We start from the raw sequence: 71,710 nt of genomic DNA on the forward strand, positions 1-71,710 counted from the left end.
CAGAGAATACTGTTTGAGGAGAAACTGAGGCTCAGAGAGGTGAGCCACCCTCTCCAGGGCTGCCTAGCACATAAGTAGCACAGATGGCAGAACCCAGGCCTGCTAACTCCAAAGCCCATGTTCTGTTGGCTAAACAGGGAGGTTACTGGCAGAAGCTTAACTGCCCTTGAAACCTTCCTAGGAAGGAATTTGGATTCACTGGAAACCTCCCAAAGGAAAGAACACTGATTGTCCAGAGGTTTCTGAACTCGAGCTTGTATCAGAATCACCTGGAGGGCATCTAAATGTAAATCACCAGGACCTACCCTGGTCTGGGATGAAGCCCACTAATCTGCATGTCTGACAAGCTTCCCAGTGATGCTCTGCTGCTCGTCCACAGACCACACTTTGAGAACTGCTGGTCTGGAAGTCTCGATAAGGGCTTCCGCTTAGAGGTGCACTTGGAGCAGCAGGGGAGAACCGATCTCCAGGAAAACCAAGGAGAAAAATGCATTCTCCCATTAAAGCAACTGAACTATGCGGGCTTGGTGTTAGTGGTATAGTGGGTTGGAGGGTGTGGAAACTGAGGGCATAAGTGGTTAAGTGTCGTGTGGGAATAGGGGTAAGACACGTGGCCAGTGATGGCCAGATGGACAGGCTGGCTGTCTGGATTCCGGCCACCTGGAGATTAGGGTAGGGCCATCAACATCCAAGGCCGTGGTATCGGGGGACAAAGTGCCTGTGGGCAGTCAGCTGATGCACAAATCAGACGAACCAAAGATGGGAGTGGCCTTTGGTGGCCTCTACCATGAGTTTGAGTGAACTCCGGGAGTTGGTGATGGACAGGGAGGCCTGGCGTGCTGTGATTCATGGGGTCGCGGAGAGTCGGACACGACTGAGCGACTGAACTGAACTGAACTGAACCGCGTGCTGGTGTGAGACCACGGACACGCATTTACGCGTCAGCATGAAGGAGCCAGCCTCACTCAGTGGCCTCACCCCCCTGAGGTCAGGGAGGAGTCTGGGCACAGGGAGGTGAGGATGCTGATCCCGGCTAACACCCTGAATCACAGTGGCTAGTGTGACGTCCAAGATCCCACCGCCAGAGATGAATGCTTTCAGGGAAGGCTCTGGCATCTTCCAGGATCCTCTGTTAAAATGTCCCTGGGAGGTTGACTCACCCATTAGCTCAACAAATATTTACGAAGTATCAGGCAGATGCTAGGCAGTATAAAACCTTTAGACAGTCATGAGCTAATGCTTTAGTGGGTGTTAATCGGCAATCAGTCCAGCTCAAATTCACGTAAAATAGTCAGCAGAGTGAAGGAGTAGAGGGCTGAGGAGCAATCTGTGACTTGGGATTTACGTTCTAGGAGTCAGCAGGCTGGTGCCGTTATTCTGGTGGTGGCTCCTGTCAGAGCAGCCGGCGTGGCCCAGAGCTCCTGATTCATGCCAAGTGTCAAGCCTGATGATGGAGGAGCGTGAGTACCAGTGGTGTGAATACAGTGGTGGGTAGGGAGTGGGTAGGGCAGGCAGCAGGGGGCACAGGAAAGATGGAGACATGGGCGGCTGGGTGCTCCCGACCTCAGTTTGACAAGAGCACCAGAGACATGCATGTAGGATGAACTCTAGGGGAGTGGTGGGGAACTGGGGTTGATTCTTCTGGAAACCCACCCACGATATCCCAGAGGCCTCCACTGTGGAGGAAAGCGTGATTGCTGTCAGTGTGAGAGGAGTCCTGTAAGTTTCATTGTGCTTGAAAGTATTCAAAAGCCAACAGAGGGAACCGAGGGAACAGCACTAGACTTGGAGTCATGAACCTCAACTTAAGACTCCGGGCTGTGCCATCTATGGGCTGGGAAAACTCAGTTCAGTCACTTCCTCTCTTGAGCCTCAATTTCCTCACTCATGAGAGAGGTGCTAACACCTACATCCTAGACTCTGAGAGGCCACACGAACAGTGGTTAGAGGCCCTGACTCCAGCGTTCTGCTGCTGCGATTCAAATCTTAGCTCTGCCACATACAAGCCCAGTGACTTTGGGCCGGTTATCTAACTTCTCTGTGCCTCCATCAATTCATTTGTACAATGAGGCTAATTATAATTTCTAACAAGATTCCTTAGAAGAATTAAAGAATGTACTATGCATAAAGCATCTACAACAACTTCTGGCTTCTAGAAAATGCTATATAAGTGTTTATTTCAAAAATGACTGAACAGGATATTGAATTGCCAAACCCATCACCTGCCACAACCTGTGGATGGGAAGGGAGGGGATTTCTGAAGGGAATCTGCTGCAGGGGCAGGTATCAGGGGGTCCTTTCCAAGTCAAGTGGGGGGAGCCCCAGAGAAGCATGTGGGCAGGCTAGGGGGTGCTGGCAGGATGAGCCCAGGCAACATAGGCATCCCCTCCTGACTGGTCTCTGCTGAGCTGCAGAAACCCAAAGGCCACTAAAGAGTTCTGGCAGCTCTAGACAGGAGGTCCTAGGAGGCTGGGGGTTATGCAAGGACAGGCCTAGTGCTGGCCCCTCAGAGAAGCCTAAGGAGGCAGAGGCAGCCTGCAATAGAAAAGCAAGGAGAACAGCCTGCATTCTTGGTGGGCCCAGTGCTCTGACCTGAGTTTTGTCCCCCACTTGTAAATTCGTATTATGAAGTCCTAATCCCCAGTGGGATTATCTGGAGTAAGGAGTTAAATGAGGCCATAAGGGTGGGGCCCTGCTGTAAGAGGACCAGTGTCCTTTCAAGAGGAGACACCAGAGAGCTCACTGTCTCTTGTCCCCATGTGAGGACACAGTGAGAAGGCAGCTGTCTGCAAGCCATGAAGAGCGTCCCCATCTGAAACCCAAACAGCCTGCACCTTGATCTGGGAACTTACTTCCAGTCTCCATAACTCTGAGAAATAAATGTCTGTGTTAAACCGCCTGTCTCTGGCACTGTGTTACGGCAGCCCAAGTGAAGGCACCCAGGATGCATGCAAGTGCCCAGGCACCCACAGGACACTGGAGTCCTGTGGCTACCTCCAAAGTGCAAGAGCCCCCAGGGTGTGTACCGGGGCAGGACCAAAGATCAGGCCAGGAGCGCAGCCGGTGAGGCCAGGACAGAGACCCCCACCAGGCATTGTGCAGGGAGAGCAGGTTAGGGATCGGCCACTTGTGCGCCCGGAGGGATAGCCGTAGACAGCACTGGATGAGGCGTGGGTACCACCTGGAGCCCCCTCTCGAAAGGAAACACTCACACCTCTGTCTCTGCTATTGCCTGGTCTTGCTGTACCATGTACCTCCAGTCCCCAATTTCTGGAACTCCCCAGGAGAAATCTGACCGTGTCCAAAAAATTGTTACCATCAACCAATTCCTGGGCTTTATAGGGCTGGCTCTTGTTTCGGTTGTTTAAAGTTTAACTCCAGACACCCACTGGCTGCTGCTGCTGCTCCACCCATGTTTCCCTGGCCCCAGGCTCACCTACCAGAGTTCCCTTCCCAGGGCTGGAGGCACACGAGGCTCAGACACCATGTGTAGCTTCCCGTGCTGCTAACCCTGTTGGTATCAGCTCTACCCACCAGGACCTCTCCCCAGCACATCTCCCCTCCTGGTTGTACTCCAAGGGAACCCCAGATACATTAAGATTGAAGATACAATCAGACCCAGGATCTCCTACCTTATACTCCCAGTCAGGACCCTCTAACCCCCTTTCAAAAATTGTCCCAGAATCCATGTGCGGCATCTCTGCACAGGCTGGCCCCCCCACTCTACACCAAAAGGTCATCTCCAATTGCCAACCACGGGTCCTCTTTCTGCTTCCTTTCTGAAGCACCCTGTAACCTGAGGGAGAGCTTTGGGCATCACTGAATTCAAATCTCAGTACCACCACTTGGGTGCTGTGTGAGCTTAGGCACATTACTGCACCCCCTCTGAACCTCAGTAGCTCCCACCTTCTGAGTTATGAGGGCGATCTCCTGAGAACTAACACATGTTACCCCTCCCTCCATTAGGTAACTCGCCTGAAGTCACACTGGGATGTAGCTCTAGAATCAGGGTGAATCTGAATTTATACAGCCAGTTTATATCTCATCTTCTCAAAACACACAGCTCAAGATTTTCTGTGTTTAACATTAACCGTCAATTCAAAAGTATGCGGAATTCAGCCGAAAGCTGCTCGGATTTCTGGACTCAGCTGTGACATGAGTCATTCTGTGTGTATAACAAGAGCCACTCCTAGCAGCTTCCAGAACCATGCACAGCCTTGATGTGCAGTCAGCTGCTTCCTGCCTAGTGGAGCAGGCATTCAACGTGACTGGAGCTGGACGCTTGTTCACAATCCCCCCTTCTGTCAGTGCGAAGCCAGCCCAGAGATGCCTTTAATCCGCTATAGCTCAGAAAAAGCATTTTATACAGAAAAGCAAAGTTTTTCTCTATCACCTATGAAAATTCATTCATAGAATTTGCCAGCTGAGCATTTCTGCTCTTTTTGTCTTCTCAGAGAGAATACACGTGGAATGATTTTCATTTACTTGCTCCACAAATACCTATAGATCTCCTGCTGGGGGCCAGGCACTATGCTCCAAAAAGTTAAATTCAAAAGAACAACTTATTCCCAGTTGCTACTCATTTTCCATGAAGCAACTGCTCAGTTAATTCCTCAGAATTGAGTTCAGAAACCTTGCAAGTCCTGCAGGCTCCATAACTAGAGGTAACCTGATTTTATTCAAAGGAAGAGTGTCCTGTTCCAACCCCGTTAAATAAATCCACTCCCCTCAACCAGGCCAGCCTGGGGCGGCGTGCCTTCAAGGCCCCTGCTTCTCCTCCGTGCTTTCTCATTCTCTGTTTGCACCCTCCTCTCAGTTTGCAGGCTTTCCTCCAACTCCCTGGGTCATCTGGCCACAAATCTAAAGCCACTTTCCCCTCAGCACCTTTCAAGGGTGAGGGGCCCAGTCCCTACTCCAGTGTGGTTTGCCCCTACCACCACCACAGCAACTCTCTGACAACAGCTGAGTTTCGGATAATTCAATCCAATTCAATTCTGACACTATCTGGAGATCGCATGAGATACCATAGGGTAAGAGCTCAGTTCCACAAGACTGTGCACTCTCCCCGCGCACTCCTCCAAAAACACACATTTCAGATGCAAATCACAAATCCAGATTGCCCCCCAATTGGCTATAGTTCGGAGGTCCCCTTGACATCCTCCTTGGGTTCAGTTTACTTGCTAGGGTGGTTCACAGAACTCAGAGAAGCATTTGACTGATGAGATGACCACTTTTCTTGCTGTTGTTTATTATAAAGAGATATAACTCAGGGACAGCCAGATGGAAGGCACTCATAACGTGAAGGTATGGGGGAGGGCCACAGTGCTTCCAGGCCCTCTCTGGGCACACCTCTCTCCCAGGACCTCCACTTGTTCACTAACCTGGATGCTCTCCCAAATGCATCCTTTTTAAGAGCTTCTACAGAGGCTTCATGACATAGGCATGACTGATCACCACTGGCCACGGATGACAGTTCAACATCTAGCCTCCTCCCCTCTAGGAAGGTCAGGGGTGTAGGAGTGTGACAGGAACAGGGACGAAGACCAAATACAGATTACTTTAAATCACATCACCCCTTTCCCTCATTCGAGCCACTGCCTGCTTCCTCAACTCCCTTGGCTCCTGGGAACCAACCAAATGGACCACTCTTTGCTTTGTCCACTAAACGGGGATAAAATTAAAGTCTGCCAATAGGACATCTCATTTCACCCAATAAAACTAACTCCACCTACACAATGGTATGCAAAATATGGATGGAAATATGCATGTTGGCTAAAACTTCTCTTTACAAGCCCATGCCAGCACTACAGCACATGACAATGAAAAGCTATAGGGCGATCCTCAAATGACTGAGCAAAACAAAGCCCTTGTCTACCTGAATCTGAACAAAATAAGGCTAGTCCCCAACTACAAAAGTTCTATTCCAGTAAGAATGACTTTTATTTACCTGGCAGAAGTGCCAAGTTCATCAGATAAATGCAACCTAGTGAATCCATCTGCTCGGTTGCCTCAGTTTAATGATCTTATTAAATGTTCCCAAATGGTTCCCCCACCCCACCCCCCAGGGGTGATCAAGGACTCTTTTTCTTCAAACACTCCATCTAACTTCTGACAGTCATTTCTCGCACAGCCTATTATCCTTGTCTCCCTTGAGTTAGTTTAGGTTAAACTTTACACTGGGGTTTACCAAGTTCAAGGAGGCTGGTTCAGACATTTTTATTTCCTGTTGGAGCCTCACCAGCCAGTTGCTCTATAACTCCCAAAGGACATCTTCCTATTTTCCAACCTGTCAAGATCCTTTCTCGGGACTTCCCTGGGGGTCCAGTGGCTGAGACTCCGTGGTCCCAAAGAAGGGGTCCCGGGTTCGATCCCTGGTTGGGGAATTAGATCCCATATGCCATAACTAAGCACTAGCATGCTGCAACTAGAGATCTTGCATGCCTCAATGAAGATCAAAGATCCCATGTGCCATGACTAAGACCCAGCACAGCTAAATAAATATTTTTTTCAAAGATCCTTTCTCATTGTAAATGTATGTTTTGTCAGTCTTTTTGTCTGAGTTCTGAAAAGATGTATACCATTTCCCATAAAAGACCAGCCACAGCTCAACAATTTCACAAGGACTCTGGTCTTTCATCCAGTCAGTCAGTGCCCTTCTTATTCACAAGAGCCGTTTTAGCCCACATCAGCTTAATACTGAACTTGGCCCTTTCCTCCAAAGCTCATGATAATTGGCACTTTAGGATATGTGAAGCTTTATGAAGGCAGTGAGGGATCACAGGGAGAAGACACAGCTGATAGCAATCACCCTCAAACCCCTATCATGGACTCCTTTTCTCCCTGAGTCTCTCTCCTTGGCCCCAATCACCAGGTGGCCCCGTGGCTGTGCCTTCTCCCTCCCTACTGCCAGACTGCTGGTTCTGAAACTGGGAACCACTGACCCCCACGTTCACAGCAGCACTGTTTACAACTGCCAAGTTATGAAAGCAACCTAGGTGTCCAACAGCGGATAAAGAGATGAAGAAGAAACATGATGATATATATATATTTTATATAATATAATATTATATATATATATTATACACACACACACAATGGAATGCTACTCAGCCATTAAAAATAACAAAAGTTTGCCATTTACAACAACATGGGTGGACTTGGAGGGTATTATGTTAAGTGAAAGAAGTCAAAGACAAATACTGTATGATATCACTTATTTGTGGAACCTAAAAAGTACAACAAACTAGTGAATATAACAAAAAGGAAAGTCACAGACGCAGAGAAAAACTAGTGAACGCCAATGGAGGGGGTGACATGGGGGTAGGGGACTAAGAGGTGCAAGCTACTGGGCATAAGATAGGATCAAGCTTAAGGATACACTGTATGACACGGGGAGTATAGCCAACATTTTGTAATAAATGTAAATGGAAAGTAACCTTTAAAAGTTGCATTAAAATAATAAATATATATGTATTAAAATATGTAAAAAAAGTAACACTGGGACTCACCGAGAGTCTAAAAATGACTGATGCCAGGTTGTAAACTACAGACGCCGACATAACTGGTCTGTGTGTGGCCAGCACATTGACTCTTCACAGTCTAGGAGGACTCCAGCCCTAGACCAAGTTGGCTCAGTCCCTCTTCACTTTGATTAAGCTGTATAGCTCCATACTCAAGCTTGAGCATCCCTCTCCTCTGTGAGGCAGTAGGGCCTGTGATCAGTGTTCCACAGTCCCTACCACTCCTTATCCAACCCCACACTGAAGCTGAGTTTCCCTTAGTTAATCACTAATGTTTTCCATGTCAGTTTCCCAATAGCTAAAAAATAAATAAATAAAAGGTATGTTTCTTGTCCCCAGATCTACCCAAAGAGAGATGACCTGCAAAGCCCTGTGTTTCTTCCACCTCGTCTGGTTTGCACAATTCTCTTCAGGGTATTTAAATCTGTGACCCTGGCATCGTCTTCATTTCACCCTATTATCATTCCTGTCATAGGGGAGAAAACTAAGGCTCAAGGTCATACAACTGTTAGATCCTCTCAGGTCAATTTAACTCATAAGCCCAGGCTCTTAAGATCTACAGGATTCTGCCATCTCCAGAGGAGCTGTGTTGGTACCCTACACTATTCCCTGAGAGTTCTGGCTGTTGGAAAATCCCTCCTCCTATGGGACTCAAATCACTTTTCATCTCAAATATAATGTTCATATAAAAAGAAAGGGAAGGAAGGAGAGCCGGGAGGCCAGATGCATTTTGGCTGACCAGTAAGTTCTGTTCAGCTAGGGACCAGCAGTGTCTCTGCTGTCTGGAGAGACTGACCTGGGTATGGGGCCCCAGAATGCCCACAGAGTCAAGGCTGAGGGCTCAAAAGGAACCAAGGTGCTTATTCACCAACAGGCAAGAAGCAATGGTCCCTAGAGATCAGACATATAGGGTTGGAGGAGGCAGTCAGAGGACAGGAGGTGAGAGTCTGGAACACAGGCTCTGATTTGGAGCTGAGGTTGAAGGGATGCACTTTGAAGATGGGAGCAGGGGCTTCAAATCAAAGAACACGTGTGGCTTCTAGAAGCTAGAAAAGGCAAAAAAGGAAATTCTCCCCTTGATCCTCCAAAGGAGCACTGGACAGTTGACCACTTGATTATAGGACTTCTGACCTCGAGAAATGTAAGAGAGAAATTTCTGCGTTATATTAAAATAATTTGTGCTCATCTGTTACAGCAGCAAAAGGAAACTAACACAGTTAAAGGTTTGGGCCCTTCCACCGTAGAAGTTGCCTGTGGCTGCAGTAACAAAGTACCACAAACAGATTGGCTTGCACGACAGAAGTGTATTGTCCTACAGTTCAGGAGGCGATAAGTCTGAGATCAAGAGGCCTGCAGGCTCACATCCCTCTGAGAGTACAGGGAACGATCTGCTCCAGGCCCCGCTCCTAGCTTCCAGTAGTTTCCTGCCTTGTAGCAGCATGACTCCTTTCTTCACATCACATCATCCCTGCGTGCACATCTGTCCCTGGGTTCACATTTCCTTTTGACAAGGACACAGTCATTCAGGATGGGGGCCCACCCTACTGAGCTTATTTGAACCCGGTCATCTGCAAAGACTCTATTTCTAAATAAGGTCACATTCACAGATACTGAGGGGATGACTTCCACATCTCTCAGGGGCACACAATTCACCCGATACACAATACTACTCCTAAAATCTGCCTCCTTTAAATACACGCCGTGCTGCTGAGCCCATTGAAACTGCCCAGGAGCAGAGACCAGCTGCTTGGGGACAGTGTCCACCCACAGCTCCCTGTAGTTCATCACAGCCCATGAGGCATGGGGTGCTGTGGTCCCCCCACATCCCCTACAGGCAGCAAATGCCTCCAGGCAAGGACCATGTGGCCCCTCCTCCCACAGCCTTCAGTCCCTCCCCGCTGCCTGTCTCATGTCACCTGAGGCTGGGCCCTGCATTGGTCACTGGCTTTTCTCATCCACCTCCCAGGGGAACCATGCAGCTGGCCAGCTCTGCTCCTAACTTCTCCGCTGCATCCTCAGCACCACTGATGAGCCACACCCTCGGTAAGCATTTGCTGAGATGATGCAATCCTCATCTGTGGTTCCCATCCATCCACTGAGTCCTGCAAACACACCAGCACCAGGACCCTCTGTGGTGACTGAAGAAATGGTTCCAGAGGAGCTTCCCTACACACAGAGACACTGAGCTTGCCCAGTTTTTCGGCTTGTTTGTTTTGGCCACACCATGCAGCATGTGGGATCTTAGTTCCCCCACCAGGAATCCAATCTATGTCCTCTGTATTGGAAGTGCAGAGTCTTAACCACTGAACCACCGGGGAAGTCCCTAGCCTGGGTTTAAGCACTGTTTGTGAGGTGGGGGCATTCTCTGAAGGATCAGGGCTCTCGGGGTGCAGCTGGCCTCCTAAGCTCAAGTGAAAACTAAAGTGGGACTTCCCTGGTGGTCCACTGGTTAAGAATCTGCCTGCCAATGCAGGAGACATGGGTTTCAGTCCTGGTCTGGGAAGATTCCACAAGCTGTGGGGCAACTAGGCCTGTGCACCACAGTTACTAAGCCCATGCTCTAGAGCCCACAAGCAACTACTGCAGTTCATGCACCTAGAGCCTGTGCTTCGCAGCAAGAGAAGCCAGAACAATGAGAAGCCTGCACACTGCAAAGAACAGCAGCCCTGGCTTGCTGCAACTAGAGAAAGACTGCACACAGCAATGCAGACCCAGCACAATGAAAAATAAATAAACAAATAAAAAGAAAATTAAACCCAAGTGGATTCTTTTGAGGCTAAGACCCGATCTTACAGCAAAGTTCTTCCTTAAGAGTAACACTGAAAGTGAAAGGGTTAGTCATTCAGTCGTGTCCAACTCTGCGACCCAGTGGGCTGTGGCCCGCCAGGCTCCTCCATCCATGGAGTTCTCCAGGCAAGAATACTGGAGGGGGTAGCCATTCCCTTCTCCAGGGGATCTTCCCGACCTAGGAATCCAACCCAGGTCTCCTGCACTGCAGGCAGACTCTTTACCATCTGAGCTACCAGGGAGTCTACCAACTATCATTTGCAAGAGGGCTTACAACAATCCAGGCACTGGGCTTCATGAAGCCAGAATCGGCCACTTACTCATCCATTGTTGAGACCACCCAGAATCAATCTCATCCTTAAGCCTTCAGGGATCTGAGGGAAGTTCTTCTGTTTTTCCCCACGGAGACTCCTCTTCTCCAATCCCAAACTGTTCTTTCTCATTAAGACATGTTTCAAGCTCTTGCCCCATCTTACTCTCTTACTCACCCTCTCTAGACACAATCCAGTTTTCCAAGGCCCTAAACAATGCTCCAAGTGTAGTCTGACCAGTGAGGAGTTAGGTAGATCAGCCACCTCCCTTGTTCTAGGTGATATATCTCTTTTAATGCATCCTATGATCACAGTGCCATTTTTGGAATCCATTCCAAAAATCTCCAAGGTCTCTGGTAGGAATCAGGTACCATAATCTGCTAAAAAGAGATGACGTTCTAATCCTCATGCTATAGTGGAGTAAACTGAAGCGTGGAGGGGAGTGACCTGCTGATGAGCATCTGTCCAATTACTCATGCTTCTCCTGTCTCCAAATCTCAAGTTCTCCCCTCCTTTAACCGTGACATTTTGGTCTCTCAGGTTCTTCATCTGAAAAATGCAGAAACTGGATCTCTCCCAGCTCTGGCATGCTCTGACTTGTCTTCTAAATGCAGAGTCCAAAAGCCAAAGGGTGAACCACATAGAAGCCTGCACCTAGATCTAAAACTCCCAAGAAAAACAAAAAGTTTCCTCTTCTACCCCTCATCCTAGCCTTACCTACTTCAAAAACTTGGGGCTGAGCGAATATTGTTGGTTAATGGTAGTTCTGAATTTGACAGTCCATTGAGTCTTTGGATCACAGCACTGCAACGTTCTTGGCGAGTCAGCCCCCACCACCTCTCCTATTTCTTCCCTGTTCACACTCCACAAAAGTATGTCTCACTGCACATCCCATTTGCAAATTTTTTTTTCCTCTCACTCCCTTAGCAAGCCAAATAATACTCTCTCAAAATGCCTTTAAAACAAGAACACAGAGTCCTCCATAAACCCCAGGTGCAAACGGGATTTCGGAAAGCCACTCTCCTTCCTGCCCTGTGTTCTCACGTCAGGAGCCCTGCCCCAGGGCTTCAAAAGCCTCATCCTTCACTACGTTCTTAGTGACATCTCCTCCCTGGGTACGTGTGCCCGCTGCTGCCCCACCCGTTTTTCTGCTGGTGTGAGAGGCCCAGAGTCACAATGGAAGGAAGACAGTGGGTGTCACCATCCACATGTGACAGGGGAGAACTCAGCAGAGGAAGCAGGGAGCTGAGCCAAGAGCAAGGAGCCGGTTAGTGCAGGCGCTGAGAAACGACTAAGTGCCCTTTCCACTACAGTGTGTCTGGAAACGGGACTGCCATCATGGAATGAGGGGCAGGTCTCTGTCCCTGACATCTGCCTCCTTCCAGTCTGCCTCTCTGATCCCAATCACCCTCTGTCAAAGAGCCAGCTGAAGAGCCGCCACCTGCAGAAAGCGTTTCCTGGGCGCCCCAGCCCATAGCCCCTGCTGCCTCTGAAATCCCAAATGTGCTTCAGCTCCCCACTACCTCGGCCCTTAGCACTGATCACTGGCTCAAGGCAGGGACCCCTTTCTGTGACCCACGAGCCAACTTCCACACACCTAGGGCGCCTTGGCCTGGCACCAGCACACGGGAACCTCCACAAACAGCAGCTGCTGTCACTACTGTTATCACTCAGTGTTCCAGCTGCTATGACTGTGAGGCAAGCTACCCCAAAATTTAGTGATACAGGAAAAGTCTTCTGCTCATGGACTCTGTGGTTTAGATATTCAGCGCACAGAGAGAACAGCTTGTGTCTGGGCTTCAGCTGGAAGGCATGAAGGTTTAAGGGTGACTTGAAATCTAGGAACTAGAGTTATCCAAAGTCTCCCTCACTCACACGTCTAATAGTCGATGCTGGCTGATGGCTGGGATCCTTGGTTCCTCTGCCTGTGATCTCTCCCCATGGGCTAGCTTGGGCTTCCTCACAGTGTGGCATCCAACTTCCAAGGGCAAGAGTCCAGGGAGGAGAGACCCTGGAAGCTGTATCCTTCTTACAGCCTGGCCCCAAAGTCACGGAGAATCAGTGCTGCTAATCTGTGAGTCAATCTTGGTGGAAGGAGTGTCAGTACCATTGTAAGAACATAGATGCGGCCACCTTTGAAAAATACAATCTCTATAATCCTTACTATTATCTTTTATCATCACTTCTGCTTTAGGATGGGTCTCCTTCAGGTAGCACCTCCATCCCTTCTGACCATACAGTTGCCCCAGCTTTTTACCAGATATATCTGGTCCTGCAGTGGACAAAGCTCAAGCTCAGGCTCAGATTCCTGCCACAGCCCATATGAACATAAGCAGCAATAACCTTTGTCCTAATTTATTTGCAGGAGGAGGTATATATATCCCTAGGACCTGGTCCCAGGCAGGGAGATTAAAAAATATATAATTCCTAAGAGATTTCGGGACAGAATTTTCTAGTTGCTAACAATTTTTGCTAGCGATACTGTGTAGGCCGAAACTGTACTCAGCTTAATATCTTCACTTCCTGGCATCATTTGCCGAGACAGATGGTTAGTGAGAAATAAATGGTTCTCATGCAGGACCTCCTGGAAAGTTTTCTGATGAAGTTGACTTGGCTGACAGATGCATTTTCCTACCGTGCCCTTTCCTCATTCTTCTTGTCTAGACTCAGACACAATGGCTGGAAGGGTAGCATCCTTGTGCCTACGAGGTAGCTTTGAGAATAGAACAGAAAGATGGAAGGCTGGTGCCTGATAACATCATGGAGCCACCACGGTAGTTCTAAAGTATCCATTTGTATTAAGCAAAAGAGAAAAAAAGCCCCTATCTTGGATGCATTATCGTTACTATTTGTATCCAAGTACAGTTACTAGTTGCCCCTCCTGACCTTGACCTCACACGCTAGTAAAGTAATGCTCAAAATTCTCCAAGCCAGGCTTCAGGAATACATGAACCATGAACTTCCAGATGTTCAAGCTGGTTTTAGAAAAGGCAGAGGCACCAGAGATCAAATTGCCAACATTCTCTGGATCATCGAAAAAGCAAGAGAGTTCCAGAAAAACATCTATTTCTGCTTCATTGACTATGCCAAAGCCTTTGACTGTGTGGATCACAATAAACTGTGGAACATTCTGAAAGAGATGGGGATACCAGACCACCTGACCTGCCTCTTGAGAAACCTGTATGCAGGTCAGGTAGCAACAGTTAGAACTGGACATGGAACAACAGACTGGTTCCAAATAGGAAAAGGAGTATGTCAAGGTTGTATATTGTCACCTTGCTTATTTAACTTCTATGCAGAGTACATCATGAGGAACGCTGGGCTGGAAGAAGCACAAGCTGGAATCAAGATTGCCGGGAGAAATATCAATAACCTCAGATATGCAGATGACACCACCCTTATGGCAGAAAGTGAAGAGGAACTCAAAAGCCTCTTGATGAAAGTGAAAGAGGAGAGTGAAAAGGTTGGCTTGAAGCTCAACATTCAGAAAACAAAGATCATGGCATCTGGTCCCATCACTTCATGGCAAATAGATGGGGAAACAGTGGCTGACTTTATTTTGGGGGGGGCTCCAAAATCACTGCAGATGATGATTGCAGCCTTGAAATTAAAAGACACTTACTCCTTGGAAGGAAAGTTATGACCAACCTAGATAGTATATTAAAAAGCAGAGACATTACTTTGCCAACCAAGGTCCGTCTAGTCAAGGCTATGATTTTTCCCGTGGTCATGAATGGATGTGAGAGTTGGACTATAAAGAAAGCTGAATGCCGATGAATTGATGCTTTTGAACTATGGTGTTGGAGAAGACTCTTGAGAGTCCCTTGGACTGAAAGGAGATCCAACCAGTCTATTCTAAATGAGATCAGTCCTGGGTGTTCATTGGAAGGACCGATGCTGAGGCTGAAACTCTAATACTTTGGTCACCTCATGCAACGAGTTGACTCACTGTAAAAGACTCTGTTGCTGAGAGGGATTGGGAGCAGGAGGAAAAGGGGACAACAGAGAATGAGATGGCTGGATGGCATCATCGACTCGATGGACATGAGTTTGAGTGAACTGCGGGAGTTGGTGATGGACAGGGAGGCCTGGTGTGCTATGATTCATGGGGTCGCAAAGAGTCGGACACGACTGAGCGACTGAACAGCTACTGATAAGAGTCTATCACCACCAGCTTTTAGATTAGTCTTCCTGCTTCAAACCTCACCCAGCTCCAGCCAAATCTTCCTTACATGTGAATCTGTTAAAGACTTTCTGCTGCTATGAAGTCTTCACTGGCTTCCCAGCACATCTAGACAAATTTGTACTCTTCAGGATGACATTTGAGATTCTTCACACCCAGGCCGGAATCAAGATTTATCCCTCCCTCACCCCTCAGACAACATGTGCTCAAGTCACTACACAATTCTCAGGATTCTGGCTCACAATAGTCCTCTGATACAACTTCTCTACCTGAAATGTTCTGTGTGGTAAACACCTTAAGTGGCTAGAGCCACTTCCTTCAGGAAGTCTTCCCTGATGTCCACAGAGTAAGCCATTGCCTCCCATGGGCTTCTAAGACAAGTTCTTCGTAAATAACTCAAATCTGCAGTATTTGCCACACATTATTACAATTACTTATTTTTCCGATCAGTCTGTTGCCTTAGGCTGTGGGCTCCCCAGAAGGCAGGGACAGAGCCTTACTGGTCTGTTTATCCTAGCTCTTGGCAAATTTTAAGATGAGTTGGTGGGTGATAAATGAATGCACAGACCCTGCCACCTGAGGACTCAGAGTCTTCATCCTTCATGCAGCAGGGGCCTTGGGTGATGCTGGGCTGAAGAAGGATGCAGGGAAACTGACAAGACACCTAAAAGAGGTGCTTGACTGATGCTCATGCTGTGCTTGGGGTCCATGGATATCCTGGAAGCTGTCCCTGGGGACAGGGCAAAGGGCAGGGTAAATATGGACTCCACGTCCCTTCCACATGGTATCAAAAGGCAAAGGAGGATGGACAACTCCATGAGTGGTCTCCTTCCCATCTTACCCTCCCCCAGCCCCAATCCATGCTGCAGTCCATCAACCCCCATCCAGGGGAAACCCCAGAGGTGGGAAAACCTCAGCCCTGCTTTGGGCCACCAAACCATAGGGCAGGTGCCAACTGGTCCAACGAAAATCCCCACCAGAGACCAATTTCATTCTAAAGCCCTTTTCCCCACAAGCTCATCTCTCCACAAGGCTAAGCAGAGCCCCGATTGGTACTATTATGGCCGCATTTTACAAGTGGGGATGTGGTGCCCAGAGAGGCAAGTTGTGCCCAAGCTCACACAGCCAGCAAGAAGCCAAGCTGGGAGCAAAAATACAAGTACCAGGGCTGCACAGCAGCCGCCGACCGCAGTGGCATCAGGGGATGCCAGGCCCTTGACTCACTTGTGAGGCCCAGCTCCCACGCAGCCCCCTTTAAGGAGTGCTGGGTCTTCCAGCAGGGCTCCAATCTTAATTTTAGCTTGGAGGCTTGCCACTGGAGGCTTCAGCCAGCGGCAGGCTGAAGTTATGCGGGACAGCTGTCAGCCGGCACGCTGGGTGGGGCCTATTTAGCCAGCAGGGGCACAAGTCTGGGGACACTGGTGTCTGTGCCCCGGGTCTTTTCAGCCCCGCCGGCCACACGGCTCCCATCTCCTCCCGCGGGCCCCCCGGCTCCACGATGATGGCCGAGGAGCGCATAGACCTGGAGGCGCAGATCGTCAAGGACATTCACTTCAAGGAGATCGATCTGGTGAACCGGGACCCTAAGAACATTAACGAGGACATAGTGAAGGTAGGCTTGTGGGCCTGCCCTGGGCCATTGCCCGAAGGTGTGGGTTTGGGTGCTAGACAGGAGTGGGCTCTGCTCCAGCACCATCGGCTTCCCTGTTCCTCCCTGGCTTCTCTAGATACCTGCTCCAAAACCAGCTTGTACCCCCAGAGAAACTTTAGTGTAAACAAGAGCAAAGAATCAGTCACACATACAGGACCATCCATGGGGCGGGAGAGGCGAGCTGCAAAGGAAGCTCCTTACAACCCTGCCGCTCTTCCCATCTGCTCCTGGCCCTCAGCTGGGGACAGACAAGGTGGCCAAGTCGGGCCCTTTCTGTGCCAGGGGCATTCTGTGGTCTTCACAGTGGGCCTGGGATTAATCCCCAGAAGGCAGCTTCCAGCAGGGCTCCTGGCCCCTCACAGGGGGCCCAGCCTCCCCAGGGCACCACCCAACACCCACTGCCCCACTCGTGCCTGCTCCCAGCCTGATGCCAGTGACCAGTGGCCAGGGCAGGGCAGAGGCCCTCAGAGGGCACCAGGGCCCTTGAAAGGGGATCTCAGATGAGGGTTACCCTGCCTTCAGGGAGTCTCCCCCATGGCTGTGCCTGAGTCAGGCCTCTTTCCTTGCCCACATGCCACCAGCAGCCTGGCTGCCTCCAGGCCCACACCTCAGTCCAACCACCCGATAGCCACAGGCATCTTACTACAGCAGAATTCCTGGGAGCAGGGTGCCCAACCACGAGCATCAGAGTCACTGGAAAGGCCTTTAAAAGGGCACGTGAAGGGGCCTCTAGGGTCCTCTGAATACATCAGAAACACAGACCAGTCCCGTCCAGTAGAAATATAATATAACCCATCGTAAAATTACTCTATGTCACTTTAAATTTTCTAGCAGTCATGAGTTTAAAAAGGAAAAACAAACAGATGAAGTTAATTTTCACAATATTTTTCACTGAACTCTATGTATCTAGATTTCATAAAATGTAGAGTTGAAAATTGATTCACAAGCCCAAACTGTTCCAAACATTCTTACAAGTTTCCCAGTCACAGGATTGACTATCGCTTTTTACATTTTAAGTAAAATTAAACATGATGTAGAATTCTTCAGTTGCACTCACCATAGGTCAAATGTTCGTACATAGCTCAAGGCTACTGGGTTAAACAGAGTGGTTAAGGGCTTGTTCTAAGCACCACCCTGCATTGTCACCTTCAGCAGGATACCTCCCATGCTGGCTGAGTCTAACTTTTTCCCATGGCTTCTGAACCCCAGCATAATCTGGCCCCCACCTTCCTCTTCTTTCCCTCATGTCAGGAGCCAGTCACAGGAACCAGAACATACTCCTGTGTCTTTGCCAGGAGTGCTTGCTTCCTCTTCTCCATGTGGTGTAGGCTCCACTCAGCCACTGAGACCTGATTTAAACATCACCTCCTCCAGGAAGCCTTCCCCGACTGCCCCAGGAAATCAGGAGCTCCTTCCTCTGTGACCCCACTTCACTCAGGACATTTCTCTGTAACAATTTATATATGTTATTATTGTATCTATAAGTATCATTTGTGGTGGAGATAATAAAATCACGACACAGCTTGGAAAGTTCAGCAAAATTAGGGAATGAGTTTTCCAAACTGAAAAGCACTATAAAAATGTTAAGTAGTATTTGTCCCGGTTTGGGCAGTGTGATCTAGAGGGAATGGTCCCAGACTTGACACTAACAGATCTGGTTTCAAATCCAGACTCTTCTACCTAAAAACAATGACACCAGACCCTCTGTAAAATGTTCATAATTTACCCACCCCCATCCCTACAGGGTAAATGGATCTCGGAGCAGCACTGTGCAATAGAAATAGACCATGAGGATTACATGAGATAAGGGATTTGAAAGTGCCTAACAGAGTCCCTGGCACAAAGCAAGGGTGTGCAAATGTGAGCTGATAGGAGCCTGGAGGAGCTTGTAGGGCAAAAGAACTAAGCCAGGGCCAGCACTGATGCCTGGGTTCTGCTCTGGTGGTCCCTTGCCAGCTGCTGGGATGGAGAAGAGGATCCCAAGGGAGAAGGTGGTTTCTGAAGGATTCCTGAAGCAGGTGACAAGTGGAGAGAGGCTCAAGGGTCCCAGCGAGCCAGGAGTGAGCCAGCTCCAGGCCCAGACTACAATTCAAGGCAGGCTTGGGAGTGGCCGCACTGGTGCAGCTGCTTATGTTACCTCTTGGGGACTAGAAGCCATCCTCACTGGGGGCACTGAGCCACAGAAAACTAGCCCTCCAAGGTGAAGCAAAAGGCCCACAAACATTCCTGTTGGGCGTGAAATGAAAGTCACTCAGTCGTGTCTGACTCTTTGTGACCCCAAGGACTATACAGTTCATGGAATTCTCCAGGCCAGAATACTGGAGTGGGTAGCCTTTCCCTTCTCCAGGTTATCTTCCCAACCCAGGGATTGAATCCAGGTCTCCCGCATTGCGGGTGTATTCTTTACCAGCTGAGCCACAAGGGAAGTATACTGAGGATAAGCTGGTCTGGGGAATTATTTTGACTTTTTCTTTCCTTTTTAATGAGTAAGAGATGAAAATGTTTTTAAAATTAGAACAGGGATTATAAACCAGAATCAGCTTAAACACCACAGAAAGATTCAAGGAGCCTTCAGGTTGGTGCGATGGGCTGTGAAACGATAAAGGAAAGGAAGAAAGGGGAGAATGTGGTGAGCAGAGAGGGGTCTACCTGGACAGACTGGCCTTCGGGTCACCTGGACATCTTCCGTCAACCGGGCAAAGGACAGACTTCGAGAGAAAGAGAAACAAGGCGAGGCCAAGATGAAGGCTGGAGCTACCCGTGGACAAGGCGGGCACAGTAAGACGCTGGAATAAAATGGGCTACAGAGACCCACGCCTGGTCCCATCCTGACACTAACTTGCTATGTGACTCTGGGCAAATCCCTTTCCCTCTCTGGGCCTCAGTCCCTAGTGTAGACAGAGGCCGAGTGGAAAAAAGTGAAAGTTGCTCAGTCAAGTCCGGTTCTTTGCCACCCTGTGGACTATATAGCCCAACAGGCTCCTCTGCCCATGGAATTCTCCAGGCAAGAATACTGCAGTGGGTTGCCATTTCCTTCTCCAGGGTAACTTCCAGACCCAGGGACTGAACCTGGGTCTCCTGCATTACAGGCAAATTCCTTACTGTCTGAGCCACCAGGGAAGCCCCGAGTGGAAAGAGGGGAGACCCATTCCCTTACCGGTGCTGCTGAGTTTTCACACAGTAAAGCCAGCAGTGGAGAACGGGAGATGCACTCACTGCGTCCGTGGATTTGACCCTCAGGAGGAGGAGCTGCTCCCTTTGGATTTCCAGAGTCAAAACTTCACTGAACTTCACTGAGCAAGGCCTGGTGTTGCCCTTGAACCCAGGATGGAAAATGAGTGCCAGGGCAGAAGGAGAGCCCTGCACAGCCCAACAGACTTGACTGTAGTCTCCGTGCTCTGGGGTGGGCCTGGGCAGAGGGGAGGCCGCCCCATTGCCTTTACCCCCACCACCACCACCATTCACAGAACATCAATGCCACCAATCACTGCTTGCTCTGTGCCAGGCACTGGGCTGTCGCTGAGGAGATGGTGATGAGCAAGTCAGACCCACAGTCTGTGAGCCTTGCGCCAGGCTCTGGGGCAGGAAATGAGGACCAGTGGTCCCCAGTGCTCCAGCTGGCCAGCTAGGACTCCGTTCCCTTCAGACCCAAACTGCAAAGCCTCCAGCCCCTCCCCCATGCATTTCTGCAGGACCCAGCCCCAGCCCCACAGTCTGCCTGCTATCTGAGAGGGGTCTCAGGACTGTCTCATTGACAGCTCACACTTAGGCAGCCGGGCCCTGGAGCAGGACGTCTGACCCCTGTGTCAGGTGGGTCATTTGGTTTCTGTTTTCAGCCGTTCTCTGAAAACCCTTCAAACTGACCTGATCCCAGCCCATCATACCAGTTCCCACCTACCTCTAACCCATATCTGCCACACACACCTTCCTCCTTCAGTAAAACCCACAAACACCACCTTCTGCCGCTGAGCTCAAGCTAATAAATACCTAGAGAACCCAACAACTCCCTCTTCCCCCCAGTTCTCCAAAATCTGCTTTCAGTGTGGACCCGCCTGGACACCCTATTGCATGAAGATGTGACTGACCTGGTGCTTCCTCTTGAGAAGAATCCAACCCAACAGAGAAGATGAGGCCACGTTAATGAGAATGTATAGGAGGAGGTGGTGAACGCCATAAATCAGCGTCAGTTGAAGGCTCACGGGAGGTTAAGAGAGGAAGGCACTTGGAAAGTCAAGAGCCAGCTTCATGGGGAGGAGGTATCCAAGCTGCATAAATAACGAGGAAAATGTAAAATGTGGAAAGGGAGCATCAGGCTTCCCAAGAAGAGGGAATGAAATAAGCAAAGGTCACAGCATGGAGCAGGATGTTGGGCAGCATCAGCAAAGGTGAGGACCGGGCACTGCCCCTCTCCAGCCTATATTCATGGCAGGCATCACTGATGGATCACAGCATGTTTCCAGGAAGCCATGGACCACAGGCTTGGCCGAGCTGGCACACAGGTGAAACCTCTTTGCTACACTGTCTGCAGAACAGCAGGATTAGAAATGCCTGAATTTATGGGAGAGAAGGCAGAAGGGGCAGGACGATGCTGAATTAGGAAAGGTCATAATCTGCCAGGCATTCCACACTGGCAACTCCTTCATTTGAAAACTTTTCATCTTGCCCCCTGGCAAGTACCTCTAAGAAGGGCTACACTGGACTAACTCACACTGAGGTATTTGTAACTTCGTGTTATGGGGACTCCTGTGTTATGAACTAGACTTTTTTTAAATGTGGTCCACTTTCTTGGGGGCACTTGTTAAAATGCAGATTTCCAGGCCCTGCCACTAGTCAATGTTTTGTACTTTCAAGAGCTAGCAAGTCGACTTTGTCTAACAGAAGATACACCTAGAGTTCAGAGTCATCACCAGTTTTCCTTAAAGATGCACAGTATCAGTTGCGTGACAAACCATCCTGAAACACGATGGCTTAAAGCAACAGCCCTTCAAGGCTCTCTCAGTTCTGTGGGTTGACTGGACTTGACTGGGCAGCTCTGCAGGTCTCAGTGGCAGAATCTCCTCTGCCACATCCTGGTGGTGAAGCAAGTCACACGGTGAGCCCAGGCTGAGACTGCGCTCAGACAGAAGCCCTGACAGGCATCACCAACCGGGGGTCATCTTTGGAGACTAGCTAACGTCCCTCGAGAAGCTGGTGCACAGCCGAGCCCAGAAGTCAACCCAAGGCAATTCCTGCTGCTCTCCAGTCCACCACACCAGCCTTCACAAAGGCCGAAACTAAGGGGCCAGGGAGAGGACAGGAAGAGACGGGCAAGGGCAGGGCTTACTAAGATCTCCTGGGGGCTCCTCTGACGGGACCCTTCTCTCCTCCCTGATGCCCTCGGTTATCTGAGTCTCTTCACAGCTCCTTCGTCTGTGTCCTTAGCTTCAGGCCAGGTGCCCCAGGCACCCCCGTAGGGTGATCTGGACCCCAAGCTCCCACTAGTACTTGGCCCCCTCCTCCCACTCCCAGAACCGGCCCGTGCTTCATCCTTGCTTCACCTCTGGCTAAGAAACCAGGTCCTGTGATGACCCTAGTCAGGGAGATGGCAGGAGAAATTGAGGCCCAAGGTTTGATGTGGGTTCAACCCCTGCTTGTCCCTTATGGGCCGGGTGGAATATTGGATATAAGACAAATGGCCCAAACTGACACCTACAAGGGCCAAATTTTAGCCCTACTATGGTCGTCCCAGATGGTATAGAATTCTACTGCTGTTATCAATTATAACACAGGAAGCAAAGCTTTGCCATTTTCCAGCTATTCTGTAGCTATCACCGCATCTTAGCTTCCTGCTTTAGAGGTCAGTGCTGCTCAGGCTATCTGGGTGAGGGGCTGGTTTTATTATTATTATTCCAATATGGTATTCCAACTATTATACCAATAGTTTTCAAAAGTCAGTCAAAATTAACTACTAGAGAGATGCAGTGAAAAATAGGTATTGACGATGTAAAATCCAATTTTCATTATTATTAGAATCAACAGACATAAACTTACTAGCTGAAATAACTATTTCTAAAACCCCTGCTCTCAACTTGTGTACTTACCTTGTTGGGAGGAGCACACTGATTGTGGACCACCCTCAAGACCCCACGAAGCTAAGGCACTCCTTCAGATCTTGACTTCAACACTAATTCCGTGTCACTAAGGATGTTGGCCCAAAACCCACAAGCAAAAAATCAAACAAAAAAAGGGGGCCCAGAGAGGGAAGGCCCCAGACCCCAAATCACACAGTAACTCAGTGGCCAAGTAGAGACCCGACCCAGATGGCCATCCCCTGCCTCGAGCCGTTTCCCCCACCCACGGAGAGCCTGTCTGAATCCTGCAGGGCCCTGAATGCGCAGACTGAGTCACACAGGAATGAGGGGAGGCACTTTTGATTGCGGGGGTGGGGGGTGCTTGGGGGATGGCTGCTGGCCTCCCTCACATCCTTGGGCAGTGCCCAGCCCAGCTCCCCTGCACCTTCCCTGCCCTCCTGGAGATGGCAGGAGCCCTGCTGGCCAATTCCAATGAATCAACTAGCTCTCTTGCTGTTCCAAAAATAAATACGCCAGAGAAGGGGACACCAGCTAAATGAGCCGCCACTTTCTCCCCATACCAGCCCCTCCTCCAGCTGCACACCCAGCCCTCCGGCTCTGCCCACGGACTTAGCCCCCACTCCACCCTCCCAGAAAAAGCCATCTCCCCTCCACTTCCGGAAACGAATTAAGAAATGAAGTCACCGTGTGCTTCTGATACACTGGCTCGTCTGCCTAGGGCTGCCTGTGCTGGGCTTTATAAATATCTCCCCAAAGTAGGATGGTGATCACAGCGGTCTCAGCCCTGGTTAAGGGAACGGCTGCCTCCTCCCAGGATGGCCTGTCTCTCTAGGAGCATGATTTCAGGTTCACAGACAACAGAGAGGTTGCTCTGGGCACAGTGCCAGAAGGCGATTACTAAAAAGAATTCAAATTTCAGCAACAACAGCTTCTGCCTTCTTAAAAAAAAAAAAACAACCAAGGATGATCATTAAAAGACACCACAGAGAGGTTCCTGGTGGTAGGATTATTACCCTAAGCAGAGAAGGAGGGAAAAGAGGAATCAATCCATCTTACGGACATGGACACATAACTCATTTATGATCAGGCAGGCTGGAGAATCATTGCACTTATGATCTGGGCTACCAAGAGATTTTCTGAGACAAAAGTTCACAGGAACTTTAGAGCAGCTGAACAAATGATTATGTCACTGGGTACCTACCACGCGCCATGTACTGTACTAAGCATTGCCCAAGAGGATGTGCCTAGCACAAGTCCTGTGACTCTTCTTTAGGATTGTGTACCCCAACTCACAGATGACCTTGCCCTGCCTCCTCCCCTTCAAGCTGAGCGACAGGTGCATCTAGGCATTCTGATTCTACTCTGAGCCCCAGCCAGCCAGGGTCAGACCCATTTTGTGCCTAGCACAAAGTAGGTATTGAGTAAGTTTTTGCTTGGCTGAATGGATGGATAGGTATGAATGGGTGGATGAGGATGGACAGACAGACGAGATGACAGATAGATGACAGGTAGATGGATATGAATGGGTGGATGCATATGGTTGGCCTGATGGATCCATGGATGGCAGGATGAATGGGAGAATAGACAAGATAGATGAATGGGTAGATGAACAAATGGTAGGAGACAGATGGATAGAAAAGAAATTATGTCTATTCTTCATAACAAGGTTGTAACAAATAGCAAACCCATTTTACAGATCAGAAAATGAAGCTCAAACAGGTTGAGTTACTGCCAAAGTCACTCCTCAGATCGGTAACTGTGCAAATCCACATTTGGGACCCTAGCTCCTGTTGAAGAAAACACTCTAACATCCACTAGCAGCTAACAGTTAGTTAGTGATGAGGATCCAGTACCAGGCAATATGCTGAGTATTTACATCTCTTAACTTATTCAATGCTCTGATAAACCTAATGAGATCAATTGAGGAAAACGAGGCACAGGAAAGCTGAGACACTTGTTGAAGGTCACAGAGCCAGTAAGAGACGCAACTGGATGCAGCCCTCAACAGTATGAGTTGGTCAGGGCCCCTTCCACCCTCAGAGGCCAGACAAAGATAATCAAACATTCTTGAATGGTGGAATATGCTGAAATACACAAACAAAGCAGGCTGGGCTACAGAGGGGCAGGGGAACTGCTGACTGCTTGGAGCAGGGTGGGTGGCTGCAAAGAAGGGGCCGGGGGCCCTGCCCTGGGGCAGGTCTCTCTGGCCAACTAGGACCAGATCTCAGAGGGAACAGTCTCCATCCCTGACAACCAGTATCTGCCTCAGGGTCTGACCCTGGCTGGGGCTGTGTGAAGAGCTCAGAGTAGAATCAGGATGCCTAGATGCACCTGTTGCTCAGCTTGAAGGGGAGGAGGCAGGGTGGGGTCATCTGTGAGTTGGAGTACACAATCCCAAGGAAGAGCCACAGGAGGGGAAGGAGAGGCCCCAGGCACCGAAGAGAACAGAGGTGGGAGGCAGGGAGCACGCCTCCACCCAAAGGCCCCCCTCTGCTGCCACATTCCTGGGACTGCAGCAGGATCCAGAGCCCGGCCCCGGCGCTAGGAGGCATCAGGCACAGGCGGGCATGACCACGATAGGGACGGGGCTGGCTGCAGAGGTCAGAATCCCTCAGCTGGCAGGACCCAGGCCTTGGGGATTTGGCTGAAATTCCACAATTTTAGTGTGCGTACCCAGGGCAAAGCTGGAATGGTCCCCTTGGGCCTATACTCCTCAGCTTCTTGGATCTCGACTCCCCTAAGAAACAGCAACTCTGGATTTCTGCCCATATAAACCGGATGTGGAAAGATACCATTCACTCTCCAAACCCATGGGACATTCCCCAACCAACTTGGACCTTCTTTTCCAAAGATCCAGCACTAGATCTAGAGACTGGAGACTCCTGCATCTCTAACTCCAAATCTCCCACCAGCTACCACCTCCTAGAAGCCCTCCAGGAATCAGTGCTCTCTTTTGGAGGAGATGAGGACCATATTCATAGTTTTCCTTCCAGTCCTTGCCTTCCATCCAGAGGGTTGGCTTCATGAGAGGTTAAGTGACCTCCACTAAGCCCCAAGAAGAGAAGGCTGGAGGCTGAGATTCACAAGTGGATCCTAAAAGGCCCTCTGACTCCCCAAGTCAACTTGTGCACATCGCCTGCAGCCTGAAATCTCATCCTGTGAATTTTGCTCCCCATCAACAAATCACTCCAAGTGTCGGGCTGTATCCTCGGCTGTCTCCAGGGGGACCCAGGGATCTGAGGCCTGGCCCAGGAGCTCAGAATCCAGCCACGTGAGAAAAATGGGACTCAACAATGGACATACAATATGGTCATGTCCACTCCTAACCCCTCAGAACATTTACACTGGAAAGAAAAGCATCAAAGTAATAATAATTTTAGTATTACTAGTAGAGAAATGCAAACTGGAGACGCACGTGTTTTGTTTTTCCTACTCCCTTAATTTTCTGCAAGGTGGCTTTATTATAAGGAAAAGTAATTTTAATAATAACTTTATTCATGGAGAGGATCTCCTTCCCCCTCAAAAGTGGGAAAAGGGTCTGCATGAGGGTTGAGCTCACTGGCCCGACTCCCCACCCTCTAGTTAGTCTGATTCATTTGTGCATTTATTCAACCAACTGCTGTTAAAGCAGCCCAGGAACACACTGCCTCTCTTTTATAGACAAGACAGCTAACGCTCAGTGCTACTAAATGACATCACACATGAGAAACCAGCATGATGATGCCTAAGGCATAGTAGGACCCACAAAAGGTTAGTGAAGTGACTTGGCTGAAAGCAAGCTTTATTTTTTCCCACTTACCAAATGGGGTCTCAGTCACCATTTCAGAGGGATGTGTGAGCAGGGTTTTCTTGAGTGTCCACCTTCTTTCCAGCTGCAAGGGAGGGACAGGGAGAAGACTTCCCTGGTGAGCCAGTGGCTAAGACTCCACACCTCCAATGCGGGGGGCACAGGTTTGATTCCTGGTCAGGGAAGTAAGAGCCCAAATGCCATGCGGTACAGCCAAAAAGATTTTTAAAAAGAAAAAGAAATGACCAAGTAGGCAGCATGAGAGGAAAGTCCAGGGCAGCCAAAACAATGCTGCACTCCCCAGGTGCCGCTCTCAGATACCAGAGGCCTCCACCAGCCAGGACAACACAGTCCTCACCTCACCACCGGCCAGACCCTGAAACAGCTCAGACCAGTGCACCTCCTCCAGCCTCCTCCATCACCCCGGACAAGGCTGGATCCAGCAACGCCTCCCAGCTGGCCTCTCTGCCAGGCATCCTCACTCCCACCTCAACAACCACCCCAGTCATGTCAGCCAGGATGAGCTACTCAAAACTCAGAGCAGAGATGCAGAGAGCAGACTGGTGGTTTCCAGAGGCAGGGAGGGAGGAGGTGAAATGGGTGAAGGAGGTCAAAAGGTACCAGCTTCCAGTTATAAGAATGAGTCCTGAGGATGTATAGTACAGCATGGTGGCTACATGAATAATGTTGTATTGCCTATGTAAAAGCTGCTGAGAGTAAGTCATAAAAGTTCTGATCACACGTATAAAAAGTTGTTAACTGTACTTAGTGTGGTGATCATTTCCTGAAATATAAAAATCAAATCACTATGTTGAACACCTAAAACTAACATAATGTGTCAATTATACCTCAAATGAAAAAAAGCTACAATCCAGCCAATCCACTCCCTGTTCAAAAGCCCTCACTCAGAGGCTGCTCTCTGTACAACACCTGCCTCATCTGGCCCCTCCAGCCTCCCTCTGGCCATCGTGGGCCTGTGCTCGGCCTTCCAGAAGGCCCGTAACTCCCCAAGAGAGCACACTATCTATCCCACTAGGTCCCAGCAGTTGGTGCCCCAAACACTTTTCCAGACCACACCTCCGCCCACCACCTGGCTACCACCAGGAATCAGCTTAGCTAGATATCGCCTCCTCCAGGAAGCTTTACCCCCAGGCTGAATTAAACATCACCCTGTGGGTGCACATGGCCCCTGTCCCCTTATCAGAGAGCTGGCCTTGTTCTCTCTGTGGCTGTAAAGTCCAGGAGGGCAGGAACCTTCACCTGTTTGCCATCCTATCAGCAGGCACCCAGTAAATCTTTTCAGGATTACTGCCATTTCAATTCCCTAGGATCATAAAATAATAGAATTTCAGAGTCTCCTGGCCAGCCTGTAACTTACAGTTTAAATCAGTCAACTCCTCAGAGCCTCTTCTCCCCCCAGAAAAGAGAGGACTGGACCAGCTCTTACGCCTCACAACCCTACGGCAATACCAGCCATCAGCTGGGAGCTGGTCAGAAATGCAGAGTCTCAGGCCCCAGCTGGACTCACAGGGGTCTGAAGTCCGGTGGGCATGGCCCAGGCACCAGCTTTAACAGACCACTCGGGGGGTTCTGACCCTTAAGAAACAGGTGATGCTGTGAGTTGAGGATTCCGCCTCCTGCCCCTGCAGGTGGATTTTGAAGACGTGATCGCGGAGCCCGTGGGCACCTACAGCTTCGACGGCGTGTGGAAGGTGAGCTACACCACCTTCACAGTCTCCAAGTATTGGTGCTACCGCCTGCTGTCCACACTGCTGGGCGTCCCGCTGGCCCTGCTTTGGGGCTTCCTGTTCGCCTGCATCTCCTTTTGCCACATCTGGGCGGTGGTACCCTGCATCAAGAGCTACCTGATTGAGATCCAGTGCATCAGCCACATCTACTCGCTCTGCATCCGCACCTTCTGCAACCCACTCTTCGCCGCCCTGGGCCAGGTCTGCAGCAACATCAAGGTGATGCTGCGGAAGGAAGTGTGAGGCCGGGTGGCTGACGGGGCGGCAGGGCAGGGGAGCCTACTGCTCGTGGGGCTGCTGGTGGGCTCTTTCTCCTTGGGGACCACTGCTGGCCCCAAGATGGGAGCACACAGAGTAGGGAGGCCAGAAAGAAAAGACAGTCCACCACGGAAGCACGGGGGCCTTCCCTCTGCCCGCTGCTGTGCCACGATGCCCCCGTGACTGGGCGCCAGGGAAGATCATTTGCTAAGAGGCAGCTACTGCAAATCTTTGCATTCACTTGTACTGTAACAGCATAAACCAGCCCACAGTTCCCACCCGGGACACCCTGCCCCTGCCCCTGCCCCAGGAAACCACCAGTGACTGCTGGCATTAGGAGGGTGGCTCCAATAAAGGGTTTCGGTTGCATCTGGAGAACGCTGTTTTTCATCTGTCCACAATGTGGGTACATGCCCTGATCAGCTCCAAAAATATATTTCACTGCCCTGAGAAGCAGAAGGGTCAAGCTGGCTAACCCGCCTCTCAGCCAAATGTAAGAACTGGAGTTTAGTTCCTCTAGGGATTCTTGTTTGCTGGGTATCTGCTCCACTGTGCTCCTGGGAAGATTATTCTCCATTGACTTCTGTTGCCCCTGGGCCAGCCAGGGGTTCCTTACAGAACTAAATGGCCCCTGGGCTGAAAGGGGCAGGTGACACTCCCTGGGCACCACCGAAAGCGGGGCCTGGGTTCAAACCTCCCTTTTGGCTCAGATGCTGAGCCCCTGGCATCACCTCCTGGCATGTACACCCTCAGCCCCAAGGGATGTGATGAGGGCATAAGGTCCAATTTGTTCACATGTGGACCAAATAAAAGGCAATGGAAAAGGCATGGTCTACCTCCTGCCCACCTAGCCTCAGCAGGAAAATAATAATAATCAGAAAACCAGAAATCTTTCATTCTTTAGGGAATCTTTCCCCAAGTGTGTTATCTAGAACTAAGTCCTCGGAAAATGCAGGGGGCAGCTTTTACACTTAAATTTGTTTGGAAAATGTGTTATATTTCTCTCAGAGATTTTCAATAGACATCAGAACATTAAAGGCTCTGACAAGTCCTGCAGTAAAGAAAGCGATTTAGGCCAATAGCCTCCAATCCTATTTGATCACCCCCCTTTTTTTTTCATGCAGCACCTATAAGTCTCACAAAATTCAGGTTCCAAAGTACTTTTCATGGTTTCAGAGGTATCACCTCACTGGCATCTGACCATGATCCCAAGGGTCCTGGGGGTGAGTGGTGGAGGGGACCACACCTGCATAGGAGGCAGGGCGGAAGCAGCCTCCATTCTATCCTTGCCTCTCCTCCTAGTTGGTCTCAACTTTGTCATCCACGAAATGATGTCTAAAGTCCATTTTAGCTCTTTTTACCTGCTTTTGTTTTTTTGAGTATCTTAGTATGAAAATTTCAAACACAGAGGAATGTTGAAAATGTCTGCTGTGAACAACTATCTACCCACCATCTAGGCTCTAGAATTCACATTTTACTGCTCCGCCTTCAACACGTTCCTACTCATCTTTCATCTGCCAATCTCCCCTTTCTTTTGCATTTTTAAAGAAGCTGCAGATATCGGTATATTTTGTTCGTAAACACTCATCATCATCCCTTGCTGCTGCTAAGTCACTTCAGTCGTGTCCGACTCTGTGTGACCCCATAGACGGAAGCCCACCAGGCTCCCCTGTCCCTGGGATTCTCCAGGCAAGAACACTGGAGTGGGTTGCCATTTCCTTCTCCAATGTGTGAAAGTGGAAAGTGAAAAGTGAAAGTGAAGTCGCTCAGTCGTGTCCGACCCTTAGCGACCCCACGGACTGCAGCCTACCAGGCTCCTCCATCCATGGGACTTTCCAGGCAAGAGTACTGGAGTGGCTTGCCATTGCCTTCTCCGCATCATCCCTTACTTTTTGCAAACAAGAAAGTCACTGTCCAGAGGCCAGACTTGTCAAAAGGTGCATAGCCAGTCACATTCACGTTGTGGTTCCAGCCCACTGCTCTCTGCTCAAGGGCCCTGCACGTTCTCAAGTGGACTCACAGCCTAGGCTCCCCCTGCTGAAAGGTTTAAAGCAAGTACCTCTTACACCCCCTCAAAGGGCCTGCCCCTCAGACATCTCTCACATTGTTGGGCCAACCATTTCAGACTTGGAGTCTTGGGTTACGCAGAGACTTTTGACCATCTTGGCATTTACTGTGACCTAACTTGACCCTGACTCCAATTTTTCAAGCTCACTCTTTCTCTAAGGGCCAGACTATGACGGGAGTCGTTCCTTCTGTGGCCCCACCTGAAAAGCAGCAGTCAGAACAGCGTACTAGGGGTATGATGAGAATGGGCCAGAGAAGGGGGTGACATTCCACTCTCATGCACGACATCTGGCTCAGAAGGTATTCTCGTTTAAGACACAGGTTGTGATTCAGTAGTGGAGACCAGGAATGACCACAAACCCATTTGGATTCTGCAGGTAGCTCCCATATCCCATTTGAAGAAAGATATGCCTTAAGCTTCCTTTAAGATGACAATCTAGATTCCCATAATGTCCAGAGTTAGATGGTGGCTGTGGCTACATCATACAAGAGGTTTGTGTATGGGTCTCCGAACATCTTCCAACAGAACTCTGATAAATGAGAGAACCTGTGAACCAAGAGATTGGATCAGGTCTCCTGCTGCCCCCACCCCCGCCCCCCGGCACCTGCCACAGCCCAGATGCACCTGTGTCACAATCAGACTGATTATGCAGATTCAAGGGAAGCCCAGCAAGGGAACTGAAGTCTGCAAGCCTCCAGATATGGTCACTGTTCTCAGGAGAAAGAAAGAGGGCAAAGCAATAAATGGAAAAATATGTTTATTAAGTGCACCTTTTATAGAGCAACTACTGAAGCAGGCATCTCATTGTCGGGTACATCTTTCACCAACTGGCGCAGACAGGAGATAGCATTGAAATTCACCAAGTAGAACAAAATCGAGGAATTCACATTTTGCACTTAGGGGCATTTTGCTGCAATTAAACACAAAAGGTTACGCATTTTGAAACCAGGATCTTCTTAAAAGGTAGCCTCCAGCAGTCACATTCTGTAGAGCCATCCCCGAAGAAGACCAAATAGGATGGCAGATTTCTTTACAGCACGTAAAGAAATAAGGCTCAGAATCTTCAAGTGTTCGCATTTCACTTTTCAACATGAGAACATTCCAGAAGAAAACTTTCATGCTCCAATTTATTGGCACCTCCAGGTACCCATAGGTGCATTAGGTTTGTAAACAGTCCCAAAACTGCAGGCAAAGATGGCTGGAGGACCTCAGGCATTGGAGGAAGCCAGAGACAGCCCAGTCTGAGGCAGAATTCTGGACCCCTAATCGCCTTCTTCCAGGCTTGGGTTGGGGAAACAACAATCAATTGTGAAAACGTTCTCCAGGAATATTGGGAGGGGAGAGGTGCGTAGCCAGTGGTGCTGCTGAAATCAAACGTCACTGACCGGCTATAATCTGTTTTATATGTTATAATCTGTTTTTTATGACTCCTGTGCCACAGTGAAAGCTCCCACCAGAGCTTTCACAGCAAGAGAATGAGGAAAGTGTCCCAGCTGGTTCTGATGCCCAAGAACCTTGCAGCTCCAGGGTTCTCGGCAAGGTTAGGCCTGTGGTTAGAAAAATCAACTGAGTTGCTGTCTCCTTGATCCCCAGTGGCCTCTGGTGGCTGCTAGGATGGCAACTTCCCTAGTTGACAGCAGAGACTGGGGCATTTCCGGCTGGTAAGCAGAGAGGCTCAAATGCTAACAGGCCCCACCACCGCTGCATCTGCACCCACGCTGCCCTGGTGTCCTTGAGGTGGCCATGGAGACCCCAAATCGGCATCCGGTTAGCTCCCCAAACAGCCAGGACTGGCTGGTGTTGACACTAGGCATCTGTCACAGCAACGCTGCACTGCCTCTGGGTTCAGAGTTGACGCTGTCCTCTGCCTTCGGCTAGTACTGAAGGTCTTGTCCTAAATGGTGGGGCTCTGAACACTGGCATTTCAGCACATGCTTCTCTTCTCCCTGAACATCAAGATCCTGCTAGCTCACTCCACTGTGAGTGCGTTTGTGTGTGTGTGTGTGTTCAATGCAGTATACAGGGAGAAACGGAAAGTGGAGAGGGGAGAGCTGGGGCTTTAGGAAACGCTCTTGTATCACAGCGAGTCCAAAAATACGTGCGCAAAACAAAACCGAAACAAGAGTGCCAGGGTGCCAATGAGCTGGCCACTCCCAGTCGGAAAACCTCTGATCTACAACATCCTATACTGAAGAGCAAAAGGTGTTTCCTGGACATGGTCACGTGCGCGTCAAGGCTGAAAAGACATTTCACAACACGCTTACCAGGCATTATCACCACTGGCACTTTTGGTCAAACCGGAAACACCGTCTCTCTCGCAGGAAAACTATGGATTTTTCTGAAATGATGAGTCACACAGAAACAACAGCTCTGAGAACAGATTCTAAGAAATTCATCCTTCGGGCTGGTGGCCTCTGAATTCAGTTGGTAAATATTTTTTAAGTATTAACGTAGTAGTTTTTAGCATATTTTCAAAATGTATACATCACTAATTCCAGAAAATCTTCACTACTCCTCAAAAAAGCCTGAAACTTAGCAGTCACTCCCCACTCACCCCAGTTCCTGGCCCCTGGTAACCACTATTCTGTGATTTGTCTCCACAGATTTGCCTATTCGTGACATTTCATATAAATGGAATCATGCAGTATGTGACTTTTCTCAAGGTTTCTTTCACTTAATATGTTTTCCAGGTTCATCCATGTTGAAGCATATGCCAGTACTTCATTTTATTTTATAGTTGAATAATGTGCCATTGTATAGGTATACCACATTTATTTACCCGTTGATCAGCTGATAAACATTTGGGTTATTTCCATTTTTGCCTCTTATAAATCACAGTGCTAGAAACATTTACATACAAGTTTTCATGTATATGTATGCTTTCATTTCTCTTGAGTAAAAACCAGGAGTGGCATTTCTGGCTCATATGGTAATTCTATGTTTAACTTTTTGAGGAACTGCCAAACTATTTTCCAAAGTGCCTGCACCAAGTTACCTTCTCACAAGTGATGGAGGGGAGTTCCAATTTCGCTCCCACCTGTCGTTGCCTATCTCTTTGATTAGAGCCATCTTAGTGGGTGTGCACTGCTATTTCATGATGGTTTTGATTTGCATTTCCTTCATGAATAGGGATACTGAGAGTCTTTTCATGTGCTTATGAGCCACTTATATCTTTTCTTTGTAGAAGATACAAAAATATGTTTACTCGTTTGTTTATCAAATATGTTGCTTGTATTTTTAACTGGGTTATTTGGCATTTTACTGATAAAAAGTAAGATTTCTTGACATATTCTAGACACGAGTATATGGCTTCCAAGTATCTTCTTCCATTCTGAGTTGTTTTGTCACTTTCTTGATAGTGCCCTCTGAAGCATAAAAGTTTTATGTCCCATTGATGAGGTCCAATTTATCTACTCTTCTTCAGGCTTATGTTTTGGGTGTCGTATCTAAGAATCCACGGCCTAGTCCAGGGCCACAAAGCTTCATCCCTGCTTACTTCTAAGATATAGTTTTAGCTCTTATATTTAGGTTGATGCACTTTCAGCTAATTTTGTATATAGTGTGAGGTAGGGATCCAACTGCATTCTTTTGCATGTGGATATCCAGCTGTCCTGGCACCATTTTCCAAAAAGACTATCTTTCCTATTGAATTCTCCTGCCACACTTGTCAAAAATCTATTGGCCATAAACACAAGGCCATTCCATTGCGCTGGTTTACACACCTCTTCTCTTGTCTATACCACACTCTTGATTACTGTAGCCTTATAATAAGTTTTGAACTGGAAGTGTGAATGCACCAACTTTGCCCTTCTTTTTCAAAGTTTATCTGGCTATTCTGGGTCCTGGCATTTCCATGTGAATTTCAGGATCAGCTTATCAATTTGCACAAAAAAGCTAGCTAGGATTTTGATAGGGATTACAGTGAATGTGTATATAAACTTGAAGAGTATTGTTACCTTAACAATATTTAAGTCTCTGATCCATAAACATAGGATGTCATCCCATTTATTTAAGCCTTCAACATCTTTCAACTATACTTTGTAGTTTTCAGGATATGTCTTGCACTTCTTTCATTAAATTTATTCCTGTTCTCTCTGATACTATGATAAACAGAATTATTTCTGAATTTTATTTTCACATTGTTCATTGCCGAGGTAAAGAGATACAACTGATTTTTGTATTGACTTTGTATTCCACAACCCTGAATTCATGTATTAGTTCTCCTGGGTTTGTGTATGTGCATGTATGCATGAATTCCTTAGAATTTTCTATATACAAAATTGCATCACCTGTAAGGAATTTTACTTCTTTTCCAACTTGGATGTCCTTTATTTCCTTTTTCTTTCCCAAATGCTTCTTAAGTATTTGCATGTCAAACATTTTTAACCCAAGTTTTACTTGGCTGCCTGTGCCAGTCTCCTAAGAGAATCCCTGTTCTAGGGCCACCTTCAGACAAGCTGGTGCTCAAGGATGCTAGCACCAGTCTACTCAAAGGCAAAAGCACTTGGAAGCCAGGAGGATATTAGCACCACCACCAGCAAGGTCCTATTCTTCACCCCAAGCTCAGAACATGGGGCTTCTGTACCATCTGGTCACCAATCTTTTACTTACTACCTTTCTCAAGAGCCCAGAATACAGTAAGTCATCTGCACACAAACCTTCCAGTTGCAAACTTTCAAAGAGGCATGCCAGCCCCTGTATTCAGGTGTACTTTTCAAGGGATTCGAAGACTGAAAATGTTTTACTTTCTGCATTTGTTTTATGTATGTATAATGTATGTGTGAGAAGTATTATAAACCTATTACGGTACAGTACTATATAGCTGACTGTGTTATTTGGGTACCCAGTCTAACTTTGTTGGACTTACTAACAGACTGACAAACGTGCTCTCAGAACAGAACTCATACTTACGTAGGGGACTTACTGTTAAAGGAAGGCAGCAGTGGGGTCAGGGCAGGAGAAGTACCCGTGGGAGCCCGCGAAGGATCTGGGGCTTGGCTTGATGATTGAGTCACCCTACCATCTTTCCCCGTGGGGGTTGCTTCCCCACCCAACTCCAGCTGCCTAAGGTGCAGAGGGGTGCAAACTGAAAGGTACCCTATACACACATGTACACAGCCACCAAGAACCAGACTGTCGCTGTCGCACAATCAAAGTCAAGGAGGGCGGTCCTGGCCCTATCAGTCACACCGTGGATGGCTGCGAGCAGCTTCTCTGGCTGGAGCTGTACTGGCTCAGGACAAAGGTGGACGAGTTGCTCTTTTTGCTGACGCTCGTCTCCCCAGGCCGGCTGCCTTTCAGGCAGCGGAATGAGCAGCAGAGGAAGCGCTGCACAAGTTCCTGGAAGAGGTGGCCTGTGAAGAGCATGTAGATCCAGGGGTTGCAGCAGCTGTTGAGGCTGGCCAGGAGCATGGCGATGATGAAAGCCGAGGCTGGAGGTGGAGGAGGGAAGAAAGGAGAAGAAGGCATCACCTTCTGAGAACCAGGGACCAGGGGCTGTGTCACAAGACGGAGGACCAGAAACCAGGCCTGCCCGCCTTCCACACCTGTGCTCTGAGCACACGCTCAGCCTGGCCCCAACACCCGCCCCTGCTCAGCCCAGCCCTGGAGCGCCCCTTGTCCTTTCTCCCATCCAAAGCTTACCTACCACACGCTTCCATCCGCATGGCAACCTGTTCATTCCTTACTGACCTCGCAAGTATCAACTGCCTCCCACTCAAGAGTATCCAAGCACACAGAGGTAGAAGCTGCAGACCTGGCTTGTAGCCCTGCCAGCCACAAATACTTTAACTGCCCAAGAAACTGCTGTTTTCTCGTCTCTGAATGACGATAACGAGAGTCCACAAATCTCACAGGAACACAGCTAGGGTGGAAGAGCTCCTGATACCACAAGCGGCCAGTGCACGGCAGCTGTGATCGTGACCACGTGCCCGGGGGCTACCCGGGCTCGTCTAGGTCCATGCTGTTCTGAATAAGTGACCCAGCAGCGGGGGAGAAGGCTCCAGACTTATTCCAGCTGACTTACGAAGATGCTCTTGTCCCAGGAATATCTGATCTTGCATGCAGATCTCAGAGGTAAGGTTTTCTGCTTTGCTCACACACAGCCAGGACACTCCAGCTGGAAAGAGTGCTGTAAAATCACCCTCCCTGCTTTCTGCTCGCCTGCATTCTAGCTCCAACTCCCAGGGCCATACCACTCTCCTGGCGGTGGTCTTCTACCTGAAATCCTCACTGTGTCGACTGTCTCCCTTCAAAACATAGCCACCCAGTGGGTTGCTGCAATTGGGGACTGACTGAAAAGGTGATCGAGAGAGGAGCTGCCCCAGTGGAGTCCAGCAGGCTGGCAGCGGCTGCCGCAGTGGCCACTCAGGTCCCGTGTTAGGACCCAGACACTCAGCCCAGAGCTGCTAGAGAATAGCAAGCAAGCACACAGCGGAGTTTCTCTGGGGGCACTGCCTTCAGCCAGAGGGTAACACCCTGTCCCAGGCAGCCCAGATCCAGTGCCTGCTTCATGCCAGGGCCTCCAGGCTGGCTCCCGTGTCTGCATCCCAGCTGCTCTGAAGGGTCAGCCCAGCTCCCAAGTTCCTGTGACTCTGGCCCCAGCTATGCTAGAGCAGAGTGATGGGGAAGTCAGTGTGGACAAAAGCAGGGTGTGAAGATTGGAATCTACAGACTCATCCAAGAGAAGTGTGGTCAGCAACCAGCACCTCCTGGGGGGTCAGGCCCATGGGGAGCCCCTTGTAGAGCCCCAGATGCAAACCCATGCGGTGTGAACCCCCTTCCTACCTATTCATTCTCTGAGCCGCACCTACTGTCCGAACCTTAACAGCTTTATCTTGAAATGGAGGTGACACCCACTAGGACTCTGAGAAAACTGGGGGAAAAATTGCGTGAAAGGGCATTGTGAATGGCAAAGTGTTTATTCAAATTATTATATCATTATTTACAGATATGAAATGTGATCGACTGCAGAATTTTTTATCACTCCTGAGTTCAAGAAACTGTTCTTTGCCCTTTTTTCCATGACTTAAAAAAAAAAAACACCTCAAAACCCAGAGCCCTGAGATTGGATTACATGACCCCAAAGGAACTCCAGATGGTCTGCTGTGGAAAACTTTACTCCACCATAAGAAACCCAACAGGGAAGGGGGCTGCAGCCATGGGGGAGAAAGGGGTTTCAGGGTCTCTACAAGGCGAGCTGGCTCTCATCCATGTCTTCTACCCCCTCAGCAAAAGGAACAACTGTCCCTCAAGGTCCAAGCCCTGAGGGCTTGCAAACCACTCTCTTTGGTCCTGGAGAGAAGAGGGGCTGAGTGGGACGCATGAACCAGGGATTGGGCTTCACACCTGCCTGGCCTGAGCTCAGGGCATTTCTCAGGAAAGTGAGGGAGGGGCGGAGGATGAGGTCAGATGTCCGTGCATCCTCCCCTGCTGTGTCTACTCAGTGCCGGCCACCCAATCAACCCTGGGGACCTGCCCTCAAGGGATTTACAAATCCAGGTGAGAAGGAGAGAAGCAAGACAGGCCTTCTAGTCAGTGGGGAGGCAGCACTGGCGGACGGGGGATGAGCGCAAGTCAGGGCACTAGGGGTAATCTTCAAGTGGGGGCTCCTACATGCCAAGCAGGGAACTGAGCAGAAAGGGCCATGCGCCAACTGCAAACATCCCCTGCTGGGCATTTACCACCCCCAGAAGACCAAGACCACGCTGAACTTCCACCCAGAACCATGACTCATGGAGGAGGTGGGTGGCCGAGGGCCGCGCGAGGACAGGGTGTCCCAGTGGTCCACCCACCCACCAGCCTGGCTTTACTTAAGCCTCATGAAGTCCCCTATGCGGATTTCCCGGTACTGCCCCCGCCTGTCACCATCACTGTCACTCTGGGCCCAAATTAGCCCGGAACAGCTGACGGGCAGCTGGCCACGGCCTCTCCTCTCTGGCTGCGCAGTCCCTGAGGCAATGAACACATGTCACTTACAATTCAAAGACCTATAGCTCAGTTGAATCTGATCAAGCTCATCAACCTTCCTAAGAGGCTCTCACTCCAGAAACCACTCATTCAGTTCAAGGTCTCCCCTCCCAACCCCTACCCCAACCCATGGCTCCCAAATCAGGCATCTCTCATAAGGACTAAATCCCTTATCCCTACAGGAGCTATAGGAGAATTTGGGAGTAATGGTGTACAGAGGCTTTTTTAAAAAATGATTTCTGGATGTACATGTACAGAAAGATTGAATACTAATATGTATTCCAGGGCTCTGTCTTTGAAAAGACCACCATTTTACAACATTGGAATTGTAAAAGTCACAGGTGTGTGATCTCACCATGATAAGGTCAGGAAAAAGAGCTAAACTTGTGGGCTACAGAGCTTTAAATAGTCTTCCTTGATGCCACTGTTCAAATCTGGGGACATGTGGGGCCTACCAGGAAGGACTTGAGAAATAACCATGTTCTAGAAGCAGAAAAGGTGAGATTTCCTGCAAACAGAGAGCGCTTCCTTACCCTTTGGAGAATGACAGGACCCTGCCACCAGCTTGGGCCATGCATGCAAAGGCAAGTCACACATTTTGGGAACAGAGATAATACATTAAAGCCTCATTACTCAATGTGCAGTCAAGGGCCCTGCACGGGCATCACCTAGGAGCTTGTTAAAAATGCCGTCTCATGGGCCCCAGCCAGATGTGCTGAATCAAAATCTGCATTTTAACAAGTTCTCCCACATGATTCTGTGTACAAAATGAAGTCTGAGAAGTATTCCAATGATTTCATCAGGCAATGTGCATATGTTTCTTTGCATAACCAGCTCCTACTCATCCTTCAAAACCCTTTTCAAATGTTGATTCCTCTCTGATGCTGATTTTTTTCCAGGGAGCTAGAATCAATGAATCCTGGGGGCACTCACAGTACTTCTAACAAATGAATACAACTCTCACAGCATCATCCCTTAATACTGTAATTATTTCTGCTTATAATCTGTGGTTGAGGACTGTGTGACATCTGTGGCTCTGTCCTTGGCCACTAGCAGACGCTGGAAAATGGGAAATGTCCGATAAGGGACTAAGTTGAAGTGAAGCATGAAATTAGCAGACAGGAAGTCCTGATAAACAAGTCACCACCACCAGTATGTTGGAAAAGCAAAAAGACAATTTCTCAGCTTGATGATGGGAGATGGGCCCCTAACAAGATGACTAAACGCAAATGCAATTCCCTCTGGGAAAAGTGAGTTCACACTCAAATATTAAGGTCAGGTGGGGATAAAGAGAAAGAAATAGAACGAGTAAGTGTGACCATTACAGTGTGAGGCCTAGACCATGGAGGGCAGAGGCCCGTGGTACTGAACCATATGGAAAGGGTGGGAGGTACCAGCGTCCCGGCAGAGCATGGAGGGAGGTGCTGGCAGAGGCTGACCCTCAGTGGCCTGGAATCAGAATCACAGGAAGACCCCCTGGTTACACCACTCTGCCACCCGCTCATACGAAATGGCCCCCTTGGGCTTCCAAAACTCAGAGCTAGAATCTCCCCACCTTGCGTCATACTGCTTCCTCTGGGGAAAACCTTAATTTCCCTTGACCTCTTAACACTCTTGTTCCCAGCATTACTGGACCTGCCACCACTCAATGAAAATTGTAGCCCCTCTGTGAAAATGCACTCCTGAGCTCAACAGTCCACACTCCCTCGGCTGTATGGACGGATTCCATGACCTGACACGTCTTGAAATTTTCCTCTTTGTAAAGCACTGACAGCACACTTACTGCATGCCAGGCTCTATGCCACCAGCACCTTCTACCCTCCCCACACCTAAAGCCTAATCTTAACCCCAGCAAACAGCACCAGGCAGGTTTAGTCAACCATCCAGGGTGACTGCTGCTCATTTTACAGATGGGGAAACACTTACAACCAGGCCTCCTGTGCATTTCAACCTTCCCCCTGGCAAAAACCCTGGCAGATATTTGATTACCCCGAGTGGTGGGGGGCTCACTTCCTCACTGAGTAGCCAATTCTATGGCCAGAGGTCTGCATAGAGTCTTTAGTTCAACTCTACACACCCATCCCTGCCCCATCTTATGCACCTTCCTCCTCCCATAACCCACATATTTGTTCAACTAGTATTGGTTGCACTCCAGTGGGTGGCCAGCCTTGTGCTAGGCACTGGGCACACACCAGAGAACAGGACAGGTGGCATCCCCCCGTGACAAGGCTCACAGTCCACCTCTCTGGCTTTTAACAAACTTCTCCACATACCAACCCTCCTGGACACACTACCTACCGTCCAGCAGACTCTGCCAACACCCCACCCCTTCCACCCAGGCTCTTGAGAGAGAAATGTCTATTTCCTCCGACTGCCGAGATTCTCAAAGCCAATCCTGAGAATGGAAACAAAACTTTTAACAACCAGAACAGGGGGCAGGCAGAATGACATTGATCATGTGGTCCCCAGGTGCCATGGGTCACACCATGTCACCCTCACAACAACCCCATGAGTAGACCTGCTATCCTCATTATAACAGAGGAGGAAGCTGAGGCTCAGAAAGGGGAAATCATCAGCTCAAGGACACACAAGAGAAAGTAGAAGGGTGGGCTCCAAACAGGCCAACATCTGCTGTTACCCTGCACCGAGACCTGGGGACCTACAGTGCCTGCCTGCTGTCTTGACCAACTGGATACATCCATCTGTCTTCATCTCCCCCCAGAGAAGCAGATCGGGGTCAGAGTCCTTGTTACCAGCAGCAAAGCAAGTTCCATGGAGTTCAAGGGGAAAGGTTGGTGCCAAATCTTTTTGGCTGTGCAATTTGATCCTGAAGGTTCCATCCGGGGCTTGTCCAAACCTGCCAGGGCTGTCTGGTCCCAGCCCTCCTTATGCAGAGTTACCAGACTCACCAAAGCAGGGTCCCAGTAGCATGTGGCTACTGGGTGGGGACAGGGGGACGCTCATTAAATTATCACAACCCTCCTCTTGCTTTTTTCTCCTCTATTTTCTCCTCTGAACAATGAAAATACTGAAATTGAGAGTTTTCCTCTTTGCTTTGGCTCTTATGAAAAGGAAGCCTCTTGTGCAGCCCCACCCCCCACACACAGAGTCTTTATTATTGCTATTATTATACTTCTATCATTTTCCCCCCTTTCTTCCCATTTTCCGGTATCTATTTTATCATGCCTGGGACCTGAATCTTTGAGCCCCCTCCCCAAGTTATTTTTGGAACAAGGTGAGCTCTACACCAATAAAGGCAGAGCTTGGTGTGAGTGAAGGTGTAGGCGGGGAGAGATGGAAAAGGAGCAGCTGGGTTTCCAGGGACCCGCAGGGGGAGCGAGACCTAAGGTCAGCTGACAAGCCACATGTGCTTTCTCCAGCTGTTCAGTTAGTCCCTGACCTGTGAGCAAAGCAAAGTTAGCGAGCTGAATGATGATTTCAGCTTCCAAGGCTTGGCTGCCGTGTTGGAGACTGCTGGAAGCAGTAGTGATTCTATCCAGAAATGGTATGAGGTTGCTTTCTCAGGGACAGAACAGCTGAAAGAAAGCCCCTCAGTCTTTCCTTAAAAGCAATTGAGCCGCCAGCATTCCAGTGCATTGAGGTTACCTTCCTTCCAACCAAAAGGTGTAAGTCATTCACCACCACAGATCACCCCTCCTACAGTTTGCAAATGAGTTACCGGAACTGTCTGTGATGAAGGCTGAAGGCGCAAAGCATCGGCCACAAGCCAGCGCCCCAGGTGTTCCGCTCCCTCGGATCCCTCCTCACAGCATCCCACCCTACCTTCTCCTTCCGGTTTCCCCGGCCACCCTCAGTTCTGACCCTCCTGTCTGTCCTCCAGTCTGGAGAGCGCGCGTGCCCCGCCTGCCAAAATCACCCCGGCTCCCAAGACAAATGGGAAAGTTTGCGTCCGGTTCGCTCCCTTCCCTGCTTGCCCCCACCCCTCAGCAGAAGCACTGTCTGGGCTCCTGGCACTGACAGCGCCGCAGCCGTAGTACTAACCTCTCCACCTCGCGGCTGGGGAGAGGGCGAGGGGCGCAGCTTGCCTCCTCCACTCCGCAAGGGATTCCCAGACTAGTCTCCGCCCACTGACGGCGCCCCGCCCCACACCTTCTCAGGCTCGGTTGGAAGAATCCAAACACCCATCTCCCGCTGCTCTGATCCCAAACCACGTCTCCCGGGTTGACGCTGACTTGAACTTAAAGTGGAAGTTCAAGGTAACGTGAACTTAACGTGGCAGGAGCTTGGGCCTGGGTCGGAAAGTCACCTCCCCGCATCGCTCACCAGGTGGAAAAGGCAAGTCATTGGAAGCTCAATTTTCTGGTCCATAACAGTGAATCAAATACCCGATATGTGGCCTAAAGAATGTGGTAGGGATTTTACGTGCATTTTCTCATTTAATTCCCCTACTGTTGAAGAGGGGGCTTCCCTGGTGTCTCAGTGATAAAGAATCCACCTGCTACAGCCGAAGACTCCGGTTGGATCCCTGAGTTGGGACGATACCCTAGAAAAGGAATGGCAACCCACTCCAGTATTCTTACCTGGGAAATCCCTTGGGCAGAGGAGCCCGGCGGGCTACAATCCATGGGGTCGCAAAACAGTCGGACACTGGTTAGCAACTAAAGAACAACTGCAGGGGGAAACTGGCTTATCATCTTTGCTATTTTACAGAAAGGGAAGTCAAGACTCAGGGAAGTTATGCCCCAGATCACTTGGCCAGCAGATGATGGGGCCAAGGCTCAGAACAATCCACGAAGCCCGCCAAACCCTGGACAGGGACAGCAGGACCAGGGCCCCGCCCGCCGCGCTCCCTCCTCCGGGTGTTTCCGCCCGCGCTACCTTCCTTGGGTGCATCGGCATCCCAGACACTCCACATCTGCACGAAAAAGAATGGCGTCCAGCACACGATGAAGGCCAGCACGATGATGAAGGTCATCTTGACCGTGCGGATCTTGGCCTTAGAGATGAGCTTGACGCTGCTGACGCGGGCCAGAGCCGCGCGCCCCGCGCAGTCTGCCGCGGCGCCCTCAGCCCCCGCGGCCGCCTCGGCCGCCGCCGCCGCCGTCTTGAGCCGTAAGTTCTGCCAGATCTTGAAGCTGATGAGGCCGTAGCAGGCGGCAAGCACGATGACCGGCACAATGTAGACGGCGAGCGTGATCCACGTGATGTAGGCCTTGGGCCCCCAGGGCTGGATAAAAACGGCCCAGCAGTCGAAGACGCCGTCGGCCACCTCGCGCAGCGAGAAGATGTGCACCTGCGGCGCGCTGGCCACCAGGCAGCCGAGCCATGTGGCGAGCACCGCCAGGCGGTCGGTGCGGCGGCGCAGCGAGCGCAGCGGCTGGCAGATGGCCAGGCAGCGATCGAGCGACATGAGCAGCAGCAGGTAGGTGGACGCGAACATGCCCACCACCTGCAGGTACTTGACGAGGCGGCACAGCAGGTCGGGCCCGTAGAAGCGGAACGTGATGTCCCACAGCAGCTGCGGCAGCACCTGGAACACCGCCACCACCAGGTCGGCTATGCTCAGGTGCTTCATGAAGAAGAAGAGGCGCGAGTGCTTGTGGCGCGTGGTGCGCAGCGCCAGCAGCACGCACGCGTTGCCGCTCAGCGCCAGGAACAGGATGAGGCACAGCACGGCCACCTCCACCCGCGCCAGGGCCTCGTTGCGCTGCGGCGGCCCGGCGGTGCCATTGCCCTCGGTTCCCGGCGGCGCCGCGCTCCCGTTGACCGCCTCGGCGCTCCAGTCGGCCGCAAACGCACCCTCCATGACCGTGGCCGCCGCGGCGCGCCCCGGCCTTCGAGCCCTTTAAGGCTCGGCGCGCGGGGCGGGGCCCGACGCGCGGTCCCGGCGTGCCTGGGGCGGGGTGGGGGCTCCTGGGTTCCTCTCCCTGAGACTCCGCGGACCGATCTCCTGGGTCAGACTCTGAAACAAACCCCGAGGGCCGTGAGAAGACCGAGCATTTCTCTCCCGACGCATGTATGCCTCAGGTATCCCCTTCCCAGGAACCCCAAATCATCTAGGACTAGGGCCACCACCGCCGGCCCTGGGGTTGCTGAGCGGCCGCCCTGGAAATTCCCGTTTGAGATACTTCTTCTGAGACACTGGAAATGAGCGGGAATCTACCGGACGCGCAGTTCCTTGAGATAGTCGCTTCCACTGAAGGAGAGGGAGGAACAGAACCAGTTTCCTCCCGGACTGGGACTTTTAAGCCAGCCACCTCCCCTAGGGATCCCCCAACTAGTTACTCCCCAGAACCCACAGGACAGCCCCTCTCCTAGTAAACCCCACTCCGGATGCTCCCTTTTAAGACCCCCACCCCCACCCCCAAACAGCCACGTGCCTGGGAAACCCTGCTCAAGACCATGCCCCTCCAACCCCGTTTCTAAAATGCTTAGCCATCCACCCCTGAAATTCCACAACAACCGCTTCTTTGCCTCCATCGTGGAGGCACTGCTGACTCAGTATATCCAGGACGCCTAACCTCTGTTCTCAGGACCCTTGACACCTCTCGGGGGAGATCCTACCCAGCCCAGCATCCTCGAAGGTTCGGGAACTCAACAGCCGTCTTGGCCCCCTACAGCCAAGGGATCTCCGTCGAGATCCTGAGCAGACACTTTACAATCTCTCAGAGTACCGGCGGCGCCTCCAGAAACTAGGATCTCAAAGCACTCCAACACCTTCTCTCGGCTCCCAGTGGCTCCACCAGCGTCAAACATCCTGTCAACTGATGCACTGGATCCAGCTACCTGAACCGAGTCATAGGGCGAAACTAAAGTTGGTTCTCTGGGTTGCACCGCCACGGATGGTTCCAAAGACGCGTGCGCTCCCGGCGCAGGCTGAAGTGGCTGCTGCCGGTACCCAGTCAGATAAGATGCTGAGGGCTCGGACGCTGTAACCTGGGGTGGAATCGCATCGCCTGCAGCCCTGACTGGTCGCTGGGTAGGGACTAGAGGCGATCAAGGAGTCCTGTCGAGGATATGCGCGCGGACGGCGTTAGGATGCGGCGCTGCCTGCCGGTGGCCAGCTTTTCTGCAGCGTGTAGCGCGAGCTGTACCACCACATAGATCCGCTAGGAGGCGCGGAAGGCAGGTCTTGCCGGTTCCCGCAAAGCGGTGTAATCTTGCCCAGCGTTGCCCCAGCGCGGTAACGAGCAAGCTTATTTCACACTGACTTAAAGCAGCAAGAGGGAAGAAGCTCGTAAATAATATGCTTGGTTTCTTCCTTTCTTGGTTTAGAAGCTCCTGACTCTCAGCAAATGGGAGGCCGTGTTTCCCTGTTGAATTGACAGTGATGAAGTTACAAAAGCATTTAACCGATATTTTCCAATCATCAGGTCAATTTCAGGGCTTCTTCCCCTCCTACTGTTCCAGGGAGCTTGATGTAGTGGGTTTAGCAGTGGATTTATGCTTTGGAATACTTTTGCTCCTATTTCCATTCATGAGGACTGAGATACTTTATGTTCCAACCAGCATTGGGACAGGTCTTTCTTAGTTTTAGGGGAAGATCTCAAGGCCAAAAAAGAAAAAAAAAATCTATCTTCATTTTAAAATAACTCTGCTTGTCTACGGCCCAAAGCCAGTACTGCCTCTTTGCTATGCTTCAATGTTAAAATCCTAAAAAATGTCAAAGTAATATGAAATTTTAAGATGGTTTTTCTGACTCCTAGCTTTTTTTCTATTCTAAAATCATTTTTTAAAATAATTTAAATTGAGTGAGAAAAAAATGGCAGAAAGAAAAGAGGGTTCAAAAGTGGACATGGCTCTTTAAGTATCGTTAAATGCATCTCTTCCTGACATTTCACTTACCCCTTTTGAAATTATGTGGCTAGAATAGTGTTAGTCAAGGATGGGGCTAACAGTTATAGCCCTGTGCCAAGACATACTAGGGATGGACCATTGCTGCTGCTAGATTCTGGGCTTCACCACCTACGACCTGTGTGGCCAAGTCACGGAGCGCCTGAGACTCAGTTTCTCTGGGGGCTGACCTCGTGGGGCTGTGAGGAAGTAAGACTTCACTCACGTGAGGAGTGCTCTGCAAACAGTTAAGTACATCTGAAGCTGTTTTCTCACACTGACTATCCTCACCCCAGGACCATCCTATGAAAACATGTTCTCATCCAATCAACCTCCATCTTACTTAGCTTCCTGGATTGAACTCATTTATCTTTTCAATCAAGACCAACAGAGTGTGTGTGTGCATGTGTGTGTGTGTGTGTGTGTGTGAGACAGAGAGAGACTGTACCAGGCAAGGACCTCTGAGTTAGGCCCTCTGAACCCGAACTGGTGTGAGGAGAATCTGAGATCTTTACCTCTTCAGGGAATCCCTCCCTGACCACCTCAACCCACTGAGAATTCCCCATTTTCTGAAACTCTGATGCTTGACTGCAGATGTCACCTATAATATGCGTGTTTCGAGTCTCCCCAGTGCAGTGTAAGTGCCTAGAATACATCTTGCAGATCATGGTCCTTTATATAATTACCATTATGTTTCCTGTCATGCATACCTATCAATAACAATGTGTTGAGAGAATGCCACTGGATTACCCAAAAACACCCCTCTGCAAATTAACCACTAGGTTCAGTCTTTTGCTTCCCGGAATAATCTTTCTGAGGAAATCTGGCTAAAAGAAGACTCTTTGTGAGAAAGCATGCTATTCTGATATGTTCGCTGTTTTTCCTGAGAGGGAGCGATGGCAGAGATAAAGCATGATGCTTCCAATTCCACAAACATGTCCACTGACCGCGGCTGTGACAACACGACCTCCTATTAAGGAACTACTACCAACACACACATTCTCCACTTGCAGATACCACTGGCCTATGTTAAGACATGACCAGAGAGAAAAGGCCTTCTAAGGGGGGAACAGAGCTTGGAATAAAAGCAGGTTGTTCTCCTCTTCTCTTTTTTTATAGCAAGCTATTCTTAGGCAGAAGAAAAGGTTTATTGAGAATCAGGAGCTTTGGAATGTGTGACTTTTTGAAGAGGTAGGGCCTATGAGAGGGAAGTCATTTAAGGGGGTTATCTTCACAGCAAGTGAATGAATGAATGGGGTTCTCCTGATGGCTACTGAGGAGGAAACTGAGGTTCAGAGAGGAGGAGGGGCTTGCCCAGGGTCCCAGAGCTGGTGAAAGAAGGCCAGCGTGGCCGGAGTGAAGCATGAGGCAGATCCACAGAGGTGGCAGGCCCTAGACCCCCAGCCTGGTCGACCTGGGTGTCTTACCGGAGGGAGAGATGTGACCAGTGGCAGGGCAAGGGGCTGGCTAGAGGGTCAGGATGAAACTGCAAGGGGCTAAGAGAGGTGACTTGAGATAGTCCCCTGGGTCACTGGAGAGTCAGCCTAGATTCATTCAGGGCACACAAAGAAAGCAAAACTCTTCTCCCATCTGCCTTCCACCCCCCGACTCCTCCCCTCCACCCACCACTACCTCCGTTCTATCAGTCCATCTCTGGTGGGATGAAAGAGCCTAAGGGGAATTCCAGTGTTTTGGACAGCTCCAAAACAAAACTTGCCCTAAACCTCCACCAATTCCAACAGCCCAGTCGTTTTCATTTTTCATTAAAAAAAAAAAAAAAAAGGACATTTCTTCCCAGAGGGGGCCCCTACTGAAGTTCACCTCTCCTGCTGAGCTGCTGAATGCATTATGGCTGAGCAGACTCTGTGCTCTTTCCGGCACAAACATTCACTCAGTAAATATCTTCAAAGCACCTACTGTGTGCCCGTCAGAGTGACCGAGGATCACAACACCGAGTCTGGAGTTGAACTCCACTAACCAGCGCTTCTGAGATGGGCAAAAGTCAAAACAAGCAGAAGGACCGGGATCTCAACTGCACCAGGGATGCAGAGTCCTGTATGACCAAGGGCAAGTCCTCATTCCTCCGGGGCCCTGGTTTCTTCTCCTAAAAGTTAGGATGTTGGAAAATCTCTGAGATCCCTCACAGTTCTCAGTATCATTCTCTAAGTCTAGTGAGCAGAACACACACAACGGAGCAGGGAGCATGCAGACTGATGAAGCACCCTCTGTGCCACCGAGGCCTGGAGCGCTGAGTAGGCACTCGGCAAACACTAGCAGAAGGACCCAGCCTCAGAAGTCACAGTGCATCCCTCTGCCACATTCCACTCCACGAGGCAGTCACCAAGTCCCCCCCCGGTGCAGCAGGAGGAGAAACAGAATCTGTCTTTTGCAGGGAACAGTGATGTGCTGGAGGCACTGTTGTACCTTTGGGGGAAAAATACACAATCCCACTGTGTCAGTGAGTTTCTCAGAAAGGGTCAATGAAAGAAGAGCTGAAATGATGCCTGCTACATGGCGAGTATCCAAGAAACAGGAGCCAGGATGTGGCCACTGCCTACAAGGATGCCCAGTTGTCCAGGGACCACAGATCAGGAACCAGTGCCCCGGTCCAGAGGGATGAGCTGGAATTTGTCCTCTAAACCCCAAGCCACAGGGCTCAATTCACTTCATTATCTCGCAATCTGAGTGAACTAGGGGCCTATGAAAGGAAAGCCACATTAGCGAGAGTTTCCCCACATGCCCCCCACATCCAGTACACCCCAGTATTATTGCCCAAGGTCCCAGATTACGAGCCAAGGGTGTTGGTCCTAAAGAAACCACACATCTTAAACAAGACAGACTAAGCACATGGCTCAGAAATGAGAACAGAAACGTCTGCAGGCTGCAGAGTCAGTGCAGACACACGCAGCTTCTAGAAACAGAGGCTCAGATGTCCTCCAAGCCCCAAATCAGTCCCTGGCAAGCCAGGTGCTTCCAAACCACTCTGGGGCCTGCATAACCCAACCCTGGGCCAAACTGTCACTGAGGTCTGTCTTCTCTTAACAGACCTCCCTCGGCTTCACCAGAGAAGACCAGGCCACAGAAATTTCAGCCAAAAGCAGCCACAAATATCACTGCTCCCAGAAGTGGTTTTGCTGTGGTTATTGTTGTTTTTTACCTCATGGAGCATTTCTCTCTGACCGGGGGTGGGGGGAGCACAGTGTGACAGAGCAACAACAGAGAGGACACGCAAGGGCCTGCTGAGCCCCCGCAAGGCAGTGTCTACTCATCCCACCGTCTTGAGGGCCAGCACAGCATGGAGAGGCCACAAGGAATTTCAATGAAGATACAAAAGAACCATAAATATGTTAAGCGATGGGCCAGAAAGGACTCCAGAAATCATGTCTTGCCATCTCGTTGCTTCTTAGACAGTAAAAGTGTGCTTCAGACTGGGGTCGGGGCTGACCCCCGTTTCTGCTGCTCTCCTGCAGGGCCAGGCCCCTTTGGCTGCAGCTCTGATCTGTTTGCAACTTGATGGCTCCAGGCAGTGAGCCCTCCTAGCCCTACACCTGGCCCCCCTCCTCCAGGAGAGCTGCTTCTGGACTGCCTGGAGCTGGGGGAGGGGGCCGTGAGAGTCCAGTTCCAGCCCCAGGGCAGGGCCAGGCACCTACTTTGCAAGGTTGAGGGCAAAGTGACAATGTGGAGCCCCTTGTTCAAATCTGATTAGGAAAGTGACATCAGAGTGTTAACTCAGGAGTGGGGCCTGAATTAACGCAGAGCCTGCATGGCCCATGAATCCAGCTCACCCATCACCCTTCACAGCATCCATTCCATCTCAAAGACTAGCTGACTTTTTCCCTAAGCATCTCTTGATGCTGTCTCCCCCGTCCCCCACCTCCATGCCACTGCTCCACGCCATGCTGCTGGCCACACACTTCCTGGACACTGCAACCCTGCTGTCCCCTCCCACCTGCTCTCCATACAGCAGTCAGTTAGCTTTTAAAACTAACTTGTGAGGATGTCATCCTCTACTTCAACTAGTTCAATGTCTTCCCCTCGCCCTGGGAATAAGCACCAAATGCTTTAAGGTAGCCAAGGGCCCAGAGTGGCCCAGTCCCTGCTGCCCACACCAGCCTTGTCCTGCTCCACCCTCTTCCTGGTCCTCTGGGCTTCAGCCTCGTCCCCATTCCCCTGGCCAAGCAAGCACGAACTCCTGTCTCATCTCCCAGCAAACCCACCACATCCTCCTAACTCCATCAGGACCTCTCACGTGCAGACCTCTCCTCTTCAGCACCTTCCCATGAGTGTGATTTCACATCCATTTGTGTGGGTTTCTGGGTAATGATGGGTCTGGCTGTGGTCACCACAATGTCCCCATGCCCAGTACCTTGCAGCGTGCACAAGTCATGGAATGAATGAGTTGCCATTGAACTAGTGGCTGCCACAGAGACAGAGATCCTGGGGCTGACAATGTGCCCAGTTGGTCATGAGGGGAAACAGGGACGTCTCCTCAACTGTGACAAGAGGACTAGGTTACCTTCCTTGAATGGATGTTGTAAGGATGTAACTGCATTATATGTAAGTCAAATCATTATAATGTATACCTTACACAGTGCTGTGTGTCAATTGCACCTCAATAAGAAAAAAAAAAAATAAGGAGACCGTGGAGGCCCATACCAAGGTCACAGGTGCAAGGCCTCACCACAGAAACAAGATCATCTCCGGAACCGACCGTGCCCCATTGTAACTGCTGCCAAAAGCCCTCTGATTCTTCCCAGCCAGCTTCCTGACCCCAAATCAGGCAGAAATGACCACTTTGGTACTCACCCTGTAGCACCCTAACAAATCACCTAATCCCACCCTTCCAGCAGGAATTTTATCCTGAGGATATAGAAATTGGCTACTAGCCCACAGAATCGTCACTCTCCCTTGAACCAGCAGGCTATTCTAAGAGTATCGACTCTTCCTGGCCGGTCAGAAGGTCAGCCTGCTGTGCTTGCAGCAAGCACGTTATCTCTGCTGTTTGTTCTCAGTAAAACTCACTCCTTTCTGCAATACTCTGGGTATGGAAATCCTTTTCCAAGCTGTGCTCAGACTGCCACAACATTGACTATGTATAAAAAAGCACCTGGAACAAGAGCAATGCTCAACAGAGTCTATTTAATGTTTGTGGATGGACACTGTGAGGCCTGGGGCAGGTGGACATCAAGGGAGCCCTCCAGTCTTTCCTAGCCCCAAATATCTGGGATTCTAGGAAGAAATGCTTAGGTTCCTTTCTTTTCATGATAGATTAGAGATTGTATGCATTTCCTCTTCTAGAGGGACATGCACTTAAAGGGGGACTTCTGTTGTTACTTCAGGTTGCATAATACCCATCCCTGGCCAGGCACAGGCATGGGAGGAAGTGATTCAAATCCAGTGGGGACGAATTCCACACCCAGGTCACATTCTTCTACACTGGTTCAACATTAGGGGAGAATGTTTCACCTAAATTACATTTTAGCCTAAGTTAGATCTAGCCTAAACCCTCAGTCTAATCTACATTAACTAACTTTCATAATGAGGACAAGCAGGGTAGACACCCACACTACCCTACCCTACCCACAGGCATAGAGCTGCCCCAGGCATTGTCCATCTGTTTTGCTCCTGAAAAAGCTTCCTTGAGTTCAGACTCAATGAAAAGATGATTAAGTGGCCTGGTCAGTTCAAACAGAAAGGGAGCTTCCCTCCCTGCCAGGCCACCCACCAGGGATGGGAGTAGCAACTGGGGTCCAATCTATTTCCTCCTCCAGCCTGGCCTTTGGTTTGTCTTCCTAGGTAGGCTTTGTGGCTCCCAGGGGTCCTGACAGGCCTGGAGGCATCTGGGCCTTGGAAGGCCCCCACCAATAGCTGACCAGGGCGTCTAGAGAGTGGACGGCCACCACTAACATTCAAATGAGGCTCCAGAGGAAGCCGAACCTCAAGGCAAAGCCTGGTCCCCCAGAGACCTAATTTCTGTGATGGATCTGGGCAAAGTAAATGGAAAACCTTCTGGAAAACACTCACCATTCTAGACACCATTAAGAACATTCGTGAAACATGAGAAGAGGTCAAAATACCTACATTAACAGTAGTTTGAAAGAATCTGATTCCCTTATGGATGACTTGAAGGGGTTTAAGCCTTTACTGGAGGAAGCGGCTGCAGATATGATGAAAATCTCAAGAAAACCACAATTATAAGTGCAGCCTGAAGATGCGACTGACTGAACTGCTCCAATCTCATGACAAAATCAGAAGAGAGGACAAGCTGCGTCTTATGAATGAGTAAATAAAGTGGCTTCTTGACCCTGTTGTTCATTAGGAATCTATTCCTGATGAAAATGCTGTGAAGTCTGTTGAAATGACAACAAATGATTTAGAATAAATTTATTGAGTTAATAAAACAGTAGCAGGGTTTGAAAGCATTGTCTCCAAACCCTTCAGAAAGAAATTCTACTGCAGGTAAAATGCTATCAAACAGCAATGCATGCTACAGAGCAGTCATTCATGGAAATAAGAGTTCATTAATATGGCAAACTTCACTGTCTTATTTTAAGAATTTTCATAGCCACCCCATTCTTCAGCAAACACCACACTGATCAGTCAGGCAGCTGTCAACATCAAAGCAAGATCCTCCACCAGTTAAAAAAAAAAAAAAAAGTTAACTTGCTCAAGGCTGAGATGATGGTTAGCATTTTTTAGCATCAATTTTTAATTAAAGTTATGTACAGTTGACCCTTAAATAACATGGGTTTGAGCCACAGGGGTCAATTTATACATGGATTTTCCAGTATTCAGGGTTGGGGCATCCCTAATCTAACCCCATGAAATCAAAAGACACTTACTCCTTGGAAGGAAAGTTATGACCAACCTAGATAGTATATTAAAAAGCAGAGACATTACTTTGCCAACAGAAGTCCGTCTAGTCAAGGCTATGGTTTTTCCAGTGGTCATGTATGGATGTGAGAGTTGGACTGTGAAGAAAGCTGATCATCGAAGAATTGATGCTTTTGAACTGTGGTGCTGGAGAAGACTCTTGAGAGTCCCTTGGACTGCAAGGAGATCCAACCAGTCCATTCCAAAGGAGATCAATCCTGGGTGTTCATTGGAAGGACTGATGCTAAAGCTGAAACTCCAATACTTTGGCCACCTCATGCGAAGAGTTGACTCACTGGAAAAGACTCTGATGCTGGGAGGGATTGGGGGCGGGAAGAGAAGGGGGCCGGAGGAGAAGGGGACGACAGAGAATGAGATGGCTGGATTGCATCACTGACTCAATATGGACAGGGAGGCCTGGCGTGCTGTGATTCATGGGGTCGCAAAGAGTCGGACACGACTGAGCGACTGAACTGAACTGAACTGAATCTAACCCCCTGCACAGTTTGAAGCATTAAAACACAACTTTTATGTGTACTAGGAAACCACGAAATTCAGAATTCACTTTACTGCAATATTTGCTTTATTGTAATTGTCTGGAATGAAACCCACATGCCTGCACAGGGTTTGTATGGACAAATATTTCAGTTTTCTTGGGTATATACCTAGGTGTGAAACTGCTGGGCCATACAGTAACTTTACGCTGGATCTTCTAAGTTTTCAGTTCAGTTCAGTTCAGTCACTCAGTCGTGTCCGACTCTTTGCGACTCCATGAATCACAGCATGCCAGGCCTCCCTGTCCATCACCAACTCCCGAAGTTCACTCAAACTCATGTCCATTGAGTCGGTGATGCCATCCAGCCATCTCATTCTCTGTCGTCCCCTTCTCCTCCTGCCCCCAATCCTTCCCAGCATCAGAGTCTTTTCCAGTGAGTCAACTCTTCGCATGAGGTGGTCAAAGTATTGAAGTCTCAGCTTTAGCATCAGTCCTTCCAATGAACACCCAGGATTGATCTCCTTTAGAATGGACTGGTTGGATCTCCTTGCAGTCCAAGGGACTCTCAAGAGTCTTCTCCAGCACCACAGTTCAAAAGCATCAATTCTTCGATGATCAGCTTTCTTCACAGTCCAACTCTCACATCCATACATGACCACGGGAAAAACCATAGCTTTGACTAGACGGACCTTGGTTGGCAAAGTAATGTCTCTGCTATCTAGGTTGGTCATAACTTTCCTTCCAAGGAGTAAGCGTCTTTTAATTTCATGGCTGCAATCAGCATCTGCAGTGATTTTGGAGCCCCAAAAAATAAAGTCTGACACTGTTTCCACTGTTTCCCCATCTATTTCCCATGAAGTGATGGGACCAGATGCCATGATCTTTGTTTTCTGAATGTTGAGCTTCAAACCAACATTTTCACTCTCCTCTTTCACTTTCATCAAGAGGCTTTTGAGTTCCTTTTCACTTTCTGCCATAAGGGTGGTGTCATCTGCATATCTGAGGTTATTGATATTTCTCCCAACAATCTTGATTCCAGCTTGTGCTTCTTCCAGCCCAGCATTCCTCATGATGTACTCTGCATAGAAGTTAAATAAGCAAGGTGACAATATACAGCCTTGACGTACTCCTTTTCCTATTTGGAACCAGTCTGTTGTTCCATGTCCAGTTCTAACTGTTGCTTCCTGACCTGCATACAGGTTTCTCAAGAGGCAGGTCAGGTGGTCTGGTATTCCCATCTCTTTCAGAATTTTCCACAGTTTATTGTGATCCACACAGTCAAAGGCTTTGGCATAGTCAATGAAGCAGAAATAGATGTTTTTCTGGAACTCTCTTGCTTTCTCCATGATCCAGCGGATGTTGGCAATTTGATCTCTGCCTCCTCTGCCTTTTCTAAAACCAGTTTGAACATCTGGAAGTTCACGGACCTTCCCACTAATAGAGCATGAGGGTTCCAATTTCCCCACATCCATGCAAACACGTTACTAATCTCTGTTTTTAGAGCCTAGCCATCTTACTGGACGTGAAGAGGCATCTTGTGGTTTCCACGTGCATTTTCCTGATGTCTGATGCTACTGAGACATCCTTTCATGTGTTTGTTAGTCATTTTTATAACTTCTCTGGAGAAATGTCTATTCACACTCTGCCTATTTTTAAAATTGGGTTGTCTTTTTATTACTGGATTTTAAGAGTTTGTTATGTATTTTGGATTAAAGTCCCTTATCAGATATAAGATTTGTAAAATTTTCTCCCATTCTGTGGGCTTTATACTTTCTTGACAGTGTTCTCTGAAGCAGAAAAATGCTCAGTTTTGAAGTCCAATATATCTATTTTTTTATTTTCTCACTTGTGCTTTTACTATTATATCTCAGAAACTACTGACAAATTCAAGGTCACAAAGATCACACAAAAGTCATACAAGTACACCTATGTTTTCTTCTAAAACTTTTATAGTGTTAGCTGTTACATGCATTTTGATGTAATTTTTTTGTATAAGGTACATGTATTTTGTACATGTAATTTTCTTTATAAGGTATGAGTTTAAATACATTTCTTGCAAGTGGATATCCAGTTTTCCCAGGGCCATTTTTTGAAAAAACTATTCTTTTTCTATTAAATGGACTTGGAACTCTTGCAGAAAATCAACTAAGAATAATTACAAGGGTTTATTTCTGGACTCTCAGTTCATTTATTTATATGTCTATTATATGTCTATCCTCACACAAGTACCACACTGTCCTCTAATTACTGGAGATTTGTTGAAGTTTTGAAACTGAGAAGTGTGAGTCCTCCAACTTTGCTCTCTTTCAAGATCAGTTTGGCTATCCTGAGTCCCTTACATTTATATGTGAATTTTAGAATCAGCTTATCAATTTGTGCAAAGATGGCAGCTGGGATTTTGATAAGGACTGCATGCACTGAATCTGTAGATCAATCTGGAGAGTATTATCATCTTGGCAATAGTAAGTTTTTTGATTCATGAAAGTGGGAAGTTTTCCCATTATTTAGATCTTTAATTTCTTTCAACAGTGTTGTTTGCAGCATATAAATTTTGCCCTTCTTTTATTAAATATTTCTAGGTATTTTATTGTTTGATGCTAATGTAAGCAGAATTAATTTGCAGATCTTTCAAGTATATAGAAACACATTGATTTTAATATATTTATCTTGCATTCTGCAACTTTGATCAATTGCTTGTTTTTAGTTAATTACCTTGAGCATTCTATATACCAGACCATGTCATCTGTAAATATAGTTGTACTTCTTTACCAATCTGCATGCCTTTTATTTTTCTTCTCTAATTTTCCTGACTAGAGCTTGCAACACAACATTGAATAAAACTGGTGATAGCAAACATCTTTGTCCTTTCCTGATGTTAAGAAGAAAGCATTCAATCTTTCACCTTGTAGTATGAGTTTAACTGTTGGTGTATATTTGGTTGATATCCTTTCTGAGGTTGAGGAACTCTTCTCTATTAATGATTTGCTAGATATTTTTATCATAAAGAAGGTGTTGAATTTGTCTCTTTCCCATGCCTATTGAAATGTTCATGTATTCACCTCTATTCTATAGATATGATGTATTACATTATTTGATTTTCTCATGTTTAACCAACTGTGCATCCTGGGATAAATCCCACTTGGTCACAGTGTGTGAAGTGATTTTTTTTAATGTTTATGGATTCAGTTTGCTAGTATTTTTAAAGGTCTATTTTTGTAAGAGGTTACTGGTCTGTTCTTTTCTCCTGTGATATTTTTTCCCTGGTTTTTGATATTAGAGTAATTTTGGCCCCACAGAATGAGTTGGGAAATGTCTTCTCCTCTTACTGGAAAGCTAGTGAATTCAGTTCAGTTCAGTTGAATAACTGGCATTAATTAATCTTTAAATATTTGTCAGAATTCATAAGTGAAGGCTTCTAGATCTGGTTTCTTTGTGAGTAATTTTGTTCATTTTTAATCACTAATCCACTCTCTTTACTTGTTATAGGTCTATTCTGATACTCTCGTTTTTCTTCAGTTCCAGTAAATTTTGCCTTTCTAGGAACTTTTCATTTCATCCAATTTACCTAATTTGTTGTTATACAGCTGTTCATCATATTCTCTTACAATTCCTACAATTCCTGCTATTCCTGTAAGGTTAGAAGGCAAGGTCTTTCATCCCTGATTCCAGTAATTTGAGTCTTCTCTCTAATTTTCTTGGTTAATCTAGCTTAAAGGCTTATCAACTTTATTGATCTTTATAAGTAACTAACTTTTGATTCTGTTAATTATTCTCTACTGTTTTTCTATCACCCACTTCCTTAATTCCTAGTCTAATCTTCATTATTTCCTTCATTCTGAGTTTAGTTTGCTCCTCTTTTTCCAGAATCTTAAGGTAGAAGTTCATGGTATTGATTTGAGATCTTTCTTCTTTTTTAATATAGGCATTTATAGTTGTAAGTTTCCCTCTAAGTACGGCTTTAGCTGTATCCCATAGGGTTTGGAATGCTGCATTTTCACTTTCATTCTTTTCATAGTATATTCTGTCTTAGTGATTTCTTCTTTGACCCAATGCATATTTGAAACTGTGCTATTTCCCATATATTTGTGTATCTCCCCAAATTCCTTGTTTTTGATTTCTAATCTCATTCCGTTCTGACCAAAGAACACATTTTATATTATTTCCATATTTTTAAATTTATTAAGACTCTGTTTATGGCATAGCACGTGGTCTATTCTGGAATATGTTCCATATGCACGTGTCTGGCTGTTGTTGGTAGCTGTCTGATAACTGTAAGGTCTAGTTTGCTTATAACATTGTTCAAGCCTTCCATGTCCTTGTTGCCCTTCTGCCTAGAGCTCTTCTACTCTTCTTTCCATTTATTATTGAAACTGGGTATTGAAGTCTTCAACTATTATTGTTGTATTGACTATCGCTCCCTTAATTCTGTCAGTTTTTTCCTTCATGTATTTTGGGGCTCTGTTATCAGAGGGATGTTTGTTTATCTCTATCTTTATGTAGATATTTTCCTGATGGAGTTACTCTTTCATCATTACAGAATGCCCGAATTTACCTCAAGTAACTTTTTTATTTTAAAATCTGTCTGATGCTAGCATAGGCACTCCAGCTTTGTTATGGTTGCTGTCTGCGTGATATACTTTTCACACCATTTTACTTTCAATTTATTTTGGCTTTGAATCTGAAGTATCTCCTACAAACAGCATATAGTCGTTTTTAAATATCAGTGTATATGTCAACACTGATATTTAAATATCAGTTCAGTTCAGTTCAGTGCTTTTAAAATATCACTGTTTAAATGCCACTGCTTTTTAGATATCAGTGTGTATGTCAACATTCTGGAAAAAACATATAAAGCCTTCATATTATTATAAAAATAATCCTGACCTCACAGACCCCCTGAAAGAGGTCCACAGTCCATTCTTTGAGAATCACTGCAACAGTAAGCATTTATTTAACCTATGCATCAGTGAATTACCTGGGTGTAGAAAAAACTGGAAAAAGCTGATTTGCTGGGGAACTTATATTTTTTCCCTTATAAGTGTTGGTGTTGCCATTATGAATGCATAGTAAGTAATTCTAAGGGTGAGAAGCACACATCTCTTCGTAATCGACTTTCAGGAAGTTTGGTTTGATTCATATACTGCTTCAACCAAATTCCTGTTAATAATTCCAGCTTCAGCTTATCCTATTGCAATACACTAGCCTTGGTGGCCTCTAAGTCAGCTTCCTCCTTGGGTTTCAAGCCAGCCAGTCTCTTCCTTTCTTGCTGGAGCAGACTAGGAATATCCCTCCTTTGGACACAAATACATGCCTCTCGCTCGTGCTCTGGGGGCCTCTCCATGGCAGGTATCTCCTCTTGACGTTTGCTGGTGAAGGAACCGGGCTGCTGCCAGCACTTTTGAGCTAAATCAGTGTCTTCCTCTGGCCCGGCCGCTAATACCACACAAGAAGTTCAGACTGGGTGAGACCAACCCAGCAACTGTTCTCATCCAGCCGAGAGTTGAACAGATGCCCTATGACAAGTCCCCAAATAATGATGACAACAAGGCGGAATATGATAAAGGCCATCAGAGGAGTTCTAACAAACCAGTATTAGTAGGTCACTTAGTAATTAATTATTAACTGATTGACAACAGGATTAATGGAGGAAGAAATTATATAAGCAGAGGGCCCTGGAAAGCCTTTTCTCCCTTTCAGGGAGAAAGGGATCGTTGAGGAAGGTGAAAAAAAAAAAAGTGAAGAAAAGAGAAGTAGGAGGAGAAGAGACAGGACAGGAGGAGGAGCTTGCAGACAAGAGGCAGGGAAAGTGAGTCCACGGGTATAGAAGCAGGTGTGGTAAGCATATCACCACGACAGTGAAGCCTTTTTACTGTTTTTCAAACCCTGGTCTTCTCCATAGTGGTCTCCTTTTTCTCCTAATTGTGAGGCCACACACTTATTCCAAGGTTGCTGGCATTGCCCAAACATTTGAGAAACTGGCATCTCCTCAGGAATGTATTGAATGGTGGAAAATACAAAAAAAGAGCCAATGAATCCTGGGTTCAAGTCCTCTCAGTACTACTCAGGAGCTGGGAGACTCAGGGCAGTTGCTGATCCTGAATTGCAGGGTTGGACATGTGTAGAAGTGGGTGATGAGACCCGGCCCAGAGCTGCTTTGAGGACTGCATGAGAAAATTAAGACAGTTCAGTTCAGTCGCTCAGTCATGTCTGACTCAGCAACCCTGTGGACTGCAGCATGCCAGCCTCCCTGTCCATCACCAACTCCTGGAGCTTGCTCATGTCCATCGAGTGGGTGATGCCATCCAACCATCTCATCCTCTGTCATCCCCTTCTCCTCTTGCCTTCAATCTTTCCCAGCACCAGGGTCTATTTCAATGAGTCAGTTCCAATGAAGACAGAGAGCTGTGCAAGTCTGACTGGACAGGGTTTGGCCTTTGAGGCAACAAAGAGCCACTCAGGACCCGGAGGCTGGCACCGGCAAGCACTCAAACCAAGGTAAAGGGGAGGTGGCTGAATAATAAACAAGATACAATGAGTTCAGTTCTTTGAGAGGCATGGTATCATGGCTTGGAAAGCAGGTTCCTACCTTTTTTTGAGCAAAATGAAGCATCAGTGGAACAAACACAGAGTCTCCAAAATAACCGCCTTTTTCTTAACATAAGAAATGTTATCTTACATTTTTAAAAGAACCATAATACTATTTTCTATCTACAAACTAAATACAATTCCTTAATATCACCAAATATCCAGAAAGGGTTCTAATTTTCAGTTATCCTCAAATATACTTTGTAAATCATGATTCAAAAGAAATCTACATATTGGAATTGATTTTTTCTTCTTTTGGTCTCTTAAGCCATAGGTTTCTCCCCAACCATTTCAATTTCAACTTGAATTGATATCCTTTCTTTTCCTTTCTTTTTTCTTCTTCTTCTGCTGCTGCTGCTAAGTCACTTCAGTCGTGTCCGGCTCTGTGTGACCCCACAGACAGAAGCCCACCAGGCTCCCCCTTCTGAATTGATATCTTTTCTTAAAGATTTTTCTCACAGCCTAGATTTGCTCAGTGTGATGTCCTTCTGTCTTGCAACTTTCCTGTTTTAAGTGGACAGATGGGTTTAGAACAATGCTCGGCAAACGATAACCTGTGGGCCAGATACAGCCTGGGGCCTGTTTTTGTAAATAAAGTTTAACTGGAAACAGCCATACTCATTTGCTCACGTGCTATTTCTATGCTTCAGTAGCAGACTCCTGTAATTATGACTGAGATTATCCACAAAGCCCAAAGTATTCCTCTTTTGCCTTGGCCCTTTCCAGAAAAGGTTTGTTGACTCCAGTTCTGGATGCTTGATGGGATTAACTCTTTTATTTTGCAAGACAGTGTCACAAGCAGTGTTTGCAGAAGCGCATAATGACCTGCCGTCTCTTTCTGTCACATTAGCAGCTATTACCGCAAGGGCGTAGATCCATTAAATCATTAGGGGCTGCCAAACAGCCCCTAGATTGATTAGAATGCTTGGCTAGAGTGTGACTGGCTAGAATGCTTGTACCTGGAGAAAGCTCCCTCACCTGCTCTGTGGTTAGCCAGAGCTAAGGTGGAAAAGAGAATGAAAACCTTGATTCTTCCTTTTTATTCACTAGCTTCCAAACCAGGGAGTGGGCTCCCTGACATCTTCACATGGTGATCAATTACAGTTATTGTTTCAGTTTCATTTTGACTTTTGAAATTTCACTGTATTTGATAACTTTTCACCCACTGTGGTTGCTGTCCTTGCTGATGGTCATCTCCAGCCAGGGAAGCCTCTTCAAACTGGCCCGAGTCCTTTGGAAATAAACCCAGTCATCTCTGTTGGCTTCCCTGCTACCTAGAATGAACAACTTATATACACTGGGTCATATTTAACTTGTGGGAGGTCCTAGTTTTGTGCTTAAGTCTGATGACTTTATGGTCACACTATATCCTGGAACCCTGGGTGTTGTCAGTCTCATCTAACTTGCTGCCTCTCAGGGTGGACTAAGGTACACACTTGGTTTTAAATCCCATACATCAAGTATGGGGAAGCAAATTAGAAGCAAACCTCTTTTTTCTTTACAGTCTCCCACATTCCTCTCACTGTCTCTCTCTCTCCCAGAGGGAAACCTCCAAAGCTCCCAAGTGTAATAGGAGTCATAGTGGGACCTCCACCTGCGCTCTGCCCCTCAAAGGTGAGCACAGAGCATCCTGAGCTGGACCTGCCTGCCTGCTCCTGTTCCAGACACCTGGGGCCATTTCCTTTCTGCTCCCTGCTAGCTCTCCACCTCAAGTGGTCACAACTGGGGCCTCATGATGTGCTAGAACTTAAAGGCACATACCGTCGGCTTCCTTCTACTAAGGGGGAGGAGGAAAGGAAAGGGAGCAGGAAGGCAGGCCTGTCACACACAGCTCTCCAATGTCTGCAGCAGGCTTTGACACTTGGTCTCTCTTCCAATCTATGCAGTCACTTTGTAAGGAAAGGGTCTTTATGACTTTATGATTCATCTGGTTTCACAGATGAGGAGAGTAAAGGTCTGAGAACATATGTGACTTGCCCAAAGTCACACAATTAATAAATGGCAGAATCAGAACCTAAATTTAAGTTTTCTGCCTTTAAATCCAGTGCTCTTGGCATGCCTCACCCCAGCCACCATTGCCATCTTCACAGCAAGACTGAAGTCAGCAAGTCACCCAGCAAGTCACCGTCACCCAGATAATTCATTCCAACCACGATGAGAAATGTTCAGAAAAGCAGAGTGTGTGTAAGCACGGAGAATAAGGTTAGCAAGCCAGGCCTATGGATACAGAAGTCGAGTTCAAGAAAGGCTTCCATGGTGGGAGATCTAAGCTAAGACCCAAAGAACAAAGTAGAGTTGACCAGATGAGGAGAGGGGAGGAAAGTCCTCTTAGAGCTCAGCATGAAAAAGGCCCAGATTTGTGGGAAATTAAAGTTGCCCATGGGCTTCCCTGGTGCTCAGATGGTGAAGAATCCTCCTGCAGTGAGGGAGAACTGGGTTCGATCCCTGGGTTGGGAAGATCCTCTGGAGGAGGGCATGGCAACCCACGCCAGTATTCTTGCCTGGAGAATCCTCACCAACAGAGGAACCTGGCAGGCTATGGTCCATGGGGTCGCAAAGAGTTGGACATGACTGAGCAACTAAGCACAGCACAGCACAAAGGTACCCACAGAAGCTTCATCACCCTCCTACAGAGAGGTGGAATAGTTTCCTCCCCTGGAATCCAGGTTGACCCCGTGACTTGTTTTGATCCACAAACACAGCAGAGGTGATGCAGGGCCTGGAGAGATATGCAGGTTATGCTCTGGCAAGCTTGCAACACTCTGCTTGGGACCCAGCTACCATGCTGTGACAAGCCCAGGCCATGGTGGGGATCATGTGGTGAGGTGAGCCCCTCTGTGATGGTTAATTTTATGTGTTGACTTGATCAGGCCACAGAGTGCCCAGATTGTTGCTCACTTTTCTGGGTGTTCCTGTGAGACTGTTTTTAGATGAGATTAACATTTGAATCAGTAGGCTTAGAAAAGCAGACTGCCCTCCCTAAGGTGGGTGGGCCTCATCCAATCGGTTGAAGGCCTGAAGAGCACTAAAAGATTGACCTCCTCAGAGTAAGAGAGATTCTTTCCCACCTGACTGCCTTTGAGATGGAAAAGTGGTTTTTCTTCTGCCTTCAGACTCAAACAAAAACGTCAGATCTTCCTGGGTCTCAAGCTTACTGGCTTTTGGACTGAATCTACATCATCAGCTCCTCTGGGTCTCAGGCCTTCAGACTCCAACTACAATAACATCATTGGCTTCCTGGGTCTCCTGACTTACCCTGCAGATCTCAGAACTTATCTGTCTCCATAATCACCTGAACCCGTTCCTCATTATAAATATCTTTCTATATTTATAAATACACATCCTACTGGTTCTGTTTCTTTGGAGACTCTATCACAGCCTTTAATGGAAAAGCCTGAGTTGCACCCCCAGCTGTCAGCCACGTGTGTGAGCCATCTCAGTCATTCTAGCCCAGTGGCACCTTCAGGTGACTAGAGCCAACACCACATGGGGTGGATGAACCACCCAGCTGAGCCCAGTCAACCCAGTAAGACAGCAGACAGATGCTGCTGTCCTAAGTCCCTCAGTGTGGGGTGATTGGTGATGCAGCAACAGATAACAAAATCAGGGCAGAGTTCTGGCGTGCTGGTTGGTGTAAAGAAGACCAGTGTAAGCGAGCAGAGAGCGCACAGGGGTGGAGAGAGCAGAAGAAAGGAGTGAAGAGGTAAGCAGTGCCAGATCATGCACGATCTTGTAGGCATGGACGTTTCAGTTAAGAGTTTGAATGTTTTATTCGCCTTCATTTTCATTAGTCTGTTCCACCTCATCTTTTTGTCTTTGGCCCCAGGTTTACTGCCAAAGTACTATTTGGAATTAAGCACCATGAGGGTCACCACTGCCAATACACAAGTATGAACGATTCTTCATTACTTCTGCGGGTATGAATTTTTCACACCCAAGAGTTCAAGTAACTCATGTGTGTAAAACTGTAAATTCATTTCTCAAAAACTAAAAGGTTTTAATCTACCATTTCTATGGATGCAGAAAAACTGTAGCTTTCCAACTCAAAGAATTCAAATAATTTCTGATCTCAAACTCAGACCCTTCCAGATAAATGCTCTGTTAGTTTGGGATCTTCCCTTTCCCTTCTCCCTGAAGGCTGTGCCAAGTTCCCAACTTCCAGCCCTAGAAGGAGGAGGTTGAGTCCTGGGCCCTTCTCTGTTTCTGTTAGGAATGCTCATCTCCTGAGTCTTAGAAACTGGACTCCACTGTCCTGGAAACATGACCATGTCCTTCTTGTCTAAACCCCGAGTTCCTTCAGTCCACCTGCCCACTTGACCTCTCATGGCCCCCTTGGAGTCCTGGAAGTCTTGTCTTTCTACATACAATGTTCAAGTATGGAGGATTCCGTGAAATGGCCTCTTGTCTGTCAGCTGAGCCACATTCTCAGCCACTCATGACCCCATCACTCACATACTGCTGGATGATGAAGCTTCTCTACAAGCCATGTAAGCTTCTGAAACACGGCTGGTGAAGCCAGACAGGGGGTCTTTATGCTCTGATATATCCTCAAGTCTGTCTGGAAATGTGGGTGAGGGATATCTTCAGGTTTTATGTTATCCCAGCCCCATCCTGGGGTTTGCTTTGCAAAATGGATACAAGGAACTTAAAATATCTACATCTTGATCACATTCCCTCTGGTACTTCCTTTCTGGCCAGCTGATCAAACTCGCATTTCCCTTAAGAGACTGAAGATTTGTAGTATGCTATTCTCAAAGTCCTTTCAGTTCTTTGCACTTAAAAACCAAGCTTTTAGAATGCAATAATAAGCCTCTTTCTCAGAAATTTGATTCTTAATACTGAAACTCATGGTCTTCAAGACTATCCTTTCTGCTATAGATTTTTAAGAATTTGAATCTACTTCCTCTGTTTCATAGGGAAGTGTATATTCAAAGCCCTTGTTACTGCTTGAATGGTATTAGACAGAAAGGAGTCCACTAAAATAAAGTTGAGCAACATCATCCGATTATAATTTTCTTTAGTATTTGATGCAAGCACCAGAAGGGACCTAGAGATTACATAATAGAGCCTATCTCACTGCTCCCATTTCTACCCACTAACTTAGAAGATGAATAAAAACCCAAGGTGGTCAAGTCTTGGTTTGTATCCTCCATCTCTCAAGGTGCATTAAAAGATATCAGCACAAACTCTTCTCAGATCATTTCACCTCAGTGCTGTACCCTCTATCTCTCAATGTGCATTAAATGATATCAGCACAAACTCTTCTCAGATCATTTCACCTCAGTGTCTTCCAATCTCTCTTTCTCTTCTGAACTCAGAATCCACTGATCCTCTTTGAAATCTTGTCTGGTTGTGACAATAACCCGTAACTTATGGATGCCCTGTGTGACAAACGTTTTCTTGGAGGAGTCCCAAAGTGCTCAACTGGGGGAAAAAACACCTTTGAGGTTAAATCGAGGGTGGCAAGCACATTTAATACTGTGGACCGAATCTAATTGATTGCCTGGTACATTATGTTGAGAAGTACTGAAAGAGCTCATCCAGTCTCTACAGGAAATAAAGACAGAGATTGATTAGCAGTTTCTGTGTGGGTGTGCTGGGAGATGGGGGTAGAGAGCAGACTGCCAGGATGCATGCCTGGTCCTTGCTGTTGCTGAGATAAAAGGAATAGTGTTTAGAGCACATTTAGAAAAGGGAGAGATTAAAGGGATCTTTGAGGGGTTAGGTGGTGGTTTAGTCACTAAGTGGAGTCTGACTCTTGCGACCCCATGGACTGTAGCCCTCCAGGCTCTTCTGTCCATGAGATTTTCCAGGCAAGAATACTGGAGTGGGTTGCCATTTCCTTCTCCAGGGGATCTTCCTGATCCAGGAAATGACCCATGTCTCCTGCATTGCAGGCAGATTCTTTCCCAACTGAGCTATAAGGGAGGGGTTAGGAGCTACTCAAAGGAGTTCTCATATATTGAAGAATATAGTGAAGTTGATATAATTTCCACCAAAAAAAAAAAAATCCCTTAACTGCTCCTCCTCTGTTCCTTGCAAAAGTGAACAGACAAGGTTCAGATGCAGAAACACACACACACACACACAATATCAAACAATCCCATCCCTCAAGTAAAAAAACAGATAAGCTAAAACATCACAGTTTTTAAAAACTCATCAGAAATCATGGACACAAATATAAATGAACTAAATCCAGAAAGTGATGTGCCCTTTGTAGGACAGAAGAAATCCATAGCTGCTCCACACTTGGTGAGACTGTGAGAGAAAGAATAACCCTCCATAGAATGGGTAACAGAAACTAGTTGAATTTCAAGCAAACTTTTAACAGCAGTATTTGGGCTGCCAGGATGGATTAGAAGGCTTCCAAGTGGTGCCAGTGGTAAAGAATCTGCCTGCCAAAGTCACACCCACAGAGAGGACCTGTACCCAATAACTATCGCTTACACTATGAGTCTTCAATGTCTGGGGAGTAGCACACTGAAAGCAGTAGATGGGAACTGAGGAGGGCACCAGAGAGAAACCCATGCTGAGGTGCATCAGGCTGAGCCTCTCCCCAAGTGCAAGATTCCCTCAGAAGATCGGGAATGGGCAGGAGAGCTGAACGAAACCCTATGGTATAATGGAGAATATATCTGGTCTTTGTCCCTGATTCCTGGCACAGACAGAGCTTCAAAAACGCTTGGGATTTCCTGAGTGACAGAACTTTTTGTTAGGCTAATAAAGTGACTCACAGTGGACCCCTATAGAGCTTCAGAATGGGAGCTGGTCACCCAAATAGCCAACCATATGTTTAGATAGTTGGAACTTTAGGTCAGCATGTCCTCAAGGGGAGTGAGGGGGCTAGAGATTGAGTTCAATTATATGGCCAAATTTAATTATATGGCCAATTATTTAATCCCTGCTGAAGCGAATGTATTGATTTTGCCTTCAAATAACTTGAAGCCAGTGGCGAACTGAATGAAAGAAAGGATACAACAATAGCCAAAATACTGCTCTAATTTTGTATTATTCATCTCAACATATCCATTTGGTTCTTATTTCCATGTCTCTGCTTAAATTTCCCATTTATTCACGCACACTATCCATCTTTTCATTATCTTTAAAAAAAATTTATCTTTTGGTTGTGTTGGGTCTTTGCTGCTGCTTGTGGGCTTTTTCTAGTTGCAGATAGCAGGGGCTACTCTCCAGCTGTGGTGTGTGAGCTTCTCATTAGGGTAGCTTCTCTTGCTGCAGAGCACAGGTGCTTAGGCCCACAAGCTTCAGTAGTTGCAGCGTGTGAGATCCACAGTTGTGGTTCATGGGCTGTAGAAGGCAGGGTTGGTAGATGTGGCACACAGGCTTAGCTGCTCTGCAGCACGTGGAGTCTTCCTGGACCAGGGATTGAACCTGTGTACCCTGCCCTGGCAGGAGATTTTTATCCACTGTACCTCCAGGAAAATCCTCCATTACATCTTTCAGCATCTTTGTCATAGTTATTTCAGTGTTTTTGTTTGATCTTTCCAACATCTGGGTTATCTTAAGGTCTGCTTCTATTGACCATTTCCTCTGTGGACCACGGATCACATTTCTTGCTTTTTCGTGTGACTTGCTATCTTGATTGCATGCTAAACATTTTATATTAAAGAACATAAAAAGAAAAATACTGTTTCTGTCAGGCTGCTAGAGCAGGGGCTGACTTGGTTGGGCCTGAAATTGAGCAGTATTTTGGCTATTGTATCCTTTCTTTCATTCAGTTCACCATTGGCTTCAAATACCCACACATAAACCTAATGAAAAATGTTTGAGAGTTATAACTGAAAATTACAAAATAATACTTTCCAAAATTAGTTAAAAGCAAATGTAGAGGTATTTTATATCCATGAACTGGAAGACTCAAAATTGTTTAGGATGTCCATTCTACATAAATTAATCTACAGATTTAACATAAACTATTTTAAATACAAGCACTCTCTTTTGAAGAAATAGGCTAATTCTAATATTTATATAGACACACAAATGATATAAAACAGCCAAAACAATTTCAAAATGGGATAACAAAGTTGAAGACTTTTGATTACCTGATTTGAAGATCCACTATAAAATATGAGTAACAAAGAAAGTAGAATATTGGTATCAGATAGGTAAAATAAATCAATGGTACAGAATAGAAAGTCCATAAACAGATCATACACATATACTAAAAATTTATTTTTTTTTAGCAAGGTGTCAAATAAGTCTGTTGTTCCATGTCTGATTCTAACTGCTGGTTCTTGACCTGCATACAGGTTTCTCAGAAGGCAGGTCAGGTGGTCTGGTATTCCCATCTCTTACAGAATTTTCCACAGTTTGTTGTGATCCACACAGTCAAAGGCTTTAGCATAGCCCATGAAGCAGAAGTAGATGTTTTACTGGAATTTTCTTGCTTTTTCTATGATCCAGTGGACGTTGGCAATTTGATCTCTGCTGCCTCTGCCTTTTCTAAATCTAGCTTGAACATCTGGAAGTTCTCAGTTCATGTACTGCTGGAGCCTCACTTAGATAATTTTGAGCATGACTTTACTAGCTTGTGAGATGAGTGCAATTGTGCGGTAGTTTGAACATTCTTTGGCATTGCGTTTCTTTGGGACTGAAATGAAAACAGACCTTTTCCAGTCCTGTGGCCACTGCTGAGTTTTCCAAATTTGCTGGCGTATTGAGTGCAGCACTTTCACAGCCTCATCTTTCAAGATTTGAAATAGCTCAGCTGTAATTCCATCACCTCCACTGGCTTTGTTCGTAGTAATGCTTCCTAAGGCCCACTTGACTGGCTCTGGGTGAGTGGTCACACCATCGTGGTTATCTGGGTCATGAAGATCTTTTTGGTATAGTTCTGTGTATTCTTGCCACCTATTCTTAATATCTTCTACTTCTGTTAGGTCCATACCATTTCTATCCTTTATTGTGCCCATCTTTGCATGAAATTTTCCTTTGGTATCTCTAATTTTCTTGAAGAGATCTCTAGTCTTTCCCATTCTATTGTTTTCCTCTATTTCTTTGCATTGGTCACTGAGGAAGGCTTTCTTATCTCTCCTTGCTATTCTTTGGAACTCTGCATTCAGATGAATCTATCTTTTCTTTTCTCCTTTGCCTTTTGCTTCTCTTCTTTTCTTAGCTATTTGTAAGGCCTCCTCAGACAACCATTTTGTCTTTTTGCATTTCTTCTTCTTGGGGATGGTTTTGATCACAGCCTCCTGTACAATGTTATGGACCTTTGTCCATAGTACCTCAGGCACGCTATCAGATCTAATCCCATGAATCTATTTGTCACTTCCACTGTATAATCAATCATAAGGGATTTGATTTAGGTCATACCTGAATGGTGTAGTGGTTTTCCCTACTTTCTTCAATTTAAGTCTGAATTTGGCAATAAGGAGTTCATTATCTGAGCCACAGTTAGCTCCCAGTTTTGTTTTTGCTGACTGTGTAGAGCATCTCCATCTTTTGCTGCAAAGAATATAATCAATCTGATTTCAGTATTGACCACCTAAACTCTATTAGCCTTTGCCCTGCTTCATTTTGTACTCAAAGGCCAAATTTGCCTGTTACTCCAGGTATCTCTTGACTTTCTACTTTTGCATTCCAGTCCTCTATGATGAAAAGGACATCTTTTTTTGGTGCTAGTTCTAAAAGGTCTTATAGGTTTTCACAGAACCATTCAACTTCAGCTTCTTTGGCATTAGTGGTTGGGGCATAGACTTGGATTACTGTGATACTGAATGGTTTGCCTTAGAAACGAGCAGAGATTACTCTGTCGTTTCTGAGACTGTACCCAAGTACTGCATTTCAGACTCTTGTTGACTTTGAGGGCTACTCCATTTCTTCTAAGGGATTCTTGCCCACAGTAGTAGATATAATGGTCATCCGAGTTAAATTCACCCATTCCAGTCCATTTTAGCTCATCTATTCCTAAAATGTCAACGTTCACTCTTGCCATCTCCTGTTTGACCACTTCCAATTTATCTTGATTCATGGACCTAACATTCTAGGTTCCTATGCAATATTGTTCTTTACAGCATCGGACTTTACTTCCATTACCATTCACATCCACAACTGGGTGTCATTTTCATTTTGGCTCAGGCTCTTCATTCTTTCTAGAGCTATTTCTCCACTCCTCTCCAGTAGCCATATGGCACCTACTGACCTGGGGAGTTCATCTTTCCATTTCATATCTTTTTGCCTTTTCATAAACTGGGTTAAAGATTTACTGAGCGTGGCCCCGCCCATCAGAGCAAGACCCAGATTCCCCCACAGCCAGTCCAGTCCCTGCCATCAGGAAGCTTCCACAAGCCTTTTATCCTTATCCATCAGAGGGCAGACAGAATGGAAACCACAATTACAGAAAACTAACCAAACTGATCACTTGGATCACAGCCTTGTCTAACTCAATGAAATTAGAAACCATGCTGTGTAGGGCCACCCAAGACGGACAGGTCATAGTGAAGAGTTCTGACAAAACATGGTCCACTGGAGAAGGGAATGGACTTCACTGTTCTTGCCTTGAGAACCCCATGAACAGTATGAAAAGGCAAAAAAAAAAAAAAAAAATCCAAAGGGAAAAATAAAAAATCTTTTAAATAAAGAGCTAGATATTCATATAAAAAAACTTTAACCTCTTCCTTATTCTTATACACAAAAATTAAATTAAATGTAGCAAAATGTTAATAGTAAAACCTAGATGGAGATATAGGCGTTTTCGCTGTAAAATTCTTTCCAGTTTGTTATATACTTGGAACTTTTAAAATAAACTTTTAGAAAAGATAAAATTTAAGATGAAAAATATTTGTTTGAAGATCCTGAACCATCAAATTTCTAGAAGAAATACAGAGTATCTTAACAACCTTGAGATAGTCAAAATTTATTAACGCACACACACAAATCACTGGCCATAAAAAGAAAAATGTTAAACTGGGCTTCATCAAAATTAAAATTTTCTGCTTTTTAAAATATATCATTAAGAAAATGAATAGATAAGCCACAAACTGTGGGGAAAAAAGTATTTACAGCTTAAACAGCTGATAGAAACTTGTGTCTATAATACACGAACAAAGATATCAACAATTAAAAGATAAACCCAATTTTTTAAATGCGCGAATAATTTGAGATGTCACTTTATCAATGAAGAAATGGACTATAAGAACATAAAAGATACTCAATATCATTAATTATCAAAAAATTAAAAATAAGGCTACAATGAGCTACCATTTCACATTCAATGGAATGCTGAAGTTCAAAGGACAGATAATATTCCATTCCATTCATTTGCTCAGTAGTGTCCAACTCTTCGCAACCCCATGGATTACAGCACGCCAGGCTTCCGTGTACATCACCAAGCTTGGTCACACTCATGTCACGTAGGTGATACCATCCAACCATCTCATCCTCTGTCATCCCCATCTCCACTTGCCTTCAATCTTTCCCAGCATCAGGGTCTTTTCCAATGAGTCAGTTCTTCGCATCAGGTGGCCAAAGTATTGGAGCTTCACCTCCACCATCAGTCCTTCCAATGAATATTCAGGACTAATTTCCTTTAGGATGGACTGGTTGGATCTCCTTGTAGTCCAAGGGACTCTCATGAGTCTTCTCCAACAC

At 47.4% G+C, this 71,710-nt stretch overlaps 2 protein-coding genes across 2 annotated transcripts; one reads left to right on the top strand and one right to left on the bottom strand.

Annotated features, from left to right (window-relative positions):
* The first annotated feature begins 16,178 nt into the window (after positions 1-16,178).
* Positions 16,179-28,686, top strand: CAV3 (caveolin 3). Its single transcript, XM_055414373.2, has 2 exons — positions 16,179-16,413; positions 27,960-28,686. Exons 1-2 carry the CDS (start codon positions 16,300-16,302, stop codon positions 28,299-28,301), a joined length of 456 nt encoding a protein of 151 aa, XP_055270348.1. The 5' UTR covers positions 16,179-16,299; the 3' UTR covers positions 28,302-28,686.
* Positions 28,687-35,568: 6,882 nt separating this feature from the next.
* OXTR (oxytocin receptor) lies at positions 35,569-44,119 on the bottom strand. Its single transcript, XM_055414374.2, has 2 exons — positions 43,192-44,119; positions 35,569-35,816 (listed from the first exon to the last, which is right to left on the bottom strand). The coding sequence occupies exons 1-2, from the start codon at positions 44,117-44,119 to the stop codon at positions 35,569-35,571; spliced, it is 1,176 nt and encodes a 391-aa protein (XP_055270349.2).
* Positions 44,120-71,710: the final 27,591 nt, after the last annotated feature.

Source organism: Moschus berezovskii, chromosome 24, assembly GCF_049115385.1.
Source record: "Moschus berezovskii isolate FMDL1 chromosome 24, NW_MosBer_1.0, whole genome shotgun sequence".
Lineage (NCBI taxonomy): Eukaryota > Metazoa > Chordata > Mammalia > Artiodactyla > Moschidae > Moschus > Moschus berezovskii.

Coding starts and splice junctions, on each gene's coding strand:
- CAV3 (XM_055414373.2), top strand. CDS start 16,300: ATGATGGCCGAGGAGCGCATAGACCTGGAGGCGCAGATCGTCAAGGAC. Junction 16,414..27,959: donor TTAACGAGGACATAGTGAAG/GTAGGCTTGTGG, acceptor CTGCCCCTGCAG/GTGGATTTTGAAGACGTGAT.
- OXTR (XM_055414374.2), bottom strand. CDS start 44,119: ATGGAGGGTGCGTTTGCGGCCGACTGGAGCGCCGAGGCGGTCAACGGG. Junction 35,817..43,191: donor TGCCGATGCACCCAAGGAAG/GTAGCGCGGGCG, acceptor CTCCACCTCCAG/CCTCGGCTTTCATCATCGCC.